The sequence below is a fragment of the Candoia aspera genome, chromosome 2, assembly GCF_035149785.1.
Source record: "Candoia aspera isolate rCanAsp1 chromosome 2, rCanAsp1.hap2, whole genome shotgun sequence".
NCBI classification, from domain to species: Eukaryota; Metazoa; Chordata; class Lepidosauria; order Squamata; family Boidae; genus Candoia; species Candoia aspera.
The window spans coordinates 223,527,526-223,599,614 of NC_086154.1; the positions used below are offsets into that span (position 1 = coordinate 223,527,526).

Sequence of the window (72,089 nt, forward strand, 5' to 3'; positions counted from 1 at the left end):
CGTTCCATTTAGTCACGCCAGCCACATGACCACGGACGTGTCTACGGACAAACACCGGCTCTTTGGCTTTGAAACAGAGATGAGCACCGCCCCCTAGAGTCGGATGCGACTGGATTTAATGTCAAGGGAAACCTTTACCTTTACTTAATAATCAGGATGGGTCCAATTATGTAGCATGTGTTCCATGAATGAACCAGTCAATACATTGACAGAATATAACCACCATATGAATCCATGTTTCTGGTTAAATTAAAGATAAACCAAACAATAGGGGATCAGTTTACACTGAATAGAGCCACCAGCTCTTAAAGACTCAGATTTCCAGTTTGAATATACTCCTAGAATTTTCCTGAAATATTTTTAATATTTAATATTAATAATTTCTAACTTCTAATATTTTATTTTAATATTTTAAGACAGCATTTGCATCAATCACATTTTGAATATTATATGTGGTTCTTGCTGATACACCTCACAAATGATATCATAAAGTTGGAAAAGATTAAGGAAAGACCAGCCCAAACTGAGGGATGGAAGATGACAAATGTACAGTAGACTCTCAGTTAACCGGAACTCAAGCAACCAGGAGAAAAATTGAACTGGAAAAAAAGCGGCACTCTCAAGCAAAGGGGATAAAAAAAACCGGCACTCTCAAGCAACCAGCAAAAAAAAAAAAATTGTATCTCTCTGCTGCCATCTAGTGGGTATTAGGGTTTAATAGTAACTCTCAAGCAACCAGAAACTACATTTATCCGGCATCCACCAATCCCCAAGGGTGCCAGTTAACTGAGAGTCTACTGTATGTACATTTAAAAAGCATAACATTATGCATGTTATGAAGAAAGTTGATTTGTGGTCATCCAACAAAATTGAATAGTGGGAGATTAGGACAGATAAGAGTACCTTCACTCAACATATAGCTAAACTATGGGAATAAGGTATGTTATAAATGTAGATTTTTAAAAAAAAAAGAGGAATAGAATATAATTAGCTAGTGTTCAGATTGTCTTGATTACCACTAGGCTCAGAGACTGTATGCATGATACCTCCTAATACCAGTAGCTAGGAGACATGACTGGGAGAAAGCTATTGCCATCATTGTCAGGCTGAATAGAAAAACTTTAAGGGAATTCCCTGGATAGTCAGGAAATTGACTAGGCTCCAGGCTTGTACTTGGTTTTAGGCTCCCTGATGCATAACATGGCCAAGCAAAACAAGGATATTTATGCACACTAGGAAGAAATCACAAAACAGTTGATTGCCCTCTAGCAACATGAAAGTACAGTTTTCTTTTTATACCCACTGTAATTTAATTCCAACATACTTTCTTCCACCCCTTCCTGGGTTTTTTTTCCACTTTTTGCTTCTAAGTCTTGAAGCCATTGATGGTTGACATAAGTAACATATCTGCCCTGGGAAATGCTGGCTCTCAGCATCCACAGTCATAATCTGCTGCTGAAATTTTCATAGGTACCTGTCTAGACATGGTAGAAAATGGAATGCTAGATTAGATGGGCCTTCAGTCTATCCAGAATGGTACTTCTTATAAGACTAATCAACATTTGAATTTGTAGCAGTTATACAAGACTGCAGTTGGAACATCTATCCTACCCACAACATTATCCACATTTTCTGGGAGATTCCACCTGCACAATATAAAACATGTACCTCAGTGCAACCTGCATTTAGAAAAGGTCAGGGACGTCACAGTTTACTTGCTCAGTTCCTATTCAATACATACAGTGCTTGACAGTGAGGCCACATTTATATTCCAGAAGTATTCTAAGGACTGTTCTCAAACAGCTCTTCAAATCAGGCAACAAGAGATGTATTGGTAAATACAATAAATTTCCTGTCCAAGGACAACACTTTCTGAATGCTATGAACCACAAGACAATTGTTTTTAAACATTATTACTTATAGTTTGAGCTACATGTAAATTGTGGGCTTCTATGTATGCTTCACATACTGTACATTGTTCTGACTTTAGAGTTTTCTTTAGAGTCTGAAATAAGACAATGGGTCTGGCTATGGTACTGCAATTTAAAAAAAAATGTTATGGGAATCCCTTTCATAAAAGGAGGATATCTAGGCAGCAAATGAGTTAAACCCATCAAATTAAAAACAGAAAGGGTTAAATGGAAACATTTACTAAATCATGCAATCTTTTCATAGATGTGACTTTCAGAATTTAGAGCTTTTTTAAAGAACCATATCACTAAAATAAAATGGACTAGGCCAGTGAAGTGTGTGGGATAGTGTGGGTGGATTGATTTATCATTTTTCCCTAACTTGCTACCTTCTTTAAAACTCAAATTCTTAAAGTACAGCATTTTTCCTCTTAATAGAAATGCTCTCTTACCCTTTTTGCAAGTAATTGTGGAAGAGGGCAGAGAAAGATTATGAGACTGTGATTTCTAAGAAGTCTCTTTAATTACAGAAATAAGTACATGCAAAATACATTTCACAGACTTGCTCTAAAATTTGCCCTTATCGGATTAAGCATTCTCTCTGTTCTTTCCTGAGTTTTTATAATCGTTTTTTTTTTTCCTCTTCCATAAGTGGGTCCTTCCCACTGGCTTCTAGAGCTGTTAATTAACACTAGACAACCTGTCACCCATTGGGTCATCCTTTCAGAGATACTTCCTTACCTAAACAGAGAAACAGAATGACCACAGACGGGCAAAAAAACAATGGGAGCAGGAGCAACTTCCAACTTCCTGCCAGGTCAAATTATCCTACATTATGCAAAGACATAACTCTCTAGAGGAGAATCTAATGCTGGGAAAAGTGGAAGGAAATAGAAGAAGGGGACAACCAAAAGCAAGGTGGATAGATTCAGTTATCCAGCAATAAGTGCACCATTGGAAGACTTGAAAGACCAAGTTAGGGGCAGATTGTCATGGAGAAAGTCTATCTATATGGTCACTAAGAGTTGACAATGATTTGATGACACATAATCAATCAGTCAAAAAGAGTGGGATAATTGTATTTTGGTTCACATATATTAAAATGTAAAAGTAATTCTGCTTTGTAGTCTATTGCAAACCAAACAAATTTCTTCTTCAGCTCTAACTGAAGTCCGTTTACAACAGAGCATACATGTTTGATGGTACACTGGAGATGCATGAGAAACTAACAAAGCTGCTGGTGGAGGAGAAGATTACAGCAAAGCTGAATTTTGAAGCTTCCAAACATTTCTCCCTCATATCACCTGCTACCAAAACTCATTTTAAATAGACATTCTGGTGACAGGGTTCCAAAGTAATGCAATTGTGCAAGTCACAGCTATATAATTTCAGTCATAGAGAAGAGGCAGGGAGTACAAACAAGGACCTCTGTAGGATTACTACTACTGATCTAGTATTCCATGCAGTTGCCTAAATACGAAATCTGAAAGCAAAATGGGAGGGAAATGGGGAGCAGGAGAAACAGGAATAATAATGAAGCTTTGCTTCACCCTTGCCTTTCCCCACAATTCCCACTCTGTAGCCCAGGGACAAGAATCAGAGAGAAGCTGACAACTGGGGTTAAGAAGAACTTTATTTACCTTAATGAAATAGCAATTCAGGTCCTGAGGACAAAGTGGTACTGTAGATGGCCTTTTCAGTCCCTTTGAGCTCTATTAAATAACCAAAATTTTCAGCTGCCCTAACCATGAATAAAGACCTATTGTAAACACTTGGAATAAAGTATTTGATACTATAATTCAAGCTCTGCTTCATTACAGAACATATGTAGGAGACTGCATGCTATGTAAAGTTCCTTCATGTAGAAAGTTAGCATTTCAGGAAAAATGACACTAGGTCAGGGGTTCTCAACCAGGGTTCCGTGGAACCCTAGGGTTCCACAAGAGGTCACTAGGAATTCCCTGGGAGATCATTATTTATTTAAAAATTTATTTCAGATTGGGGCAACTCACGTTAAAGAGGTAAGTTTCATTCTTTATTTTTAGTTTAAGAACACTGTTAATGCATATATACAGGCCTACACATGAAACAAATATAATAATTTGTAACTTCTGGCCTATATTTGAGCCTGAATGTGCAGGGGTTCCCCGAGGCCTGAAAAATATTTCAAGGGTTCCTTCAGGGTCAGAAGTTTGAGAAAGGCTGCACTAGATATTTTCACCTTGACATCTTAGGTTTTTACATAAAGGGAATGTATGACATGGAACAGCATTCAAATATACTATACATCAGTTTCCTTTTAAGGGTGTTCTGAAAATCAACAAGTATAAATTAATATAAATGAGTTTCAGAGGAAAAAGAATTCATCTAAAATGTCTGGTTATTGTTATGAAGCAAATAAAAAATCACGACAGGCTAATTTTGAATTCACACTAAAAATGTGGCCAAGTTTACTTCTGAAACCAAAGGTAGGAGCATGAACAATAAAGAAACCCTATGTGATGCAATTCAAGATGTCTTGAATTTATGGTTCCTTTTTCTATTTAAGAGGCTAAAATAATGTCTAACACCTAAAATGATAGGCACAATGCTTTCTCATTGCCTTTCTAAAATTACAGTATGCTGTGCCTGACTTTTTCTAAATAAAGTTAAACGAATTTCATGATTTGAGCAAGGTGTATAATCAAGCTATTTGAACAGGAAACATTAGAACACGATTGTTCCCTGGAAAATGAATCAAGGCTCATCCTTAGCTGAACTAAACATAACAGTAAACTGTTTGCAAACAGGCCAGGTAGCAAACATTCTGAACAAAAGACCAAATAATTAATAGGTGGAAACCAGCCTAGAAAAACACACTGGCTAACAGAGCTCTTTTCAGAGATGAGAGGGGCAATTAAAAGACTGAAGGCAAGTTAAAGTAAAGGATTACGACCCAAGACCTACATTACCTACCTTATAGAGAACTCCCATATGTTTTTTTTATAGCAATTTGTTCTTACTGTTGGTTGGAAGCATAGATTTTGAATCTTAAAGTGCAGCTGCTATATATTTTAATCCTACTTCAGATTAAATGTTCAAATATTTTCTGGTGGTTTCAGAGAATCACCAGTTCTATAGGTTTGCACATTTATTTATAAATGTATACCTTTATAAATTTATTTTATAAATAAATAAATGTATAATATATTTAAACATTTATCATATTTATATAGGAATTATATGGCCAAGGAACAGCATAATCCTGTGACTCTTACTGAAATAAATCCCACTGAATTCAGCATGACCCAAGCTTTCTTCAGTAACTTAAATCAGAGGTAACCCCAAATATGCCAAGTTGTTCTCTACAGCTGTACCTTCATCTTTCTCCTCCTCATTGCTCTGTATATAAGAAGGGAACTCTGGGCAGCAGAGAGTAGCAGTCTAGTTGTGAAGATTTCCTCTGTATTTTGGAATCCAAGAAAATGAATGAGGAAGATTCACTGACTGATTCACTCATTCAACGACTGACTTACTATGTTCCAGAATGTCTAAAGCACACTTTCTCAACCTGATACTTTCCACAGCCAGGCTGACCAAATAGAACTTGAAGTCCAGTACATCTGGAGAACACTACTCTGAGGAAGGTTTCTTTAAATTGTCAATCTTCACTTCCTAGTTTAAGTAGTTTATTTTAAGCATAGAATCCAATCATCTCCCTTGCTTTACTTTTTCTTATTTGCAACAGTGCCCTCAGACTATCAGCCCTGACAGTATGTTTCTTACATACTCTATTTTCATCTTGCTTTGGAGATATTTCTCTTATTGTCTCAAGATTATATATTCTTTAATCTTTGTTGGTATTGTGAGATTTTGCGGAGGGCTTTAAAGGTAAAATAAGTTCCTTAAGCTTTGCAGAGGCTTAAGGTACTCAAAGCACCTATTAAAACTTTTGCCACTATGTATCACGTGGATTTTTCAAATTTGATGGTTTAAGGGGCAAAATCACTGTCTTAAACACCTGTGAGGCTTTAGGTACCTGGTTTGCCCCATAAAACTTTCCCAATCCCCACAAAAAGCAACAAAGGAATGTAAAATAAGGAAAATGAATTCAGTGGCATCCTCAAGGGGCTCAAAATGGACAAGATGGGTATAGCATTGTGATTCAAACCCTGCCCATTTTCTATGAGCAGCAATGGCTCACACACATCCAAAAGAACAGGGCTTGGACAATGATGCATCCCCCGTTCTTGTCCATTTTGAGCCCACCCCATGGACACACCCCCATATTAATCTACCAATTTAATTTCCTCTGTTAATATTCATATTTCCCTAAAGAATGAAAGAATCAGCAGTTCTTTCTTTTAATCAGTGGAATATATCTACCAATCACAAGAATTGTTAATTGAACGGAAGCCAGTGGAATTTCCCCTAAATGTATAAAGCCTCAACATTGGTACATACATTAGAACAATGTTTTCCTTAGAATGGAGACCTTGACTTTCCCAGTCCAGTGATGACCATCCTGGAAAACTAAAATGGCAACCATAGAATGTAATTTGCCACTTGAGGAACATCTTCCTTTCATTCTGAATGAATGAAAATGAATAACAAAGGATAATAAAATAGTTCCTTTCATGTTCATTCATTACTGGTGGCATTTGTTTTATAATAAAAATTAAAACTGTACTCAATGTAATGTTCCAAACCTCACCCCCAAAAGGTATTAAAGATTCAATTTTGTTTGCTTAAAAAGTTATGAAAGGAGAAAGGTTTCTCACATGCCCAAATCCCCTGGGGGAGAATGTCATCTAAAGCTAAGAAGATATGAACAAAGAGATATTTCTTAAGAACAAGTAGCACATGTCTCCCACCATACTCAGAAACATTCATGAAATATACCTTTCCATTCACACTGCCCTGATCTCAAGTCTCCTGCCAAAATGATCACATTCAAATGCAACCCACATTTACTGTAATGTGAATACCCCTCTTGTTCAAAATTAATTCAGCCAATCATTTCTAGCTCTCATTGTTCTGAGGCCTATACCCATCAATCAGCCAACACAGACCTAGAAAAGGTTATGTTCACTATGCTACTCACTAAATATAGAGAGTATCCAGGTTTCATGAGCTCTAAAAAGGTGCTTTGTTGCCATTCTAAGCCACTGTTTTAGTCAGTACCTAAACAGCATTTAAAGTCAGAAAGACAGAAATATAATAACACATCACATAATACCCTTGAACAAACATTGTCTTTCCCAGAGGAATACTTATTTCCTCTGTTTTCTGTATCAGCCTACCTCTGACTTTTAGTTGAATTAATCTGGGGGATAAAGTAAACAACTGTAGATTGCTAAAAATGGAAAGTTAAAGGTGATTCTCCAGCTGCTTCCTGTTAGCTCACAATGCACAAAGGTAATAAGGTATGGTGTCATTAGACCTCTACTCAATTGCCTGGACAGTTGGGAGGAGATATTTGTGTTGCATCAATTCAGGTACGCTTAGCCATTCTTAATGTTTGTCTACAGTAAAACTGAAAATGTGTCATGCACTATTACCCAAGCAATTGTAATATTTCCAAATAAACACTTGCAATTAGTTTGCAGGTAGTCATTGGAGTAAAAACAGATATTTCCTATAATCTTTGTGATTGCTTACACATCTGAGCTTCCTTATCTTAGCTTCCAATTATTTTGGAATGTGGGGGCTTAGGAGATAAGGAAATCATCCTGATCAAAGGCACCTAGCTTTCAAAAGAGTTCTTCATGGATCTAGTCAAATTCAGGGTGGTTCTAAGTGAAATAACTTACATAAATTACCACTTCAGGCGACTGTTCAGTCATCAGAAAGGTTTTTTCTTCCCCGGAAGTCTCAGCTTTGGGAGGGTTTCCACCTCATCTACTGGCAATACTGTTGAAGCTTTGGCTGATTTCAGGAACATAGAGATAGCCCATATTTTCTTCATCTATTGTATTTTTTCATTGAATTTAAAACATCAAATCAACATTAAAAAAAATAACCTTGGTTAATAATTGGCCTTTAGCATGGAAAAGTGATTCTTTCGGACTTCCAGAAAAGATGGTGGATTGAAGACAGCTCTGTGAAAAGCAGCAGTGACATTTGTGGCCACGAATAGGGAGCCAACAAGTAAATTGGCTCCTTCAACCCTCTCTGGACAAAGAGAGGATATGAACCCAAGCTGTTCTCTTTACAGTTGCCCCATGTGAGGAGACCACAAGACAGCGGTCTCCAGAAGGTGAGAGATGAGAGGGATGAGGGAATTTGCCATAATTGCTTCAGTTGCAAATGGAGCTTTTTAAAGGACACTAAGTTCACACCTCCCTTGCTAACCATTTTCGGAAATTGCCTATCAACTGCTTCAAAGAAGTTAGACACCTTCAGAATGACAACACTCTAAACACCAGGTGAATGTCTTCAATCCTTAATATAAAAAAATGAAGATATATCTTTATAATCTTTAAGGAATTAAAATAAACAGCAAAAAGCAAGAGAAGATTTTGGCTATAGAAAGTTTGAAATGGATTAAGAGCTCAGAAAATGTTGGAATACTGGATTTTTATTAAGACTTTGAAATTAATCTTAAAGAATAAATGCATTTTTGTGAGAAAGAAAAACTTTTTGATATTGGAGACATAACAAGACAAGTAACTTATAATGGCATTCAGAGATATCTCTGAGGAACTGTACTGGGAACTGCACAGGGCCTTTGAATCAATTATGTCAGCTATGTTGTATCTTCTTGGGAACAGTCTGTTCCCAGAAGAAGATGCTACAGAAAAAGATACGCAACAAATTCTACCTGAGAACAATATGAACAAGAATTTGAATAACGATTTGTCATCAGATATAAAGAAAAAATTGGATAAGGCTTTAAAAATTAAGAAGGAAATAAAAATGACAATCCCAGAGAGCAATTGGAACAATTTCTTTTTGCTGGACTTACAAAAGAGGCTGCATAAAGTATTGAAGAAATTTGAAACAAGGATCAACAACCATCTGAATGGATTAAAGAGCAAGAGCGTTTTCTGTAAAAAGAAAGAACATAAAGTTGGTTTATTTGACCAGGGCTAAAATGGGACATATTGCTTTTTTGGATGGTTCTTTTTGGATTTGCTGATATCTGGACTGGAAAAATGATGTGTATTGCATTTGCTTACATACAGCCTGGTGTTTAAGCTTTTTCCTTTACGGTTACTTTATGTATCCTAATTTGATAGCATTTAAATTGGCTTTGTATTTACTTTTTACTTAAAGTAAGGAAGTTTTGTGAACTTGTTCTTTTTAAAGGAGAAATTATCCCTTTTTGTTATGATATCACAAAACCAGTGCACAAAATAACAACAATAAAATAAACTTTAAAAAGAAAATTAAAAGAATAAAAGATATTGCAAACTTAACTCTCCAAAATAGCTGTAAAAACACTAACATCCTCCTGAATACCATCAAGGAGGGAGCTAACCTGATCTCCACTGGGAGATGGAGTAATTTTCTGTTTAGTATACAGATATAGACTGGATAAGTCTACAAATAAGACTAAGTGGAAGAAATTTGGTTTTGGTCCAGAGAAGCTGAACTTCAGCTTCCTTCAGCCCTGGGCAGAGGGCCAATATGCTAGTTGTTATCCAAGACATCTAGAGGATGACTAGTTGCCTTATTGTACATCAAGGTAGGTAACAAATCATATATATGAATAATTGGAACAGAATTATAGTTTGTGAGATTACCAGTATTTATACAAAATAAAAGTTCTGGAACTACACTTGAGGCAGTTTTCTTCAAAAGTAGAAATGTGTAGGGTAGTAGATGAGGGTCAAGGCAAAATCTGGCCACTGAAAAAGATGTACAGCTGTTCCAAAAGCAGGTTGGGGCAGAGAGTTTGAGGTTAGGTTGGTTCTTTGAGTAAGGAGCAGCATGGCAGAAACCACCAGGTTTGGCAGAATGCTCTGAAAATGCTAAACCCATCTGGCTGATTGCTTTCCACCTGCACTTTTGCGCTCCACTGCCCAGGCTCTTCAAGCGGTTGAAGTTAGCCTTGTGGGTTGTCTCACTCCCACTGACCACAGCATTTGAGAAAAGCAGGGAGCCAATCAGGGCTCCCTTTAGTGATAAAGCGAGGAGACATCAGCCCTGGTGGCAGCAGCACTTGGAGTAATGAAAATTCCTTCACACAGGCACCCCACGCCACACGAAAAGGGGGAACAATGGCTATCTCCCACCTCCTTGCTTTCAGCATATGCTGTATACATTTGTCTATTGATTTGCACAGACAAAAAAGTCAAAAATCTGAACTGGTAGTATGAGAGGAAAGCTACCAGGGTACATATAAATTCCCAGTGAAAACAGTAATGTTGGCATGACAGTGTCATTTTCAGCTGCACCTAGGATTGTCTATAACACTGTACAGCCTGTGTGGAGAAGCTGTGGTGCTGGGGGAGAAAATAGGGCTGTTTTTAACCCAGAAGATGGGCAACCAGGCAAGTTAACAGCCTGGTGCATGCTGCATTTTATATAAGCAGGGAAAATCAAGCTATGCAGCTTTTTAAAGAGACCATGTTTATGAAACCATCCAGCAGAATTAAGAGTGGGTTTGCTGAAAAGACAGCATGCTGGAGGCCCCCTTTAAAACTCTCAAAATGATCTCCCAAAGCTGGCTCTGGCCTGCCCACTATTTAAGTATAGCCCTTGACGTACCACATGAAACCTGGTCAGACCTCAGGCTGACTGAACCTGTGAACTAAACAAAAATTAGGCCTCCATCCAGTATCTAATGTTGTACTGTAAATTAAAACATTATATCTTAGTCATTCCACTTAAGCATAGAGAAAAAAAGAATAATTAAACACAAAATCTAATTTATGCCATACATATTTCTAAGTAGACTTCCAAACGGACCCCTGGCTTTAAAATGCTTGTTCAAATATAAATTGGGAGCTGAGCAATTTATAGCATTGTATAATTGATGGAGAATAAGTGCCTTTCCAGATTTTTCATGGCTTTTAATAAACATTTGATATTGATCAGAACAACCCCTCATTTATTAAATTCAGATTGCACATTTAGTGATTATTTTTCCACACCAGCAGTTACTCTGGTGTTCTGCTATACAGTAGTACCCCAGCACATGGCACAGCATAAACTGATCTGTCTCACAGGACCCAAAAGTATGAGGACTTTTGGGAAAGTCTAATTTCCTAAACACTAATTATGAGAAAGAAAATCACTTTGCTTGCTTTTAACCACTGTTGCTATGTGAGTTATAGTTTCTTCACCCAGTCATAAAGACAACCACAAAGAAAGAGACTAGAGAATGTTCTTTGTGGACTAAAATACTGTGATGAAAGGTAAAAGGTCCCCTGTCCAAGCAGGAAGTCATGACTGACCCTTTCTTAATTAGATACCTAGTACTCAGACATGATAAAAGGTGTGTTTTCATGTTGACAACAGTGTAATTTTTCACTGGTTATAGATCAGTGTTAGATTTGGACAAGGTTAAAACAAGATTATTTTAAAAACAAAAACCTATAATGTCTCCAACTTGATCAGTCAAGCAGGTGAAAGCAAAATCTTAAGCAGTACCTGGGCCTGTTCCAGATGTGTTGGCATAGCAACTTTCAGAGTTCACAGCCAATATTATATAACTAGTCATAGAATTATAATTATAATTATAATTATTAGTTACCAAATTAAAATTGGTTATAGAAATAATAAGACAATGACTACATCAAATGGATATATTCAAACAAACACATCTTTAAAAAATAGCTTAAATAATTTATTTGACAAATCCTTTCACATTTTTCATTTGTTTAAAGCACTGATACCTTCTCCTTGCAGAGTTCCAGATTATTAAACAAATCCTTATTTCACTTTAAATACCAATGTATTTGCTCCCTTAATTGCAGAATAGGACTGGACACAAATACTGGTTTGTACCTACAAAAATAAAACTAACCAAGCACATATGGAAGGCAAATGCCTGGTCTTCATTACCAATGGTTCTTTAAGAACAAGCAGAAAAAAAACCTGTGTACTAAAATGGATACCTAGTATTGTAATTTTTTTTCCATTCTGAAATGGAAATCATTTAAAAGGACAATAACGACAAATTCACATTAGCACCACATATCTGGACAAGATATCTGGACGCATATTTTCTCACATCTGTTCGGTGGAACTTATGGCCTTAACCAATTTCCTAAACACCAAACTTAAGTGTATCTGCTGATTTTCTTTAGAAAGTGTGTTCAGTAATAAAGCTGACAATGAGCTTGAGCTAAAAAAACAAACATTTTACATAACATTACAGATAATGGTCACATTTAGGCACCATCTCATGACCTAAACAGAGCAGGAAGATCATACTGGAGATATTCAAGTCTTTTACAACTACCAAGGTCAGAAATTATGTGTCTGAGAACTACTGTAAGTGAAAACCAATGCAGATTATTTAGGACAGTTTTTTTCTGTTCTCTCCAGCCACCTCATTCCTATAGCACATGTGATCTGGACATTAGATTGGATCCACACTTCTATAAGTATCTTTTATTGTAAACCGCCCGGAATCCCTTTTGGGAGATGGGCGGTGATAAATTTGATCAATAAATAAATAAATAAATAAGTTCTCTTGTTGTACTTCAGCAGTCTTGGGTCTTGATCCTCTTGTCTTCTGCAGCCCTATGCTTCTTTCTCCCAAATTTACTCAGAAGGAATGGATGCTTCTGAAACAATATGGAGGTGGTGTGAGAGGTTTTAGTTGCATTTTTAAAAATCTAAGCTCCCTCCATAAAGGGAATCTTTGTGCCGAAGCCACTCAGTGATAAAAGATTATTTATTTATTTATGATTATTCATATGCTTTCTCTTCTCTCAACTCTAGATGTTATCTCCTTTGAGTTGAGGTCAGCTCCTGGTGACATGCAGTTTTCTTGACAAAAGTACAGTAGTAGTTTGGTATTGACTTCTTCCAGGATATAATATTATCTTTTCCCTTCCCTTCCCTTCCCTTCCCTTCCCTTCCCTTCCCTTCCCTTCCCTTCCTTTTTTGACAACCTAGTCTAGCCTGCAGTCCTTGTGTTCCCTGGAGCCTCTCATCTAAGTACTAACTAGTCCCAACCTGTTTAGTCTCCTGGCCTAGACAAGGTCACCCAGATGTTGCCACTTGCTTGTTGATAGCTGAAATGAAAATCAGATATGTTCTGTGAGCTGTTCACTGCTTCTAAGTGTGCTGTGGTTCAGTGCAGTTCTTCCTAATAACTTATACATAAATTATAATCCAAACTTTTGTTCTTATTTATTTAAAAGATTTATAAGGCTGCTTCTCTCACAATTTGTAACTCTGGGCAGCATACAAAAAGAAAAATAAAAAGGAATAAAATTTAAAAAAACCAAAATAATCCCAACAAAATAAAAAATAGAATCAATACACAATTGAGACTGGCAATAAAAACATACATACATATCACAGAATGGGTTCATCTAAAAGCCAGGTCTTTGCAGCTCTACAGAAGGCCAATAAGGTCAGAGCCATCCAAACATCAAGGGATTGGAAATCATTCCAAAGGGCAGAGAAGGCTGCCTCCTAAATCCCATTAGATGACACGGTTTCAGAGAGCGAATCTGAAGCATGCTCACTTTGTGCTGCAGGCAGAGCTGACCAGGGAGAGGCAATCTCACAAGTAACCCAGTGCCATATAGGGCTTCATAGGTGATAATCAGCACATTGAATTACACATGGAAACCTACTAGAAGCCAGTGCAGCTCACAAAGTTACATGTTACATAAATGTTACATGGGTATAGCAAGGCATAACCATTACTATCTCCACTGCTGCATTCTGGACCAGCTGCAGTTTCCAATTGGTCTTCAAAGGTAGCCCCATGTAGAAACCCAACAGGTTGGTGACTAGGGTATGAGTGACCATGAGCAGAGCTTCCTGATCTAGAAAAAGATGCAATGGGTACACAACATAAACTTGCAGAAAGGTCCTCTGGTCTTCAAGTAGGAGCTATGAATCCAGCAGAACCCCAAATTACAAACCAGCTCTGAGAGGGGAGTTCAGACCCAGCCAGAACTAAAAATGGGAAAACCTCCAGAACTGGATCCTCAGAGGATCAAAACCTACAGCCACTCAATTTTGCTAGGAGCAAGCCAGAGCCTGTTTTCCCCATGCAGACCCCCAGAACCTCCAGACATTGGGACAGAACCAAGACAGTATCACTTGGTCAGTCAGGGGCAGAGATGTATACAGAATTGTATACCAATGGTACTTGATGCTCTGCCAACAGATAACCTCACCAGTGCTTCATGTAGATGTTAAACAAAAGTGAGGAAATAATGATTCCTGCGGCATCCCATAAAACAGGGGCCTAGGGCTAGACCTTTCCCACACCCACCAATATCAACTGGAAGCAACCATAGAGAAAGGAGGCAACACTATGCCTCCTACTCCCAGTTCTCTTCACCAATCCAGAAGGTCATTATGGTTAACAGTATTGAAGGCCACTGAGAGCTCAAAGAGGGCCAGTAGAGATGGACTTCCCCCATTCTAGTTCCACCATAGGTTATTGAAAAGCACAATCAGTGCAGTCTCAGGACTATGTTCTAGCCTGAAATCCAACTGAAAGGGTTTAAGACTATTCACTTCTCCAGGCTTCTTCAAAACTACAAGTTGACTGCCTTCTTAACAACCTTACCTAAGAGTGAGCACAATCCTTTTTCCATGTTACTTTGAGTATGAAGTTGAGATGAAACTATGCATAAAAATAGCAACAGCCATATGTTTCTCTTGAAGAGGTGTCACCAGACATCCTCCAACACATCTCAATTTAGCAGGAAGTAATTAAAAAAGGAAAAAAGGTAGGAAATTATATCTTTCTGAGTACATATATAAAATGAATCTATGACAATTAAGCTGTAAACATCCAATAAGCAACTACTTGTGACACAGATGATCTTTGATCACAATTCCTGTCCTGTGCTAACAATAATCTAATGTGGTCAGCATCTCTTCCTTTTACCTCTAATAATAATAGATCCTCATTTAACAATTTAAGCAGCACAACGTCACAAAGAAACTTGAAAAGATGTTAACTAACAGCAAGAAGAATGAACAAATAGTGTAAGGTGATACTGTCTGCCTCCAAGCTCAGAACGAAGACTGAGGATTGACAATTCCCCATTAGCAATTCAGCTAACCCTAAAATTTAATGTACCTGAGTGTGTTAAAAGAGGACTTCTTTTTTTATTGATTTTTAGAAGTATGCAGGACAGCTTAAAATAAATATTAATGTAATATAGTAAAACACAATACAGTATAAAAATACAACAGAAGCTCACTGTAACAGAGCTTAAGGAATATATGCCTCTCATCTGAACATCTCATCTAGACACAGAAGAAAAACTGAAGCTGTATGAACTGAAATAAATATGGTTAAGGAGAGATTCAGAGGGCAGGGGAAAACCAGCATTTAACCATCATTAAACAAATCCTGAAGCTGATATATGAGAAAGATTTGGGAGCTCTTATGAGGGAAGGTGTATAATCCAAAGATATATGGGGATAGCAGCTGTGGGAAAGAAGGGAATGGTAGAAAATGTGACTACTCATTAAGTTGTGGTTGTCCAGCTTTTGGCCTAGAACTACAGGCCACCTGACAGGAAGTACTTGTACATGCCCACATCCACAAATGTGTTCCCACAGATTCTGAAACCCACCACCGCACATGTCCATGCCTCCCTCTGCATATGAGATGTGAGTGAGTGAGAATGTATGTATGAGAGTTATTTTTTCCTCAGATCCTTAACTTATATGCAATTTTGAAATCACCAGAAATGTAAGGAATTGGAGAGCACTATAAATGTGTAGGTGTGAACACTGAACAATTAAATAATCAAATTAATATAAGAGAATAATACTAATATTTAATCTGATTTAATTTTCCTCCAGCACAACCAGTTTTAAGATTACTGTGTGGAGCTGGAACATTCAAAACCCAAAGAAAGTTGCACAGACCTGCCTCAAGCAAACCTAGGCAATTCTTCACACCCTGATCCAATGGGACCTACCTCTGAAGAGTCACACACCAGACTGCCTTGAAAGGAAATAGTCTGGCCTGTTTCTTCTTCCTAAATAATTTTCATACATATAATTGAAGTGAAAAAGACTTTTTCTGCAATCATCTGGGACGTATTTAAAAGGCCATATTTATTGGCATTCTCACTATCATCAAAACAGAGGCTGCACTGAATGATAAAAGTTATGTATGACCCATGCGGTATACAAAGAAAGCTTACATGCGTAGAGGTAGTCATATATTAATGTATTTGGCTAAGATTAGAGTCTGGCTGATGAACTGGATAAGAAAAGTGGGTGATGGTAATGCTGAAGTAGTCATGGATCTAAAACCAAATCTGATTCCTGAAGTCAAATGGATACCTTAGGAACTCCAACCCTCACCAATCTCATCCATCAAACTAGAATGTGTTTTTAGCCCAATAACTTAAAGCGCTTCAGCAAAGGATCATTACCTTGTCGTGGTGCTGGAGCTTGAGCACCTCAATGATGCCATGAGCTAAACCGTGAAGGGCCACCCAAGACGGGAAGGTCATGACAGAGAGGTCAGACTAAATGCGATCCCTGGGGAAGGTAATGGCAACCCACCCCAGTATTCTTGCCGTGAAAACTAAATGGATTGGTACAACCAGAGATATGTCGGTATACCATCGGAAGATGAGACCCCCAGGTCAGAATATGGTCAAAATGCTACTGGGGAGGAACAGAGGATGAGCTCAACTAGCCCCAGACGTGATGACGCAGCTAGCTCAAAGCCGAAAGGACAGCTAGCGGCCGACGGTGCTGGTGGTGAACGGCGAATCCGATGTTCTAAGGATCAACACACCATTGGAACCTGGAATGTCAGATCTATGAGCCAGGGAAAATTGGATGTGGTTATTGGTGAGATGTCAAGATTAAAGATAGACATTTTGGGAGTCAGTGAACTGAAATGGACTGGAATGGGCCACTTCACATCAAATGACCACCAGATCTACTACTGTGGACAAGAGGACCACAGAAGAAGTGGAGTAGCCTTCATAATTAATAGTCAAGTGGCTAAAGCAGTGCTTGGATACAATCCAAAAAACAATAGAATGATCTCAATTCGAATTGAGGGCAAGCCATCTAGCATCACAGTGATCCAAATATACACCCCAACCACAGATGCTGAAGAAGCTGAAGTAGAGCAGTTCTATGAGGATCTGCAGCACCTACTGGACAACACGCCTAAAAGAGATGTTATTTTCATCACAGGAGACTTGGTGTTCCCCGTAGTAACATATGGCTGCGAGAGCTGGACCATAAGGAAGGCTGAGAGAAGGAATATAGATGCTTTGGAACTGTGGTGTTGGAGGAAAATTCTGAGAGTGCCTTGGACTGCAAGATCAAACCAGTCCATCCTCCAGGAAATCAAGCCAGACTGCTCACTTGAGGGAATGATATTAAAGGCAAAACTGAAATACTTTGGCCACATAATGAGAAGACAGGACACCCTGGAGAAGATGCTGATGCTAGGGAGAGTGGAGGACAAAAGGAAGAGGGGCCGACCAAGGACAAGGTGGATGGATGATATTCTAGAGGTGACAGACTCGTCCCTGGGGGAGCTGGGGGTGTTGATGACTGACAGGAAGCTCTGGTGTGGGCTGGTCCATGAAGTCACGAAAGGAACGTGGACGAAAGGAAAGACAATGGTTAAGATAGATGGATAGGACAAAGACTTTGCTAGAATGTCCTTGGAAGAAGTACCAGTAATCTCTAAATGCAGGTCAAAATGGTGAGCGTTTATCCATATAATCCCTAGAAGTATGGGTATCCACTTTCATCATTCTGCCCCTCTTACTCCTTCCCACGGATGCCACTGACTTGGAGTAAACTCCCACTTGAAGACATTGAACTACATTGTGCAAAGCCAGCTCTTTCAGATAAATTATGTTCAACACGTTGTGCAAACCCAGAAACCAAGTTAAAACAATAACAAGGTAAGGAATCTTGTATGAATCAACGAATATGTTGCAGGGTGCAAGGTTCTGCCCCTGGTTCTTCACCTTCCCACCACCTCATCCCATTAAAGGGGATGATAGCAACCATGCCCTGTGTTTGGCTACCTTCTCATTCTTTTGCCTTCTGCAGAAAAGGTCTCCCTACCCACCAGTAGGAGTGGGAGCAACCTTTATTGATCACTGACTTCATCTTTCTAAAGGCAGCTGCGGAGAGACCTGTGGACTGAGCTCCCTACACACACACACACACACACACACACACACACACACACACACACAGCTCAGGAAAAGGGAAAGAGCCCTCTCGGATCGCACCACTGCACTTCTAAGAAAGAGATGTTACTCGCATGCCTCCTCCCATCTCTTTTGCCTTCTAGAAATTTACCCCGTTCCCACCTCCGCCCCCCCCCCCGGCTGATTCCAACATCTGGGAACCCTTTCCCCTCCCTTTTCCCCCTACCCGACACCCCACACCACCGCAGCCGGAGCACCGCCGCTCCCAAATCGTAAGATCTTTAGGGCAGGCGTCGCCCAGCCTAAGCCACAGCCCGAGCAAGAGGGCGGCACGGGCTGGGGAAGCCACCGCTAGCGCGGATTCCCTCTCGAGCCATTTCCCAGCGGGGGCGAGCTTGGCTCGGCTGCCGGATGGGTGGTTTGTGTACCAGGCATGGAGGGGGAATGGCGAAGGCGCGGGGTGGAGCGGAGGCGCTGGGCACCGCGGACAGCTCCTCGCCCTTCCTCCTCTCGGCTGCGCGGTGGTATTAGCTGGATTATTTTGCTCGCGAGCCCGTAGCCTCTGCCTGCGTTGGCGAAGGCTCCGCTCCTCCTCTCCTCTCCTCTCCCCGGGGAACATCCAGCAAGAATCCAGGCCGGAGATCTGACGTCAGGGAGCGCTTTCGTCCTTCTGACGTGTAGGCGCTCATCCCCATTCTGGCCGTGGCGGCTCGGAGCCCGGCTCCGGCATGAGACGGGCAGAGAGCGAAGACGGCGACAGCGGCGAGGCACTTTCTTAGCAACTGCGGGCTCCTTCCTTTCCTGCGCCTGCTCGCGTAGCAACCAGCGCCGAAGGGACTTTCCTCACCTTCTCCAGCCAACATTTCCCGATTGTATCCAGAATTCATCTCCTCTTCCTGGAATATCCCTTTCGCTCTCCTGGGGTCATGGGAAAGAGATGCCGGGCAGGGCAGGGCGTCCTCGCGGCTCTGCTCTGCGCCTGGCCTGTGGTCCTGCTGGCCCAGGCGGAGCGGCAATTTGTCAATGAATGGGCAGCCGAGATCCCGGGCGGTCCAGAAGCGGCAAAGGCCATCGCAGACGAGTTGGACTATGAGCTTCTGGGACAGGTAAGGCGCGACCCCTCCCCGCACCTTGCTTTCCTTTTCTTTCTTTAAAGCAGGCAACTTTCCTCTTCCCCGAAGCGAAGAGAATGAAAATGAATCCCTCTGTAACTGGCAGGAGATGCACTTGGTAAGAAACTGTTGCCTGTTTTGGCTTTGGGAAGAGCGCTGCACGCCTTCCTTGCAATCTTTTCCAGAGACTCTCTGCCTTCAAGGATGCCTTCTTCCTCGTCGTTGTTATTGCTGTTGTTGCAACCAGGAGCTTTTTAGTTCAAGAAGCAAGTTGTCACTCCTAGCTCCTGGTGAGAAACTTCTGAGTTCTTTCTCAGTTCTCCCCTGCCACATCTTCCTTCTACAGAATTGTCGCCCCTGGTTGTCCACCCCCTTGCCATGGCTGCATTTTCCCCTTCAACAGATATTTCTTTCTTTGCTTGCTTATTTATTTATTTATTTATTTATTTATTTATTTATTTATTTATTTATTTCACTGCCCACCTCACAACTATGACTCTAAGCAGTGTACCAGGATTAAAACAACAAGTACGACCAATAACCTGTGAAGTAACCCCGTAGGTAAAACAGTCCACCCCAGCCATGATGGCGGCATTGGAGGCAAGGGATGATGTGGGGCTAAGGCTGAGGAGGGCTGCACATGCCAGTGAGTTCTGCCAGCGAGGAAGCCTAATGGGCTGGAGTGGAGCAAAATCAGCAGCAGATGCTGGAAATTGTAAGGCAGGGAACAGAGAGATGCTCATAGGTGTTAGCCCTCTGGGAGCTCCACTTGGCTTGGCCTTAACCCTTTCAGTTTCCCAAATGCCACTGCTGAGGTTCTGATGTTCATGATCTCTTTCAGATGTGGTGGGTTTAGGTTTAGGAGTAAGAGAACAGACTGTTTCTGGGTCGGGGTAGGAATCGGTTCTGTACTGAAGAGCTACAGACATTTGAGATTATGCAAGAAGGAGTAACCAATCAGAAGGTCTAGGCAAAAATAAGTTACAGCACTACTTAAAAAAAAACAATAATCAAGATGTCGGAGGCTAAAGGCATAGCTACATTTAGTAACCCCTAGTCTTCAACACTTAGGGATATTTTTGTGCCTCAACTGTTTTCTCTTTTATCATCTTGATTTGTTTATCTTGGCCAAGCTTTATGGTGTGTATATGTATAAAATGTGATGTGTGTGTGTGTGTGTTAGATAAGTATATGGTGACTGACACTCGCCAGTTTATAAATGGCTACAATGGCAAATAAAAGTGTGCAAGATCTGATTCATTGCTGCCTTAGATGAACCAGCTCACTCTTATACAGCACAGGTTGCTGTCAAAATTGCACTGGCAACAAGTCAGACAAACAAAAGAAACAGAGACAAAACATTGAGATGAAAGACATTATAGGTTTACTAACTGTATTCATCTATATGCCAGAGATGGGGAGGCTTAGTTTTCTACAGCTCCTGGGAGATCAAGCTAACATGGCCAATGCTGGAAGTGTAATTCAGCAATACATGGAGGATCCACTGTATGTCAGCTGATCAGTCTGTGCCACCAAGGAATCACTCAAATCTAATCTTTCAAATAACACAGCATAATAAATTGTTACAAAAGAGTTGCAATTAATAATCTGCAATTAATTCCACTTTGCAGTCTTCCATAGGATATCTGTTTATTGGTGAGCCATTGTAGATATGTATACTCCATCATCAGATTTCTTCTTGAGCAAATTAATTCATTCATAAGCTCAACAACACTCCTATTGAATAGATAATACTTAATTTGAACCTGTGATCAGCACGTCAGCATAAAATTTCATTTAAAATTTAGAATGCTGAGCTCACCTCTGAAACCTGGTTCATTGTATAGATTATAATGCATGTTATGCACGCTCACACACATACACTTCTCTCTCTCTCTCTCTCTCTCTCTCTCTCTCTCTCTCTCTCTCTCTCTCTCTCTCGATTTTGAAATCAGGAAGATAAAGTATGCACTGCTCAATTTATGAACTTTTCTCTAAGTGTGCATTTTCATTTATATAATGCCAGAAATTTGCAAATACTTGTATATTTATTCCAGCATAAACACATTATGAAAAAATTAGGAAAGAATATGATTGTTTAAATAAAATATATTATACCACTATGAAATCTGTTTATTTTCTATTGAGAAAATTTCTGACACAATTTTAGTCATATCAAATCACCTATTCTTATCTAACTGCTCTCATATGCATACAAATGTCTTATATGCTATATAACATATATCTAATCTGTCACTGAATGACAAGCTTATGTTTAAGCTATCTTTATACTGTATTCCTGCATGTATATCCATGATCCATTATGGATCATAACCAGTGTGTTTATTTCTTTAGCAGTCTTTTTGTGCTTTGTTGTTGTCCAGTAATTTAATGTGATTTTAAAATAAAATGAAATGTAATGTAATTTCATGGAAAAGCTTGAAGAGGAACACATCATAATGGATCATACCCTAAGTGTGACACTAAACTGAGAACAAACTAATTGGGAAAGAAAACCGTAGTCAATTATGATGAATATTTCTCTGAGCTATCATGGCAAGTGCTATAGCATGGCTATTTACTAACTCCCATCAGATTTATGCAGAAGTTACTGAATTACTTATAGCTATGGCATGGAGCTCATACATAGACATACAAAGCACCACCACCAAAGCAAAAGAAAAAAAAAATAGTAGCAGCCATTCTGCTTTCATAATATAGGAATCAGCCAGCTACTGCATCTCCAGAAGCTCACATTTCCTATCCCAATTAAAATTCCAGTAACAATTTATACTGAACAGAATGTAGACTAATCAAATTACTATTTAACTGAAGGTAAAATCACTCAATCACTACATTTGTTTTAAAATTTCATGTATAACAGCATTGTGTAAAGAAACAACAATTTGTAGTTTTGAATTGTGTGGCGATTACCTGTATCTACAAGCTTCTTGGTAATTTCTTACTTTTGCATTTAAACAGATTGGCTCTAGAGATAGCCTTCTTTCCATACATGAAATTTTAAACCAGTATCAAGCAGTAAATAGCATGCTATTTATCACTGGTAATAAATATATTTCTAGGAACATATTTCTCAAAATATTCAGATCTCTGTATAAAGTCACTGTGGGAGGAAGAAAACTTACTTCCTTATCAAAATGTTTTAAAGTAATATCAATATTTAGATCAACATTTGATGAGTAATACTCCTCTGGAAATGTTACGCCCTTGAGCACTATATAGTAAAAATAAGGTTTCAGAACAAGCAACCATTTTTGCTTTTTTATTTATTTAAAGCTTGAAAAATTAAAGGCATTTCATAGAAAAACGTATAGGGAGAAATGTCAGTAGCAGACCATTTAATTATAGCAATATGAACAATTCTACCATAAATTTTTGCTAATCCTAGGTTTAATTATTGTGAGCTGGTGATGAGAATTAGAGTAATTAAACACATTGTATTCAGGGTTCATATATTAATTATCTTAATATCACAAAGAAGAAAACTGAAATCACTAATACAGAGCAGGAAGAAGAGAGGAAATTATTACAGGACATGAGAAATTCGTGACTAAGAACTAAGGGCACAGCCATAATGTGCCATCCTCAAGTCCTGGAGTTGGTGAAAAAGTATGCCAATGTAAATTGCACTGTCCCAGGAATTAGACCAGGGAATGCTGCTGTTCTTACAATTTTGGTGAAGGTAAAGTTAAGAAAGGTGATTAATGGATTCCCCTGGTTTTGCTTCCCATCCCACTGAGCATTACCTTCTGGTAGGAAGAACAACTACTAATTACTCTCCTTAAAGTCGGGTGGGGTGGGGCATGGTGCAAAGCTGCTCAGCCCCTCTAATCTGCCAGTGAGACAATTTCTAAATAGGAGTCTAGCACTCTTTAGAAACGGCAGTAAACTTGTGCCCAGAGTAGACCAGCTGATAGGTCAAAAGGTGGAGAGGAGGAGCACAGGATGACGTGGAAGAAACGTTTCCTAGCACATTGGAATATGGAGGTTAGAGAAATAGAATGAAAATGATAGAATGAATTTTAATAGAATTTAATGTAAAATTACTAACTTAAGAAACAAAATCAAATGCACAGACATAGGATGTAGCTTGGTAATAGTACTTGTAAAGAAAAGCTTGGAATAGTATTTTATTTTTATCTTTATACATTCTAATAATACTTTGACAGCCAGTTTGATGTAGAAGCTAAAGGTACTGGGCTAAAAGCTATGAGACTGTGACTTCTAATCCTGCCTTAAACATGAAGACAACTGGGTAACTCTGGGCCAGTCACTCCCTCAACCTAAAGAAAAAGGCAACAGTGTCAAAGCACTTCTGAAAAATCTTGCCCAGAAAACCTCATGGACTTACCCATGTGGACACCAGCAGCTCAGGCTGACTCAAAGGATGGATGGATGGATGGATGGATGGATGGAAGGATGGATGGATGGATGGATGGATGGATGGAAGGAAGGAAGGAAGGAAGGATGGATGGATGGATGGATGGATGGATGGAAGGATGGAAGGATGGAAGATAGATAGATAGATAGATAGATAGATAGATAGATAGATAGATAGATATTCAGTCTGAAGAAACTCTAAGAAGAAGAACATAAAGAGGAACAGTAATATGATACCAATACAAGAATACCTTAAATTACAGTACAAAAAAAAATCATCCATAAACATCATGTCATTCATCTATCACAAAAGAGCCATTGTTGACCAGTCTCTGAAACAGGCAAGTTTTAACAAGCTTTGGGAAAACCATAAGAATTGGAATGAATGCTGACTTGGGGCAGGGTGAGGGGAGAACTTTTCAGAAGAGTGGAGCCCACACAGAGAATGCTTGCTTTGGGGTTCCCATTCGTGGAGCCTTCTGATAGCTTAAGACCTTCAGCAGTAATTTTCTGGTCATTTGGACTGCTGGGCAGAACTGATTTGAGAAAGACAGTCTTATAGATACCAAGGTGCTTAGCTGTATATGTGATAATCATCAACTTGAATTGTACTTAGAAATATACCAGTAGCAAATGCAGTAAGCAGGCTCTCCCATAAACACAAAGACCACTGCCCATTGCTCTAGTTGAAGTTTCTATGCACTTTTTAAGGACAGTCCCAAGCTAAGTACATTACAGTGATCCAAATGACAGATGACAAGGGCATGAATAACCCTCTTCAGTGCCTTCTGTTCAGCTGGGCAAAGGCCTTCTTGGCCATGGCTTCTACCTGCTCTTCCAGGAGGACCCCCAAGTTGCAAGTATGTTTTCCATGGGACCAACTCCATCCACAGCCAAATTTGGTACTGTCCCAGAATTATCAGACTTCTAAATTAAGTAATTCCATCTTGCTTGGCTTGAGTCTGAGCCTGTTTCTCCCCATCCAGACCCTGACAGACTCTAGACACCAGATCAGGATTTCCACTATGTCTGTAGTGAATTAAAAACTGAATATGAATTGACAGTGTGATATGGCTGCAAAAGAGAAAAGAAATGGGGAAAATGCAGTTTTAGGCTGCATCAACAGAAACATGGTTTCCAACTCATGGGAAATAATAATTTATTCTTTTTAGTCAGACCCCATCTCAATTCTGGGCACCACACTTTAAGAAATATTTAGAGAAACTGGAGCAGGTTTAGAGAAGTTCAGTGAGAATAATAATAGAACAAAAAGAAAAATAAGTCCTATGAAGTGAGATTGAAAGAGCTGAGTATGTTTAACCTTGAGAAAAGAAGGCTAAGGGAGTGGGATATGATTGCATTCTTAAATACCTGAACAAATGCCACACAGAAGAAGACTTATTTTCTATTGTTCCTGAATACAAGATCCTGAATAATGAATGTAAATTACCAGAAAGCAAATTAAATGTACAAGCCCACCCCATTTCCTGATAATAAGGGATCCAGAGACATGATGAGCCCACCTTCATTGGATATATTCAAGCAGAGGCTAGACAACCATCTCTTAGGGATGCTATAATCTGAATTCCTGCTCTTATCAGCAAACTGGATTTAAGGGCATACATGGATTCTTCTATCTTTGTAGTTCTATGATTCTGTATTTGACAACAATAAAAATGTATGAGAATAAAGTATTTTCACTAATGAAAAGAGTTTATGATAGTGGAAACAAAAATATTGAAACAAAATGCTGAGGTTTACAGATAGAAGCATACAAAAATTAATAAATAAAGTTTTAAGAAAGTAGTAACAGTAGTGGGTGGTAGCAGCAATATGGCTCCAGTTTTGCAATGTGTACAGTAGACAGATCATGAGGGAAATGGAGCCAAGTCAATTCTATTGAAATCAGTGGGATTTATTCCTGAGTAAACATTATTAAGGTTGCTCTGTAAGAACTGGGGTGAGAAAATGTAGTCACATAGACTCAAGCTTTGTTCAGGATGAGGAGAAAGTCAGAGGGATGCTGTGCTATAAACAACAGAGCTTACTAGCTCCACATATAATGTAGCTAGAAGCTATTTCAGTGGCAATGGGGCAGGGGGAGCAAAACGACAAAAGCAAGCCCCTCTCTTTTTGTGCCTACATTCAGACATTGCACAATTAATGAAAGGGAAGGAGCTTACAACACAACTACTTTTGTCATTCTGAGGATAGCAGCAAGCTCCTGCAGATGAACATGTCCTATTTGTTTCTATTTATTCTTAAAATGAATTTAATCACATGTTCCAATGTTCAAGTTATCCTATTTGGTGCACGTTACCATTAAATAAAACCAATGCACTTTCATTTCTACACAAACATACACAATATCTGAAAGTACTGGTAGAACATAATTCTGCTTCCCATCCCTTTGTTTTTAAAACACATTTTATTAGGCAGTTAGGTACTCCTGCATGCTTTCAGTCCTTAAACTGAAAGCATTTCTGAGCAGTTTTGATTGTTTCTTGCTGCTGTGCATATGGGAAAAATATTTTAAAATTGTTCTGTGCTTTACAGATTGGATCACTTGAAAATCATTATCTATTTAGACATAAGAACCACCCTAGAAGATCTCGACGAAGTGCTTCTCATATCACTAGACGACTCACAGATGATCATCGTGTAAGTAGTACATGTACACTTCATAGTTTCTCTTAGATGGCAATTCTAAACCCACTTCTAAGTGAGTAAATCTCACTCAACACAGAAGCTTTTGCCTCCAAATAAATAAATAAATACAGGTGGGATAGAGCTGGATAGCCAGGCCTACACCGTATCCCTACACCAGCTTGCTGCACTTAGGAAATAAGACTGGATGAACAATCTGATCAACGTCTGCACATGGAATGAAGAGGTACCATCTTGTCCTTCATCTTAGGCAGCAAAAGCCATGAGAGATGAGGCAAAGAGTCCAGATCAGATTTCTGGTCCACTTTATAAGCATACCAAATTTGTATTCCAAATGATGTTATTATAAAAAGCAGTGGTGTCTTGAGCTTCCATGACAAAATTCTTGATGGTGGGGAATCCCATAGAATGGGCATATATCTTTTATGGTAAAAATGTTAAAAACATGCCAGTATCATCCAGTTTGGTTCTTGGATTATGGATCATCACTGCTGGATCAAAGATGCTGCCTTCTTGTCAGGCTTCAGTGGTTTTTATTATCTTCTTAAAATTAAAAATCAATGGCCGGGTTATAAAAGTGGAATTTGGTTTCCCAAAATAATAAAGCAAGACCAGTAATAAATTAGCAGTATAATTTTTAAAATTTGCCAATAAATAGTATATAGACATGCTCCATTAATCAGACTGTAGTATCTTTCTCATTGATCTACTTATTCTATTATTAGTTATGACCTCATAGTAAGAGCTTACTAAATGTGATTTGTTCACAATCACATGCAGTTATGTTGTCATACTGAGAACATACTAACTGCAAAGAACAACTCTGGTTCTAGTACAGGATATGTCTCCCAACTCAGCTCTGCAGCTGTTTCCTCATTCATAGGGGCAGAGGCCAAAAGGTGCACACAGCAAGGAAAAACAAAACAAAACAAAACATCAGAAGGATAACTGCCTATGTAAATTTCATAACATGCTCACAGGTATGTGGAAGATATTTTATGCATCCTCCCACAATTGCTGAGGCACTCAGGGATAAGACATTTTGTTGCCTGAAATTGGAGGAGCAAATGGTGCCTGATCCCTAAAAATCATGGAGCACACAATACCTATCGCTGAGGGGGGTAATCAAGTTTAAAAAAAAAGTCCCTCAACCTACACTTTCCTCTCTGGCAAAGAACACCCAAAAATATATTGCAAATGCAGTAATAATTAACTATTTGTTACTTTTTCATGGTATCAAAAATCTGTTACCTAGGCAGCTGCTCTCCCTGATGTTGTGGCCTTGGAGTCATCCCTCAATAGTTAAATTCATAGAAAGTCCTGAACAAAGTCACTCTGTTGCCCTGTACAGCCCATGTGCTCATATGTCATGTGTGGAGAAGGTGTCAGAAAGTAACAACAAAAAAGAGGAATAAGCATCTCTGATCTCCATCACTCAGATGAAAGCAGAGAGAAATACCAGTCTTTATTGTGCAGAAAGTCTTATAAATATATAAGTATTTAACATGACTAACAAGCATAAAAGAGCCTCGTGTGGCGCAGAGTGGTAGGCAGCAGTATTGCAACTGAAACTCTCCCCACAACCTGAGTTCGATCCCAGCGGAAGCTGGATTCTTGGGTAGCTGGCTCAGGTTGACTCAGCCTTCCACCCTTCCGAGGTTGGTAAAATGAGCACCCTGTTTGCTGGCGAAGGTGATGACTGGGGAAGGCAATGGCGAACCACCCCGATATAGTCTGCCAAGAAAACGTCACAAAAGTGGTGTCCCCCCAAAGGGTCAGACATAACTCGGTGCTTGCACAGGGGACTTTTCACCTTGTCACAACAAGCATAAACCACTACAAAAAGGGGGAAATGTTTTAATTGCTTTATCAGGCATATGTGCAAGAATGTATGTTTTGATTGTATACATTAGCTTAAGAAAGCCATAACAAGCCACTGAAGTAGTCAAGAAAATACCACAGGCATCCACAGGGTTGTGAGGGTAGGGCAAGCAGTTACAAATCCCATGACTTATGTACTTGCATATGATGCTGGAATGCAACTACAAAAGACTCGTGTTTTTGTTGTGATTATTTTTTATTGGTGAAGCGAGCAGTGGACACCTATGTGAAACATGTCTGTTTTGGAATGAGTTTCTAGATGATTTCCACTGCAGTTTTGGCATTCTATAGTATTTGAACTCATTTACTATGGACTAGAGGTTCATAGGCTTGATTTCATCTCTCTGTACAAGGGGTTAAAGACTACTTTTGAGAAAGGCTCAATAGAAAGCCCTCACAGAACTGTCATTGCATCTGCGTAGTCTTCCTTTTGTTACTTCCAATTTTCCCTTTTTGACATATGTGTGTATTGTAGTGATTTATATTTTTTGGTCATATTAAATACTTATGGTTTAGCAAATATAGGCTGATATTTCACTCTTACCCTCTTAGATAAAGATGAAAGATGATCCATGGAATGGAACCAGTGTCATACACTAACACTGAAGTATGGCCAGCAGTACTCTTTGAGTTGTTCAACATCATTCATATCAATATATGAATATGCAGGTGCATTCACATTAAGACAAAAATGAGAATGAAGGTTGTATACCCATCCCATAGCACAGGAATATGCAACCTATGGCTCATGGGCCACATACCTCCAGCTTTACATGAGTGGGCATGAAATTTTCAGATCCGGTTTTTGCGCTGAGGGAGGTAGGGATTCTAAGAAGAGGCTATTTTGCCCCTTAACCTCCCCAAATTGCACCCTCAAAAGGGCCCCAAAATTAAATATTACCTATTTAGTAATATTAATGGCCTTGATCCATGTGGAAATTAGGTAGGGCAAAAAATCATAGTACCACCCCAGAGTCCCAAAAGATCTCTCACCTCTGCTGTAGCACATGGATCAATATGTAAATGTCCAAATACGCAGAAAGATTGAACTGGAGAAAGTTAATATTTCCCAAATATAGGGTGAACAAGGCAAGGGAGGAGATTGGGAGCCATTTTATCCATACTGTTTTCCTAGAATTAAAGCTAGTTAACCTGTAGATTATGAAGTCATGCAGTGAGAGAACATTCACACTAAATATGGAAAACCAAAAGAAATTCAGAGGATATCCAGGTGATATTCTAACCAGCTGATTTCTCATGAGTGTGGATGTTTCTGTCAAGACCATAAATTCATTTGTTTTTATATCCTCTGTTCTTTTAGAACAATTCCCTTTCTCATAATACTGCAGAAAGTGCTACGTTAGATTCTGGACTTCTCACTATTTGCATTTTATTATGGTATAATTTTCCCTTGGCAACATCTTTATTCTGCCATACCTCCATGATACTACTTTCATCTCATCCACAGACCAGGCATGAGACAGTCTTAAGCTGTTCTTAGCTGCAACAGTGTTAAATTAGCATATGTTGTTTTACAGAAAGACTGTGATTCTAAAAAAGATGCTCTGAGTTCCTTAGAAAATGTGTGGGTTATACATGGAATAAACAAGACTTTGGTGTATATTTATAGACACAAAAAACCTCCAATATTGTCTTCTTACCTAGGCATCTCTTGCTATTTTAATATCTAATGCTATTTTAGGTGACTTGGGCAGAACAACAGTATGAAAAAAAGCGAACTAGGCGTTCAGTAGTGGGAGACTCAGCAGAAAATCTATTCAATGATCCAATGTGGAACCAACAATGGTATCTGGTAAGAGTTTGAATTCATGTGTAGAACTTATGTCTGAAGAATCTGTATTATTTTAGTATTGCTTCACTAGTGCACTAAACCACTTGGGAGATCATTCAAAGTACGATAATAGATGTTGGCTTTTAGGTTATAAACTATAGTATGTAATATTATCTGCAACGTTTTATGATTTTGAGATGAAAACTGTACAGTTTTGTACAATGTTAGCTATCAGTTACTACTATTTTCTGTTTCAGTTAGGAAAATGGAAAATTGAAAGTCACAAAACTATTCCCTGGTTTAGAACAATTCTCTTACTGCAATTGCCCAAATATAATATATTACATTTTGGGATTAGTAGCACTTGTGAGAAAGAGCACAAGCTTTATAAAATTCAGTAGGGAAGATAAGTACCTCAAATGAAAAGAAAGGAAGGACATGATGAAGTGATGCCATTGTTTTATCAGTCAGCCACAATGCAACTCAGCCCCTTTTTACTAATAGACCTTTTCTTTCTACTAATGATTTTAACAGAAGATGATTCTAAGAAAACAAAATTGACAATGAGGTATAGCAGCCCTCTCCAATCTTGTGCTCTTGCTTTAAGATTTCATTTCTCGTAATTCTGCATACTAGAGGGAAGAAGTTGGGCAAGGCTAGTGTGTACAGAATTACTCTGTGCATCATGAAGCAATTGTACAAAAGTTTATGCTGAACTCAAATGAAAACCAAATCAAATGTAAAATTATATAGTATATAAACCATATTTTTCAATGAGCCATTTAATTCATGTGAACTGACACAAAATTTCAGTAAGGGAGAGGTTGTTTTGTCAGCAATGTTCATTAAATTGTGTGTCTCTGCAAGCAGTATTTAAAATGGCATGGACAAGTAGCTTTCCTTAATGGTAATATTAAACAAACAGAAGCTATGCAGGAGCAAGTGGGCTATCATTCATTCTTCATTCATTCATTCATTCATTCTTCATTCATTCATTCATTCATTCATTCATTCATTCAAACAGTATGAGAGCCAGTTTGGTCTAGTGGTTAAGGCACTGGGCTAGAAACCAGGAGGCCGAGAGTTCTAGTTCTGCCTGAGGCATGAAAGCTGGCTGGGTGACCTTGGGCCAGTCACTCTCTCTCAGCCCAACTCACCACACAGGGTTGTTGTTATGAAGAAAATAGGAGGAAGAAGGAGTATGAGGTATGTTTGCCACCTTGAGTTATTTATAAAAATAATAAAGGCAGGATAGAAAAGAATTTTTTTAAAAAATAAATGTGTAAGAAAACTAATTGGTTTTTACAATGTGACATGAACAAAACAAGTTGGTAACATTTGCACAAATAAATAAATAAATTGTCTTTTATTTCTCCTAGCAAGATACAAGAATGAACCCATCTTTGCGCAAATTGGATCTCCATGTTCTTCCGGTATGGCAAAAGGGCATTACAGGCAAAGGGATTGTCATAACAGTGCTTGATGATGGCTTGGAGTGGAATCACACAGACATTTATTTTAACTATGTGAGTTTAATATTTCAGTGTTGTTATTTATTCGTTTAGTCGCTTCCGACTCTTTGTGACTTCATGGACCAGCCCACACCAGAGCTTCCTGTCGGTCGTCAACACCCCCAGCTCCCCCAGGGATGAGTCCGTCACCTCTAGAATATCATCCATCCATCTTGCCCTTGGTTGGCCCCTCTTCCTTTTGCCTTCCACTCTCCCTAGCATCAGCACCTTCTCCAGGGTGTCCTGTCTTCTCATTATGTGGCCAAAGTATTTCAGTTTTGCCTTTAATATCGTTCCCTCAAGTGAGCAGTCTGGCTTTATTTCCTGGAGGATGGACTGGTTTGACCTTCTTGCAGTCCAAGGCACTCTCAGAATTTTCCTCCAACACCACAGTTCAAAAGCATTGATCTTCCTTCTCTCAGCCTTCCTTATGGTCCAGCTCTCGCAGCCATATGTTACTATGAGGAACACCATTGCTTTAACTATGCGGACCTTTGTTGTCAGCATGATGTCTCTGCTCTTAACTATTTTATCGAGATTTGTCATTGCTCTTCTCCCAAGGATTAAGCGTCTTCTGATTTCCTGACTGCAGTCAGCATCTGCAGTGATCTTCGCACCTAGAAATACAAAGTCTTTCACTGCTTCTACATTTTCTCCCTCTATTTGCCAGTTATCAATCAAGCTGGCTGCCATAATCTTGGTTTTTTTGAGGTTTAGCTGCAAGCCAGCTTTTGCACTTTCTTCTTTCACCTTCATCATAAGGCTCCGCAGTTCCTCTTCACTTTCAGCCATCAAAGTGGTATCATCTGCATATCTGAGATTGTTAATGTTTCTTCCAGCGATTTTAACTCCAGCCTTGGATTCCTCAAGCCCAGCATGTCGCATGATGTGTTCTGCATACACGTTGAATAGGTAGGGTGAGAGTATACAGCCCTGCTGTACTCCTTTCCCAACCTTAAGCCAGTCTGTTGTTCCATGGTCTGTTCTTACTGTTGCTACTTGGTTGTTATACAGATTCTTCAGGAGGCAGACAAGATGACTTGGTATCCCCATACCACTAAGAACTTGCCACAATTTGTTATGGTCCACACAGTCAAAGGCTTTAGAATAGTCAATAAAACAGAAATAGATGGTTTTCTGAAACTCCCTGGCTTTTTCCATTATCCAGCGGATATTGGCAATTTGGTCCCTAGTTCCTCTGCCTTTTCTAAACCCAGCTTGTACATCTGGCAATTCTTGCTCCATAAGTTGCTGAAGTCTACCTTGCAGGATCTTGAGCATTACCTTACTGGCACGTGAAATGAGTGCCACTGTTCGATAATTTGAACATTCTTTAGTGTTTCCCTTTTTTGGTATGGGGATATAAGTTGATTTTTTCCAATCTGATGGCCATTCTTGTGTTTTCCAAATTTGCTGGCATATAGCATGCATTACCTTGACAGCATCATCTTGCAAGATTTTGAACAGTTCAGCTGGGATGCCGTCGTCTCCTGCTGCCTTGTTATTAGCAATGCTTCTTAAGCATTCTACCCCATTGAACCTCACTCTTCAGGATGTCTGGCTCTAGCTCCCTGACCACACCGTCAAAGCTCTCCCCGATATTGTTATCCTTCCTATACAGGTCTTCTGTATATTCTTGCCACCTTTTCTTGATCACTTCTTCTTCTGTTAGGTCCTTGCCATCTTTGTTTTTGATCATACCTATTTTGGCCTGGAATTTACCTCCGATGTTTCTAATTTTCTGGAAGAGGTCTCTTGTCCTTCCTATTCTATTGTCTTCTTCCACTTCCACGCATTGCTTGTTTAAAAGTAATTCCTTATCTCTTCTGGCTAACCTCTGGAATTTTGCATTTAATTGGGCATATCTCCCCCTATCACTGTTGCCTTTTGCTTTCCTTCTTTCTTGGGCTATTTCTAGTGTCTCAGCAGACAGCCATTTTGCCTTCTTGGTTTTCTCTTTCTTTGGGATGTATTTTGTTACCACCTCCTGAACAATGTTGCGAACTTCTGTCCATAGTTCTTCCGGGGCCCTATCTACTAAGTCCAGTCCCTTAAACCTATTCTTCACCTCCACTGCATATTCCTTAGGAATATTAGTGAGCTCATATCTAGCTGATCTGTGGGTCTTCCGTAATCTCTTTAGTCTGATCCTAAATTGTGCAATAAGAAGTTCGTGATCGGAACTACAGTCAGCTCCAGGTCTTGTTTTTACCGACTGTATAGATGTCCGCCACCTTTGGCTGCAAAGGATGTAGTCAATCTGATTTTGTTGTTGTCCATCTGGTGAAGTCCATGTATAAAGCCGTCTCTTAGGTTGTTGGAAGAGAGAGTTTGTTATGCAGAGTGAGTTGTCTTGGCAAAATTCTATCAGCCTATGTCCTGCTTCGTTTTGTTCTCCCAGGCCATGCTTACCTGTAATTCCAGGTGTCATTTGACTGCCCACCTTAGCATTCCAGTCTCCCGTGATGAAAATAACATCTCTTTAGGCGTGTTGTCCAGTAGGTGCTGCAGATCCTCATAGAACTGCTCTACTTCAGCTTCTTCAGCATCTGTGGTTGGGGCGTATATTTGGATCACTGTGATGTTAGATGGCTTGCCCTGAATTCGAACTGAGATCATTCTATCATTTTTGGGATTGTATCCAAGCACTGCTTTAGCCACTTTACTATTAATTATGAAGGCTACTCCATTTCTTCTGTGGTCCTCTTGTCCACAGTAGTAGATCTGGTGGTCATTTGATGTGAAGTGGCCCATTCCAGTCCATTTCAGTTCACTGACACCCAAAATGTCTATCTTTAATCTTGACATCTCACCAATAACCACATCCAATTTTCCCTGGCTCATAGATCTGACATTCCAGATTCCAATGGTGTGTTGATCCTTAGAACATCGGATTCGCCGTTCACCACCAGCACTGTCAGCTGCTAGCCGTCCTTTCGGCTTTGAGCTAGCTGCGTCATCACATCTGGGGCTCGTTGAACTCATCCTCTGTTCCTCCCCAGTAGCATTTTGACCATCTTCCAACCTGGGGGTCTCATCTTCTGATGGTATACCAACATATCTCTGGTTGTACTGATCCATTTAGTTTTCACGGCAAGAATACTGGGGTGGGTTGCCATTACCTTCCCCAGGGATCGTATTTAGTCTGACCTCTCTGTCATGACCTTCCCGTCTTGGGTGGCCCTTCACAGTTTAGCTCATGGCATCATTGAGGTGCTCAAGCTCCAGCACCACCACAAGGTAATGATCCTTTGCTGAAGAATATTTCAGTAGCAATCTTTTTTTTTTCATTTTCCAATCTCATGACTAGATTCTTGGAGTTTGAAAATCAACAATAAAGGTGATTGCTGACTTCAAGTGAATTGTCAGCCTAATTTGTACACTCTGGAGACAATCAAAAAGGGTTAAAAATTACATGCTCCATGATGACTGGGTAAAGAAATTCAAATATGACAAATAACCCAATAAGACATGAAGTATTATTAAGTTTTAAAAAGGAGAACACTGCTATTAATACCAGTTGATGGGAAAACAACGGTGTTACTGCATTTATGTGCAAATGTTGGCATTCCAGAGAGACATTGTGTTGACCACTGTAGGAAGAGAAAGCTGGACTAGATAAATCTCTATTCTTGTTTAGTATGATTCTTCTTATATTCCTATTTCTATTGCTTCAGCAATTTGTTTACAGCTGTTAGAAGAGTTCATTTCTTGGTTTACATTTAGGATCCTGATGCAAGTTATGATTTCAATGACAATGATCATGATCCATTTCCCAGATATGATCCTACAAATGAAAACAAGTGAGTAACTATCTGCTGTTAATTTTTATTTATTTTATATTTCACATTTCATCACTGCCCATCTCACTAAGAGTGACTCTTTCTTAATACTCTCTTTGATAAATATTACTAGTTGTTTCTGGTATTACTGTGTGATTTTCAGTGATATTCACTTTGCTTTATGTAATCTACATGGACTAAACTGTAAGAAACAGTAGCAGACAAAACTAATTCTAGATCATGGAGTTGTCATTGTCATCCTTTGCTGCAGAGTCCCCAGACTACATCACAACTATATACTGATGGGGCAGGAATTCTTTCTTTTTATGAATTTCCCTTGCTCAGGATTGCTCTTTAAAATGCTTCTATTAGCTAGACAAAGGGGAGATAGGTATCAATATTGACTTTCCATGCTCTCACCACTGTGGGACAAGATCTCTCTTGTTTCATCTGTTTTTGTCCTGATATAGATGTGGTTTGTAAGATTGTCCATTGCTTAGTGTTGGCTAGTAGTCTTAGTGTAAAGTCTTCAGTAAATGCTAGATTGATATTCAAATGTCATTTATACAGTCAACACATGAGCCTAAATTTTGAGATTCTATAATTCATCAAAGCACATGGCAGCTTCATTATATAGATATTGTAACTTATTTGAACTAATCAGGTCTTATTCAGATGCTGGATTGGTTATGATTTAGATGAAACAGCATGATAAATCAACTGCCTATGCAGCAATCAAAACTTTTAAACCTTCAATTCCTGTGATACAGTTTTCTGTGCCTGTGTCTGTGTCTGTCTGTGTGTGCATACACACACACACACACACCCATTTCCAGCTAGTGACACAATCCCAATAACTCCATAGGTTAATTCTGCTGTGGCAAGTATCTGACCAACTTCCACATGGATGAAATGTGGTCTGCGTAATGTTGCCTAGTGATTGAGTAAATGATGTGTTCATGATACCCTTGCCTAAATCATATGGAATGATGGATAGTTAAGCAGGCCTGGAACTGACACCTGTTCTCTGTGTGGAAAAAGAATACAAAGTCAGCAGAGGCTGATCTACGTGGAGCTGAAGTATCTTGGAGAGACTGATGTTAGGCTAACAACTTGTCAATTTTCTCCAACTTTTATGATGTAGAGTTCACTCAAGATTCAGTATCACTCTATCAGCAAAACACATCCATTTCATTTCATGTCATTCAGTGTACCTTTAACAGTGACCAGCAAATAATGGAAGGAATTTGGTTTGTTACAGTGCAAAGGATACTGTTAAAATCCCAAACTATCTCAGTGAACCGTAATTATCAGAGTTTTCTGGAAGATAAAATTACTTTTCAATCAATTAAAGCAAAGGACTTGCTGCGACTGTGCAATCAAAGCCTTGCCCTTTTTAAACATGTGTTGCATATGCAGCACATATTAAAAATGGATGGGGCTTCAATTGTGTGATCAAGCTGCCATCTTGACTTTTTTGGCCACCACCATCCCATGGACACTCCTGAAATAAAGGCTGTGAGACTAGTGCACATTTACCTGGTAGTAAGCACACTGAACAGAGCGGGGACTTAGTTTTTAGTAGAGGACTGCATTGATATTTAGATACTGTATATGCCTTCTATGTCTCATTTTGTGGACCAGCGTAACAGCAAACATTCAGCTACACACTTGTAGTTCAACTACACAATATTCAACACAGGGAGAGTGTTCACTCTCTAGCTGCAGTCTATTGAGGCAAGTAAGTATGGCCAACTCAGTCATGTGAACTGTGTTACATGAAAGTGATTCTACAGATTAAGGGCGAAGTACTGGTTTGAGAAGCAAAGGATCTGCCCAGCAGATCATTTCAAGTGTGGAATTCTGAATGTGTAACACTTCCCCAAACAGTTAGGATGGGATGTCATTTTTTGTTATGATACAGTAAGATTCACTAATACCTATTTGAGTGAAATAATATTGAATTCATTATGTGGACTCTGTTGTAACAGAATAAAAAAAGTAGTATGACAGTGAAAGGTTTTCAAAAGATGAATGTTTTCAGGTTTTTGAAAATGTATCACTCTGCTTAACTGGAGCAGTTATTGGCAATAATTGACCATTATCCACTGACTTAAATTCTCTCAGAACTACCATCTCTGCATAACATCTACTCTTTCTGAGATATGTAAATAGAATTCAAACTGGCAGCATTCAACAGCATCACTGCATACAAAGCTGTACTATTAAATAAGGCAGCTTTTCACAAGAGGACTATCATTTGATGCAATGAAGGTGAAAGGTTTCTGGAATGTGGAATAGAAAATATTTTACTACTAAGTCTGTGAAAATAAAAAGGATGAAGTGCACATTTAAATCTAATCATCTCCTTAATAGATAACTTGATATCTGATATCCTTTAAAGCTATACATTTTCATTGGTCTCTTGAAAATTGAGTTTTTCTTGAAATTAATTCATAAAATCATCAAAATGTGTTGGGAAAATAATAGGCATGCTCACTGGAGAAGTCTTGGAGTTGTAGTTCCAACACATCAGAATTACATCAGCTTGACCAAAGTTGTTCTGTGTTCTACAGTTACTCATGATGATTTCATAATTAGGGTAACTGACCCGCTTATCCCCACCTTCCCAACTTAGTGTGCCAGTGGAACATGATCCAAGATGACTGGTTTGGTCATGCATTGACCATTTCTTCAGTCCTCTCAGTCAGTGCAACAGAGACCAGAAGCCTATTACACTATTTCTCAGTGGTAATGTTTAAGAAAAAAAATCAAAGAAAAATCCATGGTAGGACAGAATGGACAGAATCAGGGTAGCCTCATCTCACCATCTCTGTTTGCCCCCTTTTTTTAACCACCCAGCCATGCAGTTGCAGTGGGTGAGTAAAAGAAAACAGAGACAGTGTTCCTAGAGAAGTCTCATTTTTATGGGATCACTCTGGAATTTTGTCTCTTTCAAAACTGGTTAATTCTTCAACTTACATGGTTGATGCAGGGGAAGGGGGAGTAGCAATTTAGCCCCAAACAAACTCAGAGCTATTTTGTGCTAAAATTATTTCCTCCCCACACGCACACACACATAACATTTTTTTGTTGGGGTTAATTAACTGGATTATGGTATTCACATAACAATCTAATCTTCTCCCACAACACAGTTAATCATATTGTGTGAACAGGACTAGTTTAATCGAGTTCCTTTTGGCTCCAACTGAGTTTCATATACTCAAATGAATAATAATTACATAATAAGGTTTGAAGATAACCTATATAAAGCTAATGATTTTGCCGCAGACATGGAACACGATGTGCGGGAGAGATTGCCATGCAAGCAAACAACCTAAAATGTGGAGTCGGAGTGGCATACAATTCCAAAGTTGGAGGTAAGAAATATAAACAATAATTCTATTTTAGCAGAGGTCTGTTTGAAATGCTGGTGGAGAGGTACCAAGCAAAGGAATATTAATTTGAGTAGCAGGGACAGAAGAAATGATGACAGGCTTTCTGTTTCTATTATATATTCTGATCTTACAAAGGCTGAAAGGGTTATGCATTGCTGCAGTCTAATGAATTTTAACACAACACTGAAAATAATACATTCATTAAGTACTGAAGTCCCTGAACATCAGTGGCTTATTAGGCTATTACTACTGTATATACTTATTTAGATGACCTACAGATGTGGGCAAAATCTCAGTTGTTATTTATTATTATTTTATTATTTTTGTCAATGCATGTTGAAGCAAGCATGGCATGGCCTCACTAGGCATTCAAGCTGCTACTATCGCATTCAGGTCTTTGAACCTTGCAACTTTTGAATGTAGATTTAGTTTTCCTTTACCTCTGATGGAAAACATAAGCTTTTAGTTTTCTGAATTTCAAAAGTGGGTTACTAATGGAAAAGTTTTTTTTTAAAATAAGATTATTTTGGAGGGGAAGATTTTTTTTAAGAAATCACAGGAAAGTCAATGTAATAACCAACTCAACAAGAGTATGTATGCATGTTTGTATGCATGTATCCATTAGTTAATTTAGCATAGTGTAGATTTTAACATGCTCCTGCCAACCTAGCAGTTCGAAAACATGCCAATGTGAGTAGATTAATAGGTACCGCTTCGGCGGGCAGATAACGGCATTCCATTCAGTCATGCCGGCCACATGACCACGGAAGTGTCTATGGACAAACGTTGGCTCTTCGGCTTTGAAACAGAGATGAGCACCGCCCCCTAGAGTCGGACACGACTGGATTTAATGTCAAGGGAAACCTTTACCTTTACCAGATTTTAGCATACTGTAGAACCTGCTCTTTTTTTAAGAATGACCAGAAAATGGAACACCAACCATGGCATACTGTAGAAAAATATGCTGGGTGCCACATAGAATTCTGTGCTACCACCCTTCCTGTCTCCTCTGCTGGTGTACAAGTGATCAAATAGCTTATTTTCAAATCTGATTTTGTTTTCCTATTTCACCTCTTCTGAAATGACTGGTTCTCAAGCCAGAGTAAAAAAAAAAAGTGCTAAATATTGAATCGCCTATATCCAATCCAGTTCTCTATCCTCAAGTCCTTGCAGTTTATAAAAGTGGACAAAATGCTTCAGTTTGCATGGTAACAAGCAATGTTTTGCAATGGCAATGCAGACAGAACACAAAATAATGACTGATTGGGTTTCTCTCTCTCTCTCTCTCTCTCACATGAAGGGATCAGAATGCTGGATGGCATTGTCACAGATGCCATTGAAGCTAGTTCAATTGGGTTCAGTCCTGATCATGTGGATATTTATAGTGCCAGCTGGGGTCCAAATGATGATGGGAAAACTGTTGAGGGACCTGGCAGACTAGCACAAAAGGCTTTTGAATATGGAATTAAAAAGGTAAGGCCTCTTAACACAGAGCAAAAAAGCAGTTAATACATGCCAGAAAATAGAGATGTTCCTTTGTTAGTTTTAGGAATTGCTTTGCCATTTTAGGAACACCAGTTTCAAAAAATGGAACCCGTGTGAAGATAAGTAGAAAGAGCTCAGCAAAACGTCTTTACAGTATTTATATTTAAGGGCTTAACATCTAGATCACCAGGTTGTTTTCTATCAGCCCTCTCTCACGCCTGCTTGCTTTTTTTATTTGCTGTCTTTTTTTCTGCTTGTTTTCCTTTGAATATTAATGGGACTTTATACAAAGAGCTCCTATAAAATATTAATAGAAATGGCCTGCTTCATGAATATTGCATTTATTATTCTTGCATTGAGCCAAAATCTGATCCATTATTTCATAACAGCATGCATAACTCAATTAGTTATAATTAAGATGATGGGAATACTTGATGAGAAAAAGAGCCTTCTTGTTGGTCCTTTAGATCTAGCTAAGGATGAAGTTGAAGTTCATGGGCAGCTTTTTATCCACACATCTACATATGAATTGTATACATACCACCTCAAGTAAAGAAGGAATGCAGGCAGTTGTCCCAGCCTCATTAATAAAAAAAAGCAACACCAATAGTGATAGATTATTGTTTTAGTATTTGAAAATGATCTTATCCTTTCCTTCCAAGTCAGGAACTGTCACTGAAAGTGTAACTCTAAAATCTAAGGTAACACTTAAATCCATTTACTAAGCCTCTAATATCATTGGAGAGATCTGCCTGGTTTTTTCTGTGATCTGGCTTGCCAAATTGTTCAAGATACTCTTTCTTTAACTCTCACCATTTAGGCAGACCAATGTTTGGGGCTGATAATCTGGTTTGAGGTGGGGGGGCGTTGTTGCTGACAGCTACAGCCAATACTTGACTCAGCTCAAATTCCCACTTCACAAACCCACTGAATGTGGAGGTATAAAACAATCAACAGTTGATTGTTCTTAATAAATAAACTAATTTGAACGACCTTATCCAACTTGGTATCATTTAGATGAATTAATCCCAATTTTCTCATCCTTGAGAGTTGTTGGTTCAACATAGATGAATAAACCAGGATGGGGAAAACTGAATTCGAACAATTGCATCACTAACTTGGAATTACATTTTGGAAGGTGAGTTTTCCCTCACTAGGAATGTAGTCAACTGATGATCTACCTGGAAATAAAATGGGGTTATCAAGCTTACTGTCATGAGTAAGGATGGCGAGCAGGGGGCTCTCACCCAGACTGTCAAGCGCATGCGTAGCACTGAGGAACTGTTCAGCCATTCAAAGAGACACAGATCGGGACCGCCTTAACCTTTGGGGTTTATATGGCTGGGTTTTCCCACGCTTTCTCAGTTTGTTAAGATTCTTGTTAAGTACTACTAATAAATATTAGAGACCAAGTCCTCGCCTCAGTGTGTTTCCTGGTAATCAGGACACTTACGATCAATAACTGGAAATGCATCAGTTTTTTTTTCCTTTTCTCAACCACCCTGCAACCCCATCCCACTTAGAACTAAAACTTTTAGTGCACTTGCCAGCGTAATAATGCTTCCATGAAGAAGTCACTGGCCACCTCCTGCTTCTCCAAAATAGTACTTTGTTTGTTTGTTTGCCTTGGGAATTGAGATAGGAAAGGTGCAGAATCAATTGAGGTAAACTGTGGACTTTACTTTAAAATCAGTGCTTTTCAAGAGGGGTAGTGCCCAGTCCAAAGTGAGGATCCTGTAATTGTGCACCTTTGCTACACAGAGAATAACTGGATAGAGCCTGTGTGGGTTCCGATAATCTGCTACACTAGGCTATTATAACTTTGGGTGGTTTGTGGTTCAATTTGTTCTGGGAATCCTGCTATTGTTTAGCATGTCGTGTGGACCAAACTATCATGGCCATCAAGTTAACCCCATGGTGTTTTTTTTTTTAGGCATAGCATATTAGAACCCAGCAATTGTGTACTTCACCTGGGCTTAGGGTTTAGCATGCTATGTGAACTTAGCTTGCATCACCCTTTTGTCTTTCTTCTGCCTCTTATTTCTCCTTTGCTGTCATTCTCTACTTTCTCTCCTTCACCATTTTCCCCTGCTCTCTTTCTGGTTCCTCTTCAGTCTTTGGATAAAATCATTCACCCACTCCTCTTTTTCTCAGCCTGTTCAGCCATGATTTTTGAAGATGCATTCAGTACACAGAAGTTTTTTTTTTAAAGAAGTCTTATTCCTACATGCCAGTGAGGAATACCATGAGACATCAGAATGACAAAAGTTGCATCACACCAGCATGCCATAAACTCTACTCTTTTTATACATGCTGGTGTTATCATGACACACATATGAAAAGGGAAGGGCTTGCACTATGACGGCACAATGTGGTTTTCGTCATTCTGAGCCCCTTGCTCCACCCCTGCAGACATGGCTGTCCTGATCCATTTCTGGATTTTGAATTTTCCCTATGAAGTCAATAGGGTGGTTTGAGAGCAAGTCTGAAGCTCAATGTTTAGACTTTTACCACAGACCATACGGAGGGCAATTCTTCATCCTTGCTTCCTCCTGGCATAGCTAACTTTGACAGATATCATGCATTGTCTAAAGTAAGGTGAACAAGGAGTCACATTTTCCTAATGAGAGTTACTGTTTTCTTCATGAACAGTTTACAAAAAGGACTCTTTTGTTATCATTGCTATGCTTGTCATAGCCTGTGAGCCATCTTTTTGAAAATTCACCCAAGCGTATTAGTAACAAGCCACTTTTTATAGTGAACATACTTTCATTAATCTTTTTTTTAAATAGACGCTTTCTATTAAAATGTTAGCAATCCTCTAGTTCCAGCTCTGTTTTTTTATTTTTAGATGGCCTTTTCTTTTTTCATAATCTTGAAGGGGGGGGGATGATTTTCTTTATAGTTACCTCATCATCCAGAAAGGCAACTAGTGATGAACAGGCATAGTTAATTTCTGATGTTAATTACTGAAGAACCAAGAATTATGAAACAACAGAAAAACAGTTTTAAAGGCTTTACTATTTCCTTCTATGAAATGGACATGCCAAACACAGAACACATAAAATGCCAATGCTCTTGTGTTGATTCACACTAGTCACATAGATAATTCATTATCACTATTTCAGTTGCAATACATGGAAATGAAAGGAATTCCTAGAATTTAAAGTAGTGTTTCTGTTTCTGTTTTTTGCTTTTTGCTTTTTAAAAAAGATTTGTGTTCTCTCTGAGCAACTATTCATATTGCTTACCTTTTTTTTTGGCCTGCAGATCGTTGGTTAATATATCTTATATTCAACAGAGCAAATGACCATAAATTGAGTAAGAATAAGTACAGTAGTCAAATGTTGAGCTAGATGTGGCCAGAGCTGTGGATGTCTGAGGTGTATACATTATGAATAGAATAGTCTTTTTAAAAGAAATTATCAACAAATAGTAAACACTTCATTTAATTATTCAGTGCTTTATAAAATGATTGTACTGTGATGGAATAGATATATCATATGAAATATATATTAGTATTTCCCAAAATATTAATTTGTAATGCAGCAAATGTGCAGCTATTGTTTATTAGTTCCATAGATTCCTTTAATTCCTTAAGGAACATATCTGTGTTTCAGAGATTGTCTAGACATCAGGACATTGTTACTAGGAAAATAACAGCGCTTTAACATCTTAAGATATTGCATCTCAAAGAGCAGGCTGAAAGATGATTGGCTCATTGCAAACAATAATTATGATTTCATGGATCATTAACTATTCTCCCCATAATAATATTTGCATGCCAAGTACTAGAAAGGGGGAATTTAAAACAAAAATATACTTTTGTCAGTGCAGTGTGTTTTACCACAAGTAGTGAGTCCTCAGTCTTCACTTAGAAAAAAATTATTTGACACCACAAATGGACCATCCTTAAATTTTTGCTTGGTCTGAATTAGTCTGAGCTCTACAGCCAGTTCCTGAAAATAGGCCTTATGCATTTTGGAGTGTGCAATGTCTCTTTCTACCTTTACCAGCATAGAGGCTGACCAACGTTTGGTTGATTAGACAAATGAGAAATTTCATCCAGCTCTTGTGACCTTTTGCACCATTAGAATATAATGCTTCTGCTTTCCCTATTAAAATATATTGTCTATTGCAGTGTTTCTCAACCTTGACAATTTGAAGATGTGTGGACTTCAACTCCCAGAATTCCCCAGCTAGCCATACTGGCTGGGGAATTCTGGGAGTTGAAGTCCACACATCTTCAAGTTGCCAAGGTTGAGAAACACTGGTCTATTGCTTCTCTAGCCACAACTCTCTCAGTCTGGACCATGCTGACAGCCAAAGACCTCAGAAAGGCTCTGTTTGTTGTTTTCCATCCACTGATGCAACTTTTCACACCGTACTCAGTGTGAGGCTCCTTACTATGTCCTCATTCCCCTTGCACCCTCAGCTTTCTGCCTTAGAAGTCAGCCCTTCAAGCATTCCAGTCCATTATCGCTTTTTCATCATTAGATCTTATCTTAGGATCTCTTTAGACAATTTAACCTTTTATTCATGCAGGGAAAATGTCCTTGCTTGCATTGGTCTATGGCTAATCATTCCCCTTCAGATCATTCAAAAACATTCTATGATGTCATAGACACTATGTAGATCTACTGTTTACCTTCGTACCAATTAAAGATACTGATCTCTCCAAATAACATTCATTTGCATTTTTGTTTCAACAAAATAAGGGAGCTTCCTTACTCTGATCCTCATTTTAAAACTTACTGACAAAATGGGCATGAAAATTACATCTGGGGGACAATGCACACTTCTGTACTCACAATAATCATCCTTTCCTTTCATTTCCTTTAGGGAAGAAAGGGGAAAGGCTCCCTTTTTGTCTGGGCTTCAGGGAATGGTGGCCGCCAAGGAGATAACTGTGACTGTGATGGTTACACAGATAGCATCTATACAATCTCGATCAGCAGTGCTTCTCAGCAAGGCCATTCTCCTTGGTATGCAGAGAAGTGTTCCTCAACACTGGCCACAGCATACAGCAGTGGGGACTATTCTGACCAGAAAATTGTAGGTTGTTTTTACCAGATTTAACCAACATTTCTGGGGGTCAACCATAAAGTAATTTGTTGAGCATGGATGATAAATTCATGGAAACTACTCTTAATGGTCTAATAGTCATAATTCAGATATAGTGGGGCATTTTCATTCAGGACTAAACTTCATTCTTTGTCTTTTAAGTAAGCCCACGGAACCACAAACAATGTGGCTGATGATTGGTGACACTGGGAGGTATTTTGGGAGGAGAGATGGAGGAGTTTTAAAGGATAAATTCAGCTTGTGAAGATTTGCAGCAAAAAGCCATCAAAAACACACCACAAGCATATTGCTGAAATAATGCATAATCACCTTTTGTTCAAATGGAAGAGGGACTCCATCTTTCTTGCCTGCAACAACAATGCAACTTCTATATAAAGGAGACTCTCAAATCTAATATGAAAAGGACTGTCTCTCTCTGGAGAAGAAAAAAAAACTTGGAATGAATTTGCTTTCAGCGCCAACAATAAAAATTAAGTTTCCTTTCATGTTAATAGCAGGAAGCTTCTCCAACTAATAGATTATTGTGGATATGTTCAATCCAGTAATGTACGAACCTTTCCTATAATAGTAGTCAGAGCAGGAATTAGTGCAAGCCTATTTAATTCAAACAGGAAAATACCAGAATAATAGTGTTGTCTTGACTGAGAAACAGATGCATCTATCTTTGAGAAGTAACTATGCCAGTTACAAAAGTGAAAAGGCCATTCTACATAACAAGTTATTTATGATGTGCAATACCTCACTGTAAATTTTGTAGTAAATTGATTATAGTACAGCCACTGCATAAACTGTGTTCATTACTCTTGGTGAAATGTAACTGGTGGCTTCTTTAGAAGTTCACTGACTACATCTGAGTGGAGGACCAACCCCAGAGAGACTTGCTGCACAGAGTAGAAAGACGTACTACTTGGGCAGTAGCAGACTCCACCACTCTCACCCTTTGGGGTTTCTCATGCAACCACATCTTCCCCAGCAGCAGTGCTGTTATTCATCTACTGAACAGCCACCTACTTGGCCATCCGATAAGCAACACCATGAGAGCATCCACAGAATGACACATTGTGAAATGGTTGTGTCAGTTGTTTGTACAGGTAGAAACTTCAGGCATCTCCCAGCACTGCTCTGATGGACTTCTCAGATCAGCGCCTATGGAGTAATTGGCTATAGTGGCAAGCTCCTCGAGAGACCCATGTGCCACCAAAGCAATGAGGCTGTCTCTTTGGGCAATAGTCAAGGGATTGGGAAGAAGGTAGGGGTTTGTCCCTAATTCATCACCCAGCCCCAAGTCCACTGTTCAAAGTGGCTGCTTCATTTCCCCTAATGGGAGTGCCAGGTATCTTTGCGAGACTCATCAGTGCAAAACAATTGCCTGGATTCATCAAAGGGCAGGGGAGATAATGATATGGGAACTATTTATTTATTTATTTATTATTTATTTATTTAATCAAATTTGTCACCGCCCATCTCCTCCCACCAGAGGGACTCTGGGTGGTTTACAACAATGTAATCAATAAAACAATAAATATACAATATAATTAATATATAAAAATACGATATATAGAAATACAATTACAAGAAGACAATCAATATAAATAAAAATAAAATCCAAATGGCAGATGATCTAACTCAGTTATAGTTATATAGTTAGATATATAACTATTCTATTGACCCTTCCATCTGATCTCTTGGGTTGTCACTGAATCAAGGTATGTGAAACATGGAGGTGGGAATCATCTCTTTCCAGTAAATTCCAGTCTTTTATTGAGAAACAGAGATGTAAGGAAGGATAAAAATAATCAGTATTATTGGTCAAAAACTCCAACATTTTACATCTAAGGTTTACAGATTCTGCTACATTCAAATACGTACATGTACACATTTCAATACTGTACTTTCACAAATTGTAATTTTGCAGGCACTAATGTGAGGCACTTTATCCAAGCAGGGCACTTCATTTTCTAATAAACCATCTGTTTCATTTTCCAAATTACAGTACTGGGCTCTGTTAGAATGAGAAGAAGGGAAAGAAAAGTATTTGCTATCAACCCCTATGTATTTTCTAATATGGCAATCATTTTACAGTGATGCATTTTATGATTCCACAGTAATTCTGAAACACTTATTTTTATCCAACTAGGATTTCATAATAAGGTGAGCTCCTTTGACATTGCATATGTTCTTTCAGTATGAGCTATTTCAATAGAAAATTGAACTCAGAATAGATGGTGAGGGTTTTCAACTCTTATTTTATCTGAAAGAGGACAACAGGTTCCGGGGCAACCCACAAAGAACACTTCTGTGCATTGTCCTGGTTAACTGTACCCTTTATATGATGTCTACTTCCTTCAGATAAGTGCTGATCTTCATAATGAATGCACGGCCACTCACACGGGGACTTCGGCATCTGCTCCCTTAGCCGCAGGGATTTTTGCTCTAGCCCTAGAAGCCAAGTAAGTCTTCTTAAACTTCTTCCTAATTAGGAAAGCTTGAGACTTTGATTCAATTCACATTCCAAGCAAACTGACCTGTTCCACATCGCCAGCCTAAACATCTGCAGCAGGGAAAAGGAAAACAAATGACAAAGCATGCATGGTGATATCGCAAGGCAAACCCTAGTACTTGCATTGGTATCCAAGTATGACGGGCCGGGAGATTGCAACTCCATGTCACATTTTATCATTTTTCAAATTGTTGCAGTATATATTGGACACCTATGATTGCCAAGACATATCTTTGGAATGTGTCCAAAGTTTGTAATTCAGTTGTCACCTGGAAAAATATCAAAGAAAAACCCTTCACCTACACCCATATAAAATAGGTATTTTCAAAAAGAGAAAAATAATCAAATTCAGAGTGCGAGATAAAGAAATCCTCTCTCTTTTCTCTCTCTATATACTGTATATAGTCTTATGTGCGTGTTTGTATGTATGTATGTATGTATTCTTTAAGTTTAATCTCTTTCATACATACATACATACATACATGAAAGAGATTAAACTTAAAGAAGCTGCATCAGTCAATTGCTGTTCATTCATCAATCTATTCTGTTTCAATACTAATCTGCATTTTAAAACAATTGGTACAAAATTAGATAACAAAACCGGATTTAAGCAGGCATTAAATCTTAAGTAAAATTTTCTTTTACTTAGACTTGGATGAACCAGATGAAACTGATACGGATTGGAAAGAGAATGATCAGTCCATTCCTATATTGTATGCTTTTTCTTGCTATCCTTATGGGGCTATTGCAGTTCTGTTCTTTGAAACACAATCCCCCAAGGGTTTTAATCTCTAAACAAAAACAAAAGCCGTATTTTGAACCTTTCAGAAAATCCCTTCAAAGACAGCCTAAAGATAAGGATCAGAAAAACCATTTAGAAGTACACAGTAGAGAACAAATATAACATAATGGTAAATAGAATAGAGCAATAAATATTGTAATAAGGTAACCTGATTAGCTAGTCTATCTTCCCAGCAGAGAACAGAGTTCCTTTATCTCTAAGTAATTTCTGCATTTTGGCATGAATCTTTCATGACATTCGAAACAAAAATACTGGTGGAAATTTAGTAGAGAGCTGCTGACTAGTGGGGCTAATATTCTGAACTGAGCGCTTATACTCTTAAAGATAACCTACTCACCAGGGAAGGGGGGAAGAGTATTCTGTGCCTATCAAAAAAAATGGTGGATTATGGGCAAAGGTCTTAAAACCTTAATCAACACCAAAATTGACTAGAATTTCATTTGTGATAGTCCTAATCTAACCTGGAGGGATATGCAACATTTGGTAGTCTGGACGTCTGAATTTGATCCACTGGCCAACAATCCAGGATGGAAGAAGAATGGAGCTGGGCTGATGGTGAACAGCAGATTTGGATTTGGATTACTCAATGCTAAAGCCCTGGTAGATTTGGCTGATCCTAAAAACTGGAAAGGAGTGCCAGACAAGAAAGAATGCATAGTTAAGGACAATGGCTTTGAGCCAAGGTAAGAGCTGATACTGGTTTTATTTTGGTTCAGTTGTTATCTGAACTCTGATTCAAAGTAGTGTGGAAACCCATAGCCCTCCAACATAAGAACATTTTTTCAAATGCCCCAGTGGACTGCTTCCATCTGGTAGTTCTTTTATTATCTAGCCATGTAGTAAACATATTTATACTTTTTTGAAACAGCAACTGTTGCATGGCAAAAACAAGAAGAGGGGGGGGAAATGAAATGGGGACTATAGCTTGATAACATACACTTTGCATACAGAAGGAACCAGGTTCAATCTACCCAACATCAGATAGTATGTGAAATTTGAGAGCTCAATCAGCCTTCAGCTAGGGCCCACTGCCATCCATATTTGTTTGGAACAGTGTTCCCCTGCAACAATAAATTATCTTGGTATTTTTCCCCAGTACAGTGCTCCAGGGCATCATGGGAAATTTAAAATTGGCTTAAAGGACCTCTGGCTTAGTATAAAGCAATTTTGCAGATTTTTAAAACTGCATCAGAATTTCATGAAATAAATTAAGTTTCTAATCATGTTGCCAGGTTATTGAGAGCTAGTGGCGAAGTTACCATTGAAATTCCTACAACAGCTTGTGAAGGCCAAGAAAATGCCATTAAATCCTTGGAACATGTACAGTTTGAAGCAACAATTGAATATTCCCGCAGGGGTGATCTTCATGTGACCCTGACTTCCCCATCAGGTAAAAGAGACACACTGTCTATTTTTGTGGCATAATTTTGTTTTAATATTTTGACAGATACCAGAATAAAGAATACATTGGGAAGTGGAATACTTGCCAACAAATTAGAATGGATATAAAGAAAAAAATATCCTGAAATTTCAAATAAAAATGTATATCCATGAGGACATTTTGGACAGCATGAGTCAGCCGCATAGCAGCCCTAACCCTAACCTAAACCATGCATATCCTTTGCATTATCTAGCCAGATATCTTTGGTGTGTTAAAGTGTGAGGGAGCAACAAAGAACCTCACATGTTGGAAGACTGCTTCGTCTCTTTCTACAGGTTCTCTAAAGTTTCAGACTGCCAGATCAGCATTAATGAATCTATCTTGTCCCAATCAGATGCATTTCATAAACTAGACATGAGGATGGTTGTTCTCATGACTGCAGTTCCTTAAAACTGATATTTCTTTTTATTCTGGAGGTAATGTACTGCAGTGAAGATTATTGGCTATTAATAGCCCTAAACTCAGGGATTTGTTTCATCTTTTTATAAACCTAAACAGATGGTCTTTATTTTATCTGGGGACAGCATATTTCATCATTTGACTTTTTTTATTGGTCTTATTAAATTGATCTCCATGCAGTTTGCTTCAGTGTACTCCTAAAATACTACTAATGCCAATACTGTAGAATAAAGTAGTTAGATCCAGCTACTTTCTAACAAAACTATGCATCTCTCTTTTGGAAAGCACACTGAGCTTAGACTTACACATCCACTCATTGTTGTTTAGCAAGAGAACATTACTATAGGACAGCATTCTTATATCATACTTTGTAGGCCACATATTATGGCAATTTTGCTTTGCTTTCTGTTAGAATGGCTCATGGTCAACAGAGCAATTTGCCATCTCTCCTCAAACTTCACAGACTTTCTGACACTTTACTCAGGTTTCAGTTGGATTTGTGGCAGAATTAAATGAGACATGATTCTTGGTGAAGTCGCCTCTCTTCTGTATTCATTTAAGTTGACATCTTCCACTTGCTGCTTACAGCTCTGATCAGAAGTGCTTTGAAGAAAATAGGTTATTGATTACAAAGTAAGTTGGGAAAGCAAAATTAGGAAGGTTTATGATCAGTGGGGAAATGAATATTTTGCATGTAGAGAGAAACTTTGCATGCAAGTTTCTGTCAGTGATGTCTCCAAGTAGGAGAAAGGTGGGAAAGTCTCCTGCCTGAAATCTTTGGCAGTTTAGTATGTTCACTGACATTAGTATTTTCTAAATATGAAACATGTATTGTATTCTTTGGCACTACCTATTTCCCAAACATACATTCTGAACAACTTCTTAAAAACATAAACATAGCTAGATGGTTCAGGATGTTAAGATCCAATCTACCCATCTATTGTGCTCCTGGCAATTTCTTCTTTTTTTCCTTCTGCCTGTGGTGGTTAGTAGTACACAGTGAACATCTTGGCAGCTTGATATGGCACATCCCAAACCTACAAATGTAAACAATAGCTCACTTTGCTTTATGAACTTCAATCCATGTGTTGAAAGAAGCAATGAGTGTATCAAGCCAGCTTCTCTGCCCTTTCACAAATCCATGTATTAAGCATAGATTTCTGAAGAAGAAGCCTTGTCTTAATCCTCTGTGTCCATATACTTCCACAGAATTATAACGTTGTATTATCATAATTACAGTTTCCATGGAAGCCTACATGCATAAAATCCTATATACCTAGGCTTACTACATAGTTTTAATACTCGTATCACCTTGAAGTTGATCCCACACATTCTTTAATAAAAAGAGATTAAAATGTCCTTATTGCTAAGTGCACAAGACTGCCTACCCAGGATTTATCGACGGCTCTTTTCACCTCATTTCACACTGATCTGTGTTCAACCCCATGCTTCTGGTTGCCTAAGTTTTCAGCAGCCCTTCTGCAGCTGAGCTGATTGACTTCTGTCTCATTTCAAGCTCAAGAACCAACCCCTTGCCACCATTTCATCAGGCTTCCTAAGCTGAACAGAAAGGTGGCAGCTGTTGGACAGCTGCTGCATTATTGGTCAGCTGGAGAGATTCCTGTCTGGTTCATGTAGAGTTCTCAGCATTGTGAAGGTGGCAGCAGTGAGGACACTCATGAAGTGGCACAAAGAGGATTCTGAGGATATAGAGGGTGAAACTGGTGGTTGTGTGCCTTTTGCCTGCTAAGTTGCATTTTATAGTATCTCATACTGGAATGCCATTTTTTTTTTCTCTGATACAGGGACCAACACAGTCTTATTGGCTGAACGGCAAAGAGATAAATCACCCTATGGCTTTAAGGACTGGGATTTTATGTCAGTTCACACTTGGGGTGAGGATCCAACAGGAACATGGACTTTAAAAATAATTGATATGGTGAGTAAGAAAAGTCACATGTATGGATGTAAACTAAGAGTAAGATACAGTATGGCAAAACTCTTGCGATCTATTAACCATGATTATCTCACTAAATATAGTTAGGAAATAGGCTAATGATAACTCTTTTTTCTGTAGCCTCAATGGATAGCTGCATTTGTGTCCAGCTTACTGAATATAAAGTTAAATGTATTGTGTTCCTAAAGTCAATGGTTTTGTATTTTCTTGTCAGATAAAACTAATGATTCAATTGGCAAACTGCCCTCCCTCCCTCCCTCCCTCCCTCCCTCCCTCCCTCCCTCCCTGATTTTATTCTGGAATATGGCCTTTAATTTCAAGGTGAAAAGTTTCAGCTGACTTGGGAATGGAACTATAATTTCCATTACTCCTTTGGCTCTAAGTTATAAGACCAGTTTCACACAAAAACAAAAACATGTAGAGCTGTGGATGAAATAGGTGTAAAAGAATATTAGCAATGAATAAATGATCAAATGTTTCATAATTAAAGCTGGATATTGAAATTATATGACAGCTCCCTTTTCTAATTAAGCAGGATTCTTTTTCCACCTTTTCTTTGACACCTTGGTAAGGACTAGAGACTTAGCTTTGAAAAAAATCAAGCCAAAAATTTCAGTACTGCCTGAGATCTATAAGAAGGCAGGACCCCAATTGTGGAGTGGTATTCTGTAACTTTAAAGGCAAAACTGAAATACTTTGGCCACATAATGAGAAGACAGGATACCCTGGAGAAGATGCTGATGCTAGGGAGAGTGGAAGGCAAAAGGAAGAGGGGCCGACCAAGGGCAAGGTGGATGGATGATATTCTAGAGGTGACGGACTCGTCCCTGGGGGAGCTGGGGGTGTTGACGACCGACAGGAAGCTCTGGCGTGGGCTGGTCCATGAAGTCACAAAGAGTCGGAAGCGACTAAACGAATAAACAACAACATTCTGTAACTTACAGTAAGGCAAACTGTAGCTATATTTTGCAGCAATTGCCTGGTATTTGTACTAAGGGCAAAAAGGTGTGTTTCCTTGAATGGCAATTCATACTGGATAGTTTTGGATGGTCCACTTGCCAGTTTTTGTCAATGTAGTGAATATATTTATTGTGGCTAATGATTTCAGATAAGTTTAAATTATTCTGTTGAGAAATTAATCAGAGTCAAAATGTTTTCCTTATGGTGTTAGCTTTGTTCTTTTATTGCAAATGTGTTTAGCTCTAGTTTGATTAAAAATGTTGGAACTGATTATTCTAAAAGTGGTCCCAATGAATGTATTGATAGCAAACACTCAGCAGTAAAAGATACCTACTGCAGTTAGTTAATTACTGGTGGGTGGGTATATTTGTGTTAGTGATTATACAGAATAAGAGAATTATCATTAGGGAAACCTGTAAAATTTAAAAGTGAAGATGATATTTAATTGATTACAAACTGAAAGTAAGTTAGATCTTTGGCTAAGAACTTTGTGCATTCATAATGTAAATATATTTAAAAACAGGATACCTGGCAACTTAAAAGGCAAAAGGGGATAGCATTTCAGTGCAAAGTGGCAAATAGAGAAAGCAGCATTTCTAAATTCATGGCACCTTGTTGCTCTAGAAAGCAATTTTCGCACCAATGAGCCTTAACTTTAATCACTGCTACCAATGGGATTTTCACTAGGATTCACTGCTGATAATGAATAGAATTTAACCTTAGGTTTTTAGAACAGTTTTTAGATGAACTGGTACTTCTGGGGCCTATGTAAAAAACGTAATGACAATTATTTTTATTTTTATTTCTTAAAATCACATTTGTCTCCTGAAATGCCAAGTAGACAAATTGTGAACTTCAATAGTAAGTTGCATAACAATTAAAATATTTTAGGAATGTTACTCAGTGGGTCAACACCCGTAATTCATTTTAGATGGAAATGAATCGGGACACTTCCAAGATAGGAATGGGTGGATCTATCAATTTCATTTTGCTCGATATATTTTTAAAAACTTAAACCTAGGGTCAGAGCATTTGTGTATAAATTTCGGTATGCATATGAACTGTTCTCAACATGTATATTTTATCCAATCTTTAATGTGTTATCTGAACATAATCCAGTTTTGTATACACTTTACCCTAGAATATATGCATTCCTGTTTACCAATTTTTGAGCTATAAGCTACATTGTATGTTTGGTAATATGGTATGTTTGGACACATTAACGTGTTCTGATTTACATATATATTCAGAAAGTGAATGGGATAATACAACCTTAATGAACTTCCCACTCATCCTTTATTACAATTGGCTGTTACTCTTTTAAATAAAATATTTATGCTTAATCTCTGTACATTCAATTGAAGTAAGTATATATGTAACTATTTTAAGAAACATCTACATATTCTATTAATATGTGAATATAAAGAGGCAGTGTATATGAGTATGTAAACATCATTGGGTTTAAATATTTTAAAATTCAATAAGCATTTTGTAATGCTCTTCCATTTTTATGTCTTAAACTTATGGACTGTAATTGACAGTCCATTGACAATTATACTACTTTTCCTCAGTCTAGAAGAATGCAAAATGAAGGCAGAATTGTGAACTGGAAATTGATTTTGCATGGCACGTCTACCCGACCTGAACATATGAAGCAACCTCGTATCTATACATCATACAACACTGTCCAAAATGACAGGAGAGGTGTGGAAAAGATGACAGACTCAGTGGAGGTACCCATCTAGCCGTATACCTATCCATAATTTCTTTATAAGATGTGAAACAAATTAGAGGACTGGAATGGTTTTTCTTCTAAATTAAGATGTTCCAAATCAATATTGCTTTTCTCCCTCTGGGACTCTGGAATTTCCCAGCATTAGATGTGATTGTGACTACTTGGTTAGATGGTTTTAAAGAGAAATTCATGAAAGACTGGCATAAGAACAACAGCTAGGTATGGGAGTCCAAGGAAATTCCTGGTGTGGTGCCAATGTGCTATTTATAAGCACTAGCTGCAAAAAAAATGGAGAAGCAACACTGGAAAAGTTGCTGTTGCGTTAATCCTCTGCCTGCTAGCTTTTTGTCTGGCTACTAGTTAGTAATGCATCTGGTTCAAAAAGCTCCTTATGTTCTAATTCATGTAGAATACATACATAAATGTCCTGGATATGCTGATTCCCAAGCCATTGCAAAGTTTCTCCACAGGTCTCTAGAGCATCTTAAATGTGCTGAGTCTCAGGCATGTATAACTAGCTACATACTGTATGTCTAGCACCACAGAAACAGAATTCTGTTTTTTTGTTCTCAGGACTTCCAGCCCAATCAGCATTAGCAGAAAACTTGTGAACTTCTTTTGCTAATAATCAACAGCTCCTGATGTTTGGTACCCTCATATCTATCTTTCAGGAGCACACCACCCAAGAGAACCTGAGTGACAAACGCAAAGTAACAGGAAGCACTAGCAGCAAGCAGCAAAACCAAGATGTGGTTCCCTCTGATGCAATGCTCCGTCTACTCCAAAATGCATTCCATAGTCAGTTGGTTGGGAATCATTTACCAAAGAAGATGCTAAATGAAAACACAGATATTCCATATGAACATTTCTATCAAGCTCTCGAGAAACTAAACCATGGCCCCCAGCTGAGAGACTCAGAGGAGTCTCTATATAGTGACTATGTTGACCTTTTTTACAATTCAAAATCATATAAACACAGGGATGACAGACTACTACAAGCTTTAATTGATATTCTAAATGAGGAAAATTAAAAGTCCTTGGCAGAAACACTGGGTTGGAAATATTCACATACCCCCATCTCCACTGCACTCCTAATTTCAGACTAATTGCCATATATTGTAACATTTCCATGAACACAACTGGTATTATTCCATATTTATCAGCTGCCTATAAAATAAGCAAAATGAAAAGGTTGCTAGATGTGAAATAACAACCTGTTTATTCAAAGCTTTCAATAATCCTTTCAGATAGGCAGCCTCCTTCAGGAATGAGTAGAACAAGTATCTCAAGGAAATAGCACAAATTCACTGCAACAGTTGTTTATAATCCCTTCTGTACAAATTACAAATATATTAGGTTTTATTTCTGCTGGTCTATCTCAAAATGTAATGTTTGGAGATACCAGGAGATTTGTTTGTCTTTCTAAGCAACAGAAAATATGGTCCCTGAGTACAAAAACGCGTAGCACATAGCCCCTCTCCTTGACCCCTCTCATCCCAATTTTGGAACTAGAAAGCCACATCCATGCTTCAGGTATAAAGTACATTTAAAGATAGCTCAGATGAGATCAAAAGGGGCCCAAACTAATCGGGCAATCAAAAATGTTTCAGGCAGAAGAAAACCTGGAGAATATATATCTTCCCACTGATTCGGTGAGTACCATCCTATGCATGCTTATTCCTAAGTAAAACCCATTGATTTCAGTGGGTCGTACTCTCAGGGAAATATGCATAAGGATTACAATTCTAATTTATGGGGAAGACTTGCAGAAGAAACAAGGCAGTGTCATAACACCCTGCCAATTTCTTTCAGCCCAAATACTGAAATCCATTTACTCTTAGATCCAGTTTTTATTTCCTTTCCCCTCACAGCTTTCTTTTTAAAAACACAGTTTCCCCCTACAGTTGGTTAGTTTTAACAAATAGGATAAATCTGTTTTTGTTGTGGTGCCTCTACACTCTCTTTCCTTCATCAGGAGAACTACCTATTACATCAGCCAAGCCAGGCATGGATTTTGGAAAAATCAAAGAGCCTGTCCTGTTTATTTCAGAGGACAAGACAAGAAGAATCTGCTAGCACAAGCAGGCAATTAGAATTGAGTCCTAATGGAAGGGCATTGGTTCTTCTCTTTCACTTGGATGAATATCAGCCCCTCTTAGGTTCTCAGGCTCATACAGTTCAGGAGATGGCATTCTCAGAATATATATATAGAGAGAATTTTTTTAAAAAAGGAATTCTAAATATAAATGTCAAACACTGAATAGAATTATATTGGATTTCTATTTTTTCATCATGAATGACACATTTCCCAGCACCCATCTGAGAAACTGATGTCTGTTCAAAACTGATATAATAAGCCAATAACCAAAGACCAGACAGGTTTTTTTTGAAGTAATGAAATATTCCTTTTTTTAAAAATGGTTTGGCTGTTACATTAGACATGGCAGGACTTAACAGAGAATAAGTATTAAGCTGAAGCCTGTCAGAGGCTGAAACAGATAAAAATATGAAAAAAGATCATGAAGGAAATGAAGAAAGAAAATAGGAATAAAGAAGGCTGTAAGATCAGAAGAAAAAAAAGGTGGGGGGAAAAAAGCAGATTACAGGCAGAAAGCTATGCCATAAAACATCACTTTCTCATTGAACTATAGGCATAACAATCATGAGAAAATCAATAAGGTTTAAAATAACATACAAATCACATAAATTCACCTTTTCCCAAAGTGCATGTTTTTGTAGTAGTCAGTTTTGCAATTCATTTGAAATCTATAGTAAACCCCACCAAGGACTATTCATGTCTTAGATAACAGCCAGGAATCACATCTTTTTGACTCCCCATCCCCCCACCCCCATTTTTCTCTCTTGCCAGATTAAAATCAAAACCATCATATTACCAGAATGCTCTATTTCTGCCTCAGAATTATATTTGGGGCCACAGACATTAGACTAGGCACACAGGTTGCCCGCCATGCCTTAGACTTATCAAGACTTCCTGAATTTCAGCAACTTGCTCTTACTGGTTCTGGATGCTGAAAAAATGGGCTGGGGGACACATGTAATCCATAGTTTGCCAATCCCTGGCCTAAAGTCTCAAAGCAAAAGCTTATCTCATTTGGGGAAAAGCTTATTCCCTGTTTATTCTACTCCTCGTGTGCTTCCAGATACAAAAATGGAGCAACAGGGACACCCCCCCCCCTCCATCAACTGCACGGGAAGACACCAGTATCCATTCTGATCATTGCCTCTGATCATGGTCCAACATGACCAGCATGGAAAGTACAGCAGCCACAAGCAGCATAAAATCAGACACACTTCCTGCCCGCAGCTACGGGTTCATTGCGGGGAAGGGGAACCTCCTGTTTCTTAACATTTTGATACTCTTCATATTGGGAAGAGGTTCTTATGATACTGTAGTTTTGGTGCTGAATTCCTGATAAATTCTATTGAAGTAATAGAATCACAGGGGACGCGGTGGCGCTGCGGGTTAAACCGCTGAGCTGTCGATCGGAAGGTCGGCGGTTCGAAACCGCGCGGCGGGGTGAGCTCCCGTTGCTCGTCCCAGCTTCTGCACACCAAGCAGTTCGAAAACATGCAAATGTGAGTAGATTAATTGGTACCGCTTCGGCGGGAAGGTAACGGCGTTCCGTGAGTCATGCTGGCCACATGACCCGGAAGTGTCCTATGGACAACGCCGGCTCCAAGGCTTTGAAACGGAGATGAGCACCGCCCCCTAGAGTCGGACACGACTGGACTTTACGTCAAGGGAAACCTTTACCTTTACTAATAGAATCACAATAAAAAAATTATAAGTATCCCACTCTTCCTTTTTTCTTCTTCTTTTAAACTTATGACATAATTTTTATGCTGAATAGATTTGATTAGCATTTTTCACCAGTATTCTGTAATTACACCACCAAGCAGCAGAAAGTTCAGAGAGGATCGTCTAAATAGAAAGTACTAATAGAATTCAAGGTTTGCTGGTTACCACAAGGCTATCACAGGGAAGAGGATGTGGATTTATTCTCCACAGCAGTGAAGGGTAGGACAAGAACCAGTGGATGGAAGATTCATGGAGAAAGGGATTTAAACTTAAAATAAGGAGGCATTTCCTGACTATGAGAGTAATCAACTACTGCAGTGGAACAGCTTGCCTCCAGAGTCATTGGAGCTCTGTCCCTGGAAGTCTTCAACCAAAGGATAAACAGCCATTTGTCTGGAATGGTCTGAGGTTTCCTGCCTTAGGCAGGGGGCTGGACTAGAAGACCTCCAAGGTACTTTCCAACCTATGCTTTTATGAGAAACTCACAAACAATTATAATTTATTTTCTTTATTAAATATTCAAAAATATGGGAAGCTATACTGTGCATATCACTTTGGCTGGGTTCATATGTCACCTTAACATGTCATTTGGTTTTATGCTGTGTGGCTCCAACCACTGGTAAAACAATCCATGGCTTAGTGCGATGTGTGAACCCAGTCAGAGTTCTAATCCCCATTTCTAGCTTAGCCTTTGAAGATTTCTGTCTAAAGGGAACAGTGGTAGCATTACTGTAGTGAAAATTACCATTAAATAACAGCAGTTGCAAAGGCTACTATATGATTGTCATGCTCTTTTATATATACGGATTATACTTTTTTATTTATTTAAGATCAGCATCTATATTGCAGCCAACATTCAATGAAATCTAAACTAATCTGATGCAGATTCTAATATGTGAATGTTTCCAACCTAGACTGAATCCTAAGGATGCTAAATTATTTTTGTTAAGTCTTTTCTTGGTGCCAGTATGTGTTTGTGAAAATGTAAAATGAAAGACAAAAATGTTTTATGTCAGAGAAAATGAACATTATATTTTCTTTACAGGTATTTATAAAATACTAAAGCTTTTATCAGACATAATTTAAGAAGAATAAATTATTAGAAACTTTAAAAATAATAACAAACCATTTTTTATTTGAGCAAAACAGCTTGTTCAATAAAGATTTTTGGATGGCATGTTGTAATTACAACAGCCACATGTATGTGATGTAATGTTAAAATTTACATTTGTCTAATCGTACATAATACATAATACAACATGTGTTAGCAGAGCCCAGACTGAGTGGTCTTACCATTTGTAAAGCGACACAACACCGAAGCAGATCCTAAGAGAAATTAGCTGAGAGATATTAGGCACATTGGTCTAATTGCTGAACAAAGACATGGAGAGCTAAACGGAATGGGGAAACTATTGTAATAGACACAGCGTTTACAGAAACATTGGTGGCTGTTTCCAGTACAAGAATTTTGCTATATTTATAAGGTAAGTTACCTTGGCCTGCTACTGTGATGCAAGAAGATGCGCTGGCAGTTGTGTGTATTTATGTGTGGGTGGTCTTGAAAAGAAATTTGTTAATGCAATGCTTGGAATCAGTCTTCTCCAATTGGACACTCTCCAGAAGTATACAGAATAAATGTCCAGAATTCCTCAGGAAACATGAAGGGTGGCTTCTTCCTACTACATACTTAGATTAATGCACCTTCAGAGCCGCGTGTGGTGCAGAGTGGTAGGCAGCAGTAAACTCTCCCCTCAGCCTAAATTCAATCCCAGCAGAAGTTGGTTTCTCAGGTAGCTGGCTTAGGTCGACTCAGCCTTCCATCCTTCCGAGGTCAGTAAAATGAGTACCCAGCTCACTAGGGGAAAGGTAATTATGACTGGGGAAGGCAATGGCAAACCACCCCACTCTATAGTCTGCCAGGAAAAACGTTCATGAAAGCGGCGTTCCCCAGGGAGTCAGTAAATGACTCAAGTCCTCTTTCTACTTTCTTCTTCTCCATCCCAGTGAAGAAATCTAGTTGTCCATATACAGGCACCAGTCCTTACAAGCCAAAGAAGACTTATGAAAATATGGCAACCTTACTTTCTTCAGTGTCAGAGGCACGTTTAGAACAATTGTTTTGGGTGAGCAAAGTGTGTTAATGAACAGGATCAGGAAAGTGAGGAGTTTGCTTTATATTAAAATACTTAGGTGAGATAATTAATGTTGTTAGTTTACTTTTCTTATAAATGAAGATGAATACACCAGGTATTGTTATAAGAATCAACTCCTAAATTTTGTGATTTGTTTGTTGAACTTCTAGGCCATCCATCTCCAGAGTGACTGTGGGTGGCTTCACAAGTTAAAAGAAATAAGATTATACAAAAAGCAAACTATGTCCAAGGGACAACATAATCTCAAAGGGGGTCTGACCAGCATACCAACCCAAGGTCATGTAAAGGCAGGCAAGGTAAGGGCCATACTGCGGTGCTGTTACAGAAAAGGCCCACTTTCTAAGTCATACTAGATGGCATTGCTTAATTGATAGGACCTGAAGCAAGCCAACAGAGTGTGAAACTAAAGAAATAGGTGGTCCTTTAAATAGCTAAGCTCCATGACAGTTATAGGTAACAACCATCACCTTGAATTGCACCCAGATACCAACTGGCAACCAATGTAGTTCATGTAACAAGGGTGTTGCATAGTGCAGCTTACCATTACTGCTCATGCTGCGGCATTCTAGACCAGCTGTAGCTTCTGAGTGGTCTACAAGGGCAGCCCATGTAAAGCATCTGTGAGCATCTATGAGATGACCAAGGCATGAATGACAATAAGGAAGGCCTCTTGATGCAGGAACAGGTACAACTGGCACACAAGTTGAACCTGTGCAGAGGCCTTCCTGGCCACAGCTGCCACCTGCTACTCAAGCAGCAGCTAGAGTCCAGGACAAATTCCCCAGATTGTGTACCAGTCCTGAGTGAAGAAATGCAACCCCATTCAGGGCAAAGATGCAATTTCCCCAGAACTGGAAGGACCAAATACCCACAGCCACTTGGTCTTGCTGGAGTTGAGCCTGACATTATTCCTACCCATCCAGACCTCATCAGACTCCAGGCACTAAGACAAGACCCCAACCCATTGTTTCACTAGCCAGGGGTCAAGATGTACAACTAAGTAATATCAGTCTACTGATGATACCTGACTCCAAACTGATGATCTCCCCAACAATCTCATGCATATGTTAAACAGGAGAGGTGAGTGCATCAAGCCCTGAGGCATCCCACATAGCAGCCCAATAGATGGTCCTAAGGCTCATCCCTGCCCGATAGGGAGTGATCACCCAAAAAAGGGCCACGTTTGGCTATCAGTGGTTCTGATAAAACTGGAGAAATAATTTTTTGCCACCTTATCACCATGATGTAATCCCTAATTTTGGGGGGGGGGTGTTACATGTGCTGTCCAACCACACTAGGCATCTCTTCTGGCATTTCATCTCCTGAATTTCCTCAGAAAAGCAAATATACACACATCCTGGATTGATGTACAGTGAGAGGAGTGATCCCATCTAAAGCTCTCATGATACGAAAGTCTGACGTTTTTTGATGTAACATCACAATCAGGTGGATGAGAGACAAAAAGGAGGAACAGGGAAAATTTTGGAGGATACATCTACTAGCCCTTGAGTTGTCCTATCAATGTCTGAAACAGCTATGTGGGTATGATAAAATAACTAACCCTGAAAAACTGATGCTGTTACAGAAATGTATTTCAGTCAAAAGACTATAATCACATAAAAAATGGAGACATACAGCCACCTATTTCATTGGACATGTGTTTTGGCCCTGAACATCATAGAAAGGTTGAAGTCAACCCAGCACCAGGTTAAAACTGTCAGCACAGATAACACAAATCCATCATAGCCATTTTCTTGATTCCTAAATGCTATTTTTGAACGCATAACCATAATAAAAGTTTGTATTGGATAACCTAAGTTTCTATACTATTATTCTGCCAAAGAACGTGAGTCATTATAACATAAAATAATAGCATACAGGGGCGTCCACAAAGAGGTTAAAAAAACTCAAGATAGTAGCCACAACTATGTGATCAAAGTCTTGACCCTTTTTTATCTGTGTCTTGACCACAATCATGTGATCATGGCCACTATCTTGAGTTTCTTGACTCCCCCTACAGATGCCTCTGTCTACAACTTCAATCCTGATCCTCCCAGATATGTTGGGACTGTAACTCCAACAATTCCCAGCCAGCATGGCCTTTACTTATTGAAGAATTCTGAGAGCTGCAAGACCAACAGATCTAGAGGTGTGAGAATAGGGAAGGAGACAAAAAGATGTGGGAAGAGGGGAAATTAAGCAAAAAGAGTTATTCTGTAACGGTAGGCTGACCATACGTCCCGTTTTGAACGGGACAGTCCTGTTTTTTTAACATTTCCAGACCATCCCGTCATTTTAATATAAATGTCCATTTTGTCCTGTTTTCTTAAAAACCTTACTTAAAAATTTGAAAGTTCCTGCGAACCTGTCAGAATGCAGTCTGACTTTGAGTGGAAGGAGGGGGAGCTCAGCAGAAATGGCGGGAAAAAATCCTTAGAGCTCAACCCGGCAGGAAACCTAAAAAACAAACAAACAGGATCAGCTGATAGGCGGTGATCAAAGGGCGAGCCGATTGGCTACTGCCTTGAAAGGGCGGGAAGAAAAGAATGTAAAAGCACAGCCAGAGGAGGAAAAGCTTGTCAACCGTTCTCTAGCCCAGCCTTGCTTCTCGCAAACAAAGGAAACTGAAGATTCCCAGCCTGAGAAAACCGGAGAAGTTCCTGCCTGCTGATCCAGCCTGTCACCCAGCCCTGCTCCGTTTTGCCATCCCAATGTCCTGTTTTTGTCTCAAGGAAATATGGTCAGCCTATGTAATGGTAGTCATTTGCAGTTAGGCCTGTCTCATCTCTTGGTCACTTGGAGGCAGCCAGGTGCAGAGGACAGAATTTATATTTATTTAAGATACCAGAAAAGAGCAGATTATGTAGGAAATGGTTTTAAAATTGATGGTATTTATCTATTTCCGTATCTTGGAATATATGGCTGGTAAGGAAACACTGTCTCTCTGTCTCTCTCTCTCCCCACCCCACCTCCACTGTGATTAATATTGGTAGTCAGGTATAAATGGATTTGCTTTTACATTATCTTTTAATGCTTTGTTTAATAATGCTTGCTTTCAACAAAACGCTCTGAATGCTAAATATGCAGTAATGCAGGCTCCTGCAGCCTGATAAGAAAATGCACTTAGAACAAAATATCTGCAGGTTTGTTAATGAGGTCTGGTGTTTCTTCATGGAATAAAGCAATAAAAGCTCAACTCTAATAAAGCTGATGCCATATGCCAGTCCAATTAAAAGTGGTGAACCAGTGCAACAGCCTTTCATTTGGAGACCAAGGTATCTATAACTCATGACATGGCAAATATTCTTGTTGATAAGAAAGGAATGTTCTATTATCTATAATTCAAATGGCAAATCAAATAGTGTGTGGCCCAGTGATAAAGATACAAAAAAACAGATGTTAGATAATAGCTGGAAATGTTGGGGATACTTAACCTATAATAAATAGGTGGCTTAAAGAAGCTCTCTCTGCCTTTTAGTTTCCCTCTTTTATCTTCTATTTTTGTACTTTTTAATTTTTATAATGGTTTTATAACTTACATTTGTAAGCCACCCAGAGTCATGTTGATAGTGAGATGGGCGGTGTATAAATTTAATAACAACAACCACCACCACCTATCCCTTTCCTGCAGCACCTTTGTGCTGGTTCTTCATCTCAGGGCAAACATTATTTCCATTTTTTAATCCTGGTTTAGATTGAGCATCCTCTAGCCCAGCCTTCTTAGAATGAACATTCCCAGCGATCTTCTCCATGGCTAACACCTATATCTGCACCCATGTTTCACAGGATCCCTTTGCCACTATAATTAATAACTCCCTATGAGAAAGCTTGGTCTAGAATTATACTCTCTCCATGCATGTCCTTTAATTATGGTTTAATTTCTTAAAGTAAGAAATGCTACTGGGAGGGGGAAAAAAAGGAAGAAATGCTGGAAAAAAGGAAGTAGAGATCAAAACCATGGTTTGCACTGGCTCTTTCTTATTTACAGTTCCACATAATTGTTGGATGCATCAGAACACTAAGTCAAATGCAGCTTGCCTGTGAGTTAATGAGCTGTGTAAAATAAGGTAAATATAGTTTATCCAGTAAACTATAGTTAAACCATGGCTTAGAGTGTTAACTGAACACAGCCAAAGTACATTGCAGTTTGGAGACAGGGTTTCTAATATTCCCCTTCCTTGCCTCCTCAGTCAAAATTTTTCATGGCTGAAAGGTTTAAATAGAAAGATCATGTCCAATTTTGTGACCAACCTGAGCAACATTTCAGGACCATGGAGTCACCCCAGAAATCCATGCTCATAATACTGAGCATTTTATAGCCAGAATAATTTAACAATTTTGCCTGGAGCAGAACTGAAAATCTTCTAGCCTGGGAGCAAATCTACCTATCTCCGTAATGTGTAGGAGGGTGTGAGGTTCAGGCTTGGAGAAAGATATTTAATTACTGCATTGCATATTGAACACAAAGAGGCTCTTATCGTGTCCATTCCATTTCCCTTTGCCGCCCACTATTTGCTAGGTCACCCAAGGAGTTGATCCAGTATTCATAATTGCTTTTCACATTGCCAATGCTGTCGTCAGTGAAGCTAGTGGAAAGAAATGAATTGTGATAAAAGGTTACCAGCATCTTTAGCTGCTAAAATTAGAAGGTGACCCATTTGTTCCAACAAGAATATTCCTGACTCTGAAAAGCAAACTAAAAGCTACCTATTAAAAGGGTTTTCCTGTTTAAAAGAAAGAAAATTGTAATGCTGAAGGATCTCCAATTTTCATACTGCTTTGAAGTAAAGGGATTGACCATTCTGACCATGTTTGCATCCAGCCATAGTGCCAATCCATTAGGCTTCTCTTTCCTAAAATCTAGGAAAACCAACTGATGCCGCCATCTAAATTTACTGGGATCACTTAAATCAGTTTTACTTGTTGGGAGCTTGCACTTTTCACTCCCTTGTTCCACTATAGTGGTTTACCACTAGAAGGAGCTGTTACACCACCTCTATGTAGGGCCAGAGAATACTATTGCAACTACAACACAAGATGGATTATGTGAGTCACGGAGCAATCGGATGTCATGTACGATGTTAATACTGGCTTGGCTTCCAGGTCTAGACAACCTGTGCAGTGAAATGAGCTGCTTGTCATTTGGCTCCCCCTTGGCTTCATCCTCCTGTCAAGTCAGTACTCACTTCTTTCCACATCTGATCGAGAGCCAGTAAAGGACAAACAGTGCCTCTGCAGGCTGAAGCATGTTTTTTGTGAGTCACAGATAAACCTGGAGACCTTCCAAGTGTATTTTAACCTGTTAATCACATATTCTGCTCATTGGAGATATTGTAAATAATGTTGCTATGTATCCCAAAGAAATCTACAGGTAGTCTTCAGTTAACAACCAATTGTTCAACAACCATTCCAAGTTACAACAGAGCTGAACAAATGGTACTTACAACCAGACCTTGAAGTTCCAGCCATCTCACCACACCTGCAGTCATGTGATCGCTATCCGGGTGCTTGGATCACCATTTGCAACCTTGCCTGCTGGCTTCCCACAAGCAAAGTCAATGGGGGAACTGGCAGAGAAGATGGCAAGTCGCTCGGGTAAGTCATTCACCCTCCTGCGGCCTTTTCCCGAGAAGCCTGGCTATGGCACTCGCAGCAACTCCCCTGCCCCTGCCAGCCACTCGGGCACCCTCCCCCACCTGGCAGCAGCCACCCCTGGCGGCCTCAATAGCCACCCCCACCTGGCAGCAGCCACTTATCTGCCAGCCAAGCCTGCTTGCGAGCCACCTGGGACTCGCAGCTTCCTGCCAGCTTCCCTATTGCCTTTGCTTGTTGAAAGCCAGCAAAAAGTCACGAAGGGGTCCTCACTTAATGACCTGTGATCCTCAATTAATAACAATGGGGAGTGCCAGGATTGCCATTGCTAAGCGATGTGGTCATGTGACATCACGCTTTACAACTGCATCGCTTAGCAATGGAAAGTTCAATCCCAAGGACTTTCTATATTCACGTCATGCCCATATGACACGATTTGGACCCATTAAATTTCTGCCTCACTAATTTTAGTAGACAGAAGAGCATTGGGGAAAGAACAGATTTCTCAGGCTTTTCTGACTTACTTCTGTGGAAAAATGTGGAAGATGCAGAGATTCTACAGACCATGCAGGTGATGGGGTAAAAGACTGAATGCTAGAATTGGATTAGTTGGATTGAGTAGAAGAAAATGCAGGATTTGTGGCTGATGGTTTTGAACATCTTTCTAGACTTTGGTTCTAGGTTCTTTGCTGTTGCTGTTGATCAGTTGCTTTAACTGATACTAAACTGCTTGCATTAAAATGGAGTCCTTAGTTGTGTCATGTGATTCCCTGAAAAGGCGACAGCAACTAAATTCCTGAATTGGGAGCTTGACAACTATGCCTTATAGAGATGTGTCAAGCATACATTCCTCACAGACAAATCTATCGAGAAAAATCTATCGAAAGTTGCACTGTAGAACATCAGCCTCATTGCAACTCTCCTCAGCCCAAAGTTAACTCGAAAGTTTAAGACAAACTAGAAGTGTGTTGTCCCTATTCATAAAGTCTGATAAAGCGAACAAGCTGTAAATGCTTTCATGGTATATTGGAGTGCTCTTTCTGGCCTACAAAAATCTGGTTGATCAGTCACTGGCAAAGAGAATTTTCTACGTCTCTTTGCTTCTATCTAGTGTTTATCTAGATTTTTCCAGCCCAGATATACAAGCCATAATTGTGTGGATTATAACATGTGCATACTTACTCATTAAGCAATTCCTTTTGGGGTAAGCAGTATCTGCAAAATGTAGAAAAGTAGTAAGAAATAGCAAGCCAAAGAACTTGAAAACTTAAGAAAAGGAAAGGGAAGGAAATTAACATAAATCTGCTCTGAACTAAAATAATTCACTATAACCCACAATATTCTTCCATCCTTGTAAACCACCCTTGCTTCCGCTATATCCATAAACTACTTTATATAGTATACAGCCTGTATGAATATTTATATAGCCTTTGTTTTTGGTTTTTTCTCTCTTGAGGATTGCATCAACTCCATCTTAGTATTTCAATCTTTCCCTTCCTCTCAAACGGTTCAATCTTCTTTCATACATTTGTTTTCCAAATTGATCTTCATTCCTTCTCTCCATATGGCCAAACCATGTCAATGCACATCTTTTATACTAAGCATCTTCACTCATGTGGTCACGTGCTGGACACATGCTGTCCAGGGTCGGAAGGAGGGAGTGTACATCAGGTACTGACTGGATGGCTCGCTCTCTCTTTGACCTTTGCCACTTAAATGCATGGACAAATTGCCTCCATATAGTCATCCAAGAAACCCTCTGTGAGGTTTCAGCCCGCTTCTGATTCTGAAAACGAAACTTATCCAGAGTCAGAAGGGGAAAACAAAACTCATCAGAAGAGAGTTGGAGAAGCTGAACCAGGAAGTGACTCAGCAGAGCAGGAGAATTTGCAAACATGGATTGGACAAACTCCGGAGGGGGATTTAAACTCTCCAATCAGCACTCAAGGCAGGAAAGCAGAGAAGCGTGTGAATAGGAAAGCAGCTCGATTGGCTGCTGGAGGGAAAAAGCGTGGAAAGAATTGTCTTAAAAGGCAGATGCGCGAAGAGCAAGTTGCCAGAGACAACCGATCCTTCGAGCTCACATCCCTTGTGGAAAAGTCCTTACCTGCATCTGATGCCTTGCCTGTAGCCAGAGTGGAACCAGTGCCAGCGTCTTCTACCTCTGTGGAACAGACTTCTGCACAAGCTGCTCCAGTCGAGCCTCTCCTTGCCATTCCTGCCGAGCACAGCCTCACGTATAGTTCCGGACCTCGTCGCCACATTCCAGCACAATCCAGGTGTACATCCAGCCTTGCCTTTAGCTCTCAGCCTTACCTAAGATCTCCAGCCCAGTCCAGTCTTGATTCCAGCTCACAGCCTCGCATAGAATCTCCAGCCCAGTCCAGCCTTGCTTCCAGCTCTCAGCCTTGCCCAGACTCTCCAGCCCAGTCCAGCCTAGCCTCCAGAGCCAAACCTCATTTACAGGCTCCAGCCCAGTCTTGCCTAGACTCCACGCTCCACTCTGATCCTTCCTGCGTGCCAGTCCACAGAACCTTGTCTTCCGTTTCCTCCTTGTCTTGCACTCTAGCTTCACCAAGTCTGACAGCTTCAATCCGAGAGTTAGCTGAATTCTGCCTTGCAGTTCTGCCTCAGTCTGACACCACAGCATTGCCTGTTCATCTGCCATTACCTGGGTGGTATTGATTGAAATTGCTTGCTTAATCATTCACAGACTTTACTGTTGTAAATAGTTATTTTTAATAAAGAGTTTGATAATACTGCTTTCTGACTGCCTCATAGTCTGAACAGGACACCCTCTTTTCTGATGACTGTGTGCTTCTGGCACACAAAGACAGTGATCTACAGTTGACATTGAAAATTCTCAGATGCTACTATGTTCTTTGGCCTATCAGCCTGAATAAGACTTAAGTATTTTATCAACCTGTGCCAAATACCAACCCCAAAGAACCAAAAATCACTGCTGATGACACTCATCTGACAAACGTGAACAGCTTCAAATACTTGGGAAGCATCTTCTCAAGCAATGAGTTTTTGGACAAAGAAATTGACTCCAGGATTAGCAAGGCCAGCCAGGCACTGGGGCGGCTGCGTACTAAACAGCTCAACACAACATCCATATTTCCAGAAAGCTGAAAGTCTACAGAGCTGTGATTATCCCTTCTCTCCTTTATGGATATGAGTCCTGGACTCTGTACTGAAGGCACATCAGACAACTGGAGAAATTTCACATGCATGCTCTCCGCTCCATCCTCAGTATTTGTTGGCAAGATTGTGTCTCTAACCTGGAGGTCTTGGATTGCGCGGAGTCCACCAGCATTGCGTCCCTGATTTTCAGAGCCCAGATGTGGCAGGTAGGACATGTCATCAGAATGGATGATCACTGTAGGCCTCACCAGTTGGTCTATAGTGTACTGGAGTCTGGGAAGAGACCTTGAGGTTGACCATGCAAGCGCTACAAAGATGCTGTGAAAGAAACCCTATGCCAATGTGACATCCAGCCAAGAGAACTAGAAGTTGCAGTTCCTGACAGAACCTGCTGGCGAGCCCTGAGCTATGAAGACACCACCAGGTTTGAAGACAGGCACCGCCAAAAACTGATAGAACACTGTGAGCAGCATCACAGAATAACACCCACAGTTACTGCAACAATGAACTTCCAATGCCCCCATTGTGCTAGACTCTGCACTTCCAGACTGGGACTGCAGAGCCACCTCTGTGTCCACAGATGAACTGTACAACAGTGTGTCTTCCTCAAACCCAAAGGACTACCATATAAAATTTCGCTCAATGTCTATCTATTCATGGCACTATCTCTTCTTATTTTAATCACACATACTTCTTCAGACCCCCTTTCTCAATGCATTCAACTACCTTGTATTGTTTCTCCTGACATATTCCCACTTCCATATAACAAAATGGGCAAAAGCTTGCCCTAGAGCTCTTCCGCACAGGTCATAATATTGTGCTTTCCTTCCATCCTTGTGTTAGGAAGGAAGTATATCAACAAAGACGAAGCTGTCCTCATAATCAACTTTTACCACATCTCAGCAACAAGGCCAGGCAGTGTTGTTGTTCTCACATAATTTAATGTGGGGTAGTTTCAGGGCAATGATTGTTGGATTCCTTGTCATCCTTTTCCCTCCTTGCCAGCATCACCTACCAAGGGGAAAATTAACCATCAATCACTCTCCTGAATATGTGACATGGTGATGTTGGGAGTTCAAACCTTAATTTTTCTTATTTGTCGAATGATTTTTCTGGTAGAACTATCTATCTTCAAACCTACACTATCCTACAGAACATGGGAATTATTGCAATAGTTGAAAAAGTCCAACTGGCTATGATTTTTTTATGTGCCGCATAAAATATCACAAGAAGATGGAATCAATTTCCAGAAATACAGGATTTTCAACATCCTAGAGTGGAATTATAGAATTTGAGGATCCAATCCCTTCCAATTATTAGTCAGTATTGCATCATTTGGCTAAACATTAATGGTATTTAAGTTTCAGAGATGAGCTGAAACAACCATTGCGTCGTCTCTTAATGACAAGTATATCCTAATGCAAAATAGCACCTACTACTAACTACTAATTCTGCCTACAGCCTCCATCTGGATTTTGGTTATGAAATGCTCTCATAGTTGAAACAGCTACTCTGTACTGAACAGATCTACAATCAGGGGTAATAGCTGTTCTATATCATATGAATACATACTTAATCTGGAAGAGAACAGAGAAGTACAGGATAAGAACTATATGGATGTGGCTAGTCTGCTATGAGAGGTCTAAAATGGATTCTAAGCTAAAACCTAGGATTATTTTCTAGTCTAAAACCTAGCACTTTAAAAAAGAATGTAAAAATGATTGTATTTTAAATAAATTGCATGTTTTACGTTATACTGAATAGGTTTCTAATTAATATTGTATTATGTATTTCCTGTGCTGTTTAAATTTTTTACCGTTTGATTGTGTTTATTATAATACTGTAATCTATCCAGAGAAATTTGGTTATTGTGTGTGTGTGTGTGTATACATACATACATACATATGATTAATTGAAGCAGTTTATACCAATATTACCTCCAATCATTCATTGTTAGAGCTGAAAATCATGTTATATATTCAATTTTTCATTTGTTCACTAAAAAAAGGAACAAACTGTTATGAAACATGATGTACAATTTATTCCTACAGAAAGAGACAAAATGGGACATCAGTCACATAATATACTTATGCCAGCATTCACTATGATGACGAAATAAATATTCCTTAGCATTCCAAAAAGTTCATGTTGAATGGCAGCATTCTCTTATGAACAGTAGTGATAACAAACACAAAACATTGGTAGAATATAAATACTCAAATTGTAGCTAAAATAAATTATCCACTAGATGGCATCAATTCACTCCATTT

General features: G+C 39.1%; 1 protein-coding gene across 1 annotated transcript; it reads left to right on the forward strand.

Moving 5' to 3' along the window:
- Positions 1–18,861: 18,861 nt before the first annotated feature.
- On the forward strand, positions 18,862–57,328 carry PCSK1 (proprotein convertase subtilisin/kexin type 1). The gene is made up of 14 exons (XM_063295401.1): positions 18,862–19,305; positions 26,269–26,373; positions 29,963–30,073; positions 31,432–31,578; positions 35,290–35,366; positions 38,637–38,725; positions 40,044–40,216; positions 45,071–45,283; positions 47,663–47,763; positions 49,065–49,298; positions 49,848–50,005; positions 52,261–52,394; positions 54,944–55,105; positions 55,779–57,328. The coding sequence occupies exons 1-14, from the start codon at positions 19,126–19,128 to the stop codon at positions 56,136–56,138; spliced, it is 2,244 nt and encodes a 747-aa protein (XP_063151471.1). The 5' UTR covers positions 18,862–19,125; the 3' UTR covers positions 56,139–57,328.
- The last annotated feature ends 14,761 nt before the right edge of the window (positions 57,329–72,089 follow it).

Bases quoted from the DNA above. Each gene is read 5' to 3' on its own strand.
- PCSK1 (XM_063295401.1), top strand. From the start codon at position 19,126: ATGGGAAAGAGATGCCGGGCAGGGCAGGGCGTCCTCGCGGCTCTGCTC. The intron at 26,374-29,962 runs GTAAGTAGTACA...ATGCTATTTTAG, and splicing joins GACTCACAGATGATCATCGT to GTGACTTGGGCAGAACAACA. The intron at 30,074-31,431 runs GTAAGAGTTTGA...TATTTCTCCTAG, and splicing joins GGAACCAACAATGGTATCTG to CAAGATACAAGAATGAACCC.